The following is a 57,448-nucleotide window of genomic DNA, read 5'->3' as shown; positions in this document are numbered from 1 at the left end:
CATGGTTTCTTTGTTCCACGATCTTGACATTCGCTTGTGTGCATTTGTTTTAGATTTTTTTTTAAGAAATTATCATTTTAATAGTGTTTGTTATGAATTTTAAAAAAAAATAATAATCATTTTTAACACAAAAATGAAAAGCTAATCATAATAGCTTTTCTAGAATCCAATTTTTTTTAAATTAAAGAATCTAGGTATAGGAGCTTCACACAGGACCAACCCAACGTATTAGGAGGCCTAAGGCGGATTTAAGAATGAGGCTTTTTAAAGTTCATAAAACTATTTTAATAAAATGATTAAATTTTTGTTTAAATGTTATTTTTCATACCTTTTAAAATACAAAAATATTTATTAAATTAAAATAATTTTGTTTCATATTTTTTTTTAATTGATTATCTTTTTTGGGAAAATATTGATTTTAGATATGATTATATTAATTTAGTTTTAAAAATAGTACAAGATGAGGGTCTTTTTACCAACAAAAAAATAATAATAATACGAGGATTTTTATTATGTAATTTTTTAAATATTTTGAAGGTTTAAGGCGATTGTCTTGTAGGCCTTACCCTTGGATAAGAAAGTCAATGAATTGATTTAATCTTTTTTGGGAAAATATTCATTTTAGATATGATTATATTAATTTAGTTTTAAAAATAGTAGAAGATGAGGGTCTTTTTACCAAAAAAAAAAAAAAAGAATACGAGGATTTTTATTATGTAATTTTTTAAATATTTTGAAGGTTTAAGGCGATTGTCTTGTAGGCCTTACCCTTAGACCGGCCCTAGCTTCACAATTTAAAAAAAAAAAAGTTTTTTATGATGGTAAAAAACCAAAAAGTAGCTTTCATTTTTTTTAAAAATCTCTAAAACTGACAAAGAAAAAAATTATTTCTAAAATTGTTGAGACAAAATTGAGTTATTATAAAAAATGTGAATTATAGGCTTATAGCAATTCGTGGGGTATGAGTTAAAATTATCTTCTCGGTTTACAGCGGAGTGAAAGAACGGGCTAATATAAGCCCAAACCAAAATGTTGACATAGAATAAATTTTTCTTTCTGAAACTTGCTTTTCGTCCCTGCCTCCCTTATTACTCAGAGCCCTCCCAAAAATTCAAAAAAAAAAAAAAAAAAAAAAGCTAGGAGATACATTACCAGGAGTTAAAACCTGGCGATACATTACTAGGAGATAAAATCCGATAGGCTAAAGTGTACCGCCCCCTAATATGTGCTTTCCTACCAGGTTATATCTCCCTGTAAGTTAAAATCATGAATTTCGTTGTTTTTGTTACCAGGTTCTATCTTTCGGAAATGTTCCACCGGGTTTTAACTCCCAATAAGTACTTTTAGGGGCAATTTCGAAAATTTGGAAGGACTTTGAGCAATAGGGGGCGAAGAGAAATCTTCTTTCTTTTTTACTGCTTGTTCGCTGCACCCAAATGTGGAACTAGAATATTGTTATCACCAGCACCAAAAGAAACGTCGATGGAGAGTTAGAATCTCTCAACTTTCCATCTTCACTTCTAGTTTCATTATTATAATTTTGGAGTGCATAAAAAATAATTTAACTCACTAAATATCACTTTTTTTTAACCCTCTGGTTCTTAGGAGAAGGGGGTGCTAGTAATCTGGAGTTCGACCGTGAGATAAGTAACGTCTGATTAAGAAATTGTTTCATCCAAGAATCGAACCCGAATTCTCCTAAACGATCCATCATTTAGCGAAACTCATTAACTACTTGATCCAATGTCTTGGTTATATCAAATTGTTAGTATATTATGAACTATGGTAATAGAGAAAATTAGAGATAAATATAATGAGAAATGTAATGAATGCTAACTCGTTAGTGGAGTATTACACTACTTTTAATTTGCCCATTTTAAGTTAAATATATAGGAGTATATATACTTGTGTGAATAGAAATTATAAATTCATATCTAAGATTCTTAGTAGTATTATACTACTTGTACTTATGCCACATTCGAGCTTCAATGGATATTGTACTTGCTTCCATGACTTTCAAACTATACTACTTGCTCCAGTACATTGAAGCTATGCGTCTTCTCCCTGTTATACCAAGTTGGGCATGCAAAGCCAATGTTATCAAAGTCATTGTCAACTGATCACATATAGACAAGAAAGTTGAGTTAGCTAGTTAGAGATAGAATTATGTACATGTGCACACAAGCATTATGATGGTCTCTCATAAACAGTATAAATAGATATCATTGTAATATTTAGTATATTTAGTTTAATAAATAACACGAGCTTCTTTCTGCTTCCTTATGGAGATTTAGCTTCTTCTCTTCTAGCAACATTGTATTAATATTTTTAATAATATGATAACTTATTTTGATTAGTGGAATAAAACTTTTTATCTTTATAATGTCCTGCTTTTGGTCCTAAATAGTTTGGACTAGATTTTTGAGCTGAATCAAGTTTAATGTCACATTTATCGGCTTGATGTCAAATACATTGATTTATATATACAATCATTCGTAATTTTACAAGTTAGATTTTGCTCTAACCTCTATCTACCTCTACATCAAACTTAGACTGACACGGGCGTCAAGGAATTTCCCGTATATATTCCCCTTTTTTCATCATCGAGTTGTCTCCAATGCTACACCGATGTAAGTTCTCTATCTCTTTTATATCTCTTCAGATAAAATATATATAAATTCTCTTACAAACACTAAATATAAAAAATAAAAATAATTATATAAACAAAAGTTGATACATCAAATTGTGTTCATTCAAATTTTAATTCAAATACATCAAGATTTGTAGATCAAACTGTTGGGATTGATTGTAATGTAAGTCCCACATTGCTAATGAAGAAAAAGAAGGAGGTTAAAAAATAGCTATTGAAAGTCCCACATCGCTTAGAATTGTGAAGTAAGGAGGAAATCAAAGCTATATAATGGACCTAAGTTCTTTGTTTATAATTACACCAAGCAGTAACACTTGTAAACACTTTAAGTTTATATTTGTGTCTTTTTGCTTTTCTCTTATGCTCTTGTTTAAGAGTATTTGAGATGTAGTTCAAATATTTACTTTGGAGAGTGTGGGTGTATTGGGGCATGGGGTGGTTGAGAGTGAAGTCTATGTGTTGTAACAATTTTCACATAGTGTTTATTCTCTGGTTGTCGGTTTTGACAACGGCCGTGGTTTTTTCTCCGGTTTTGGAGTTTCCACGTTATATTCTTGTGTTGTTGATTGCGTTCATTTATTTTCTCTATGCCGGTTTTTCCCAACACAAACTTGTTCTTATATTTAAAACGGGTGCTGAAAATATTAAAATTGTGCTCATGTGATTTTTATTCAAAATTAACAAATATTACTCCAAAAAAACATAATTAATTCGTGCATTGCACGATTTGAAAAATTAATTAACTTACTTAGTGATGATGAAGAACTAATAGAATATAATATTATGGAAGAGTTATCTTATCTCCTATCTCCAACACAAATTGCTTGTATTAATATTAACGCACAAGGGTTTATCTTAAACCAGATTAGACATATGACATAGACAGCCAAGCTGACAAGGCCGATCTTATCCTTAATATTTTGCTCCCACAAGAATCTTACTAAATTTAATCATCCATTTGGTGCCACTTGTAGTTAGTACTGGCCCGTTTCTTTAATATTATTCGATGAACAAAATAAGATAATGTCGATAATATCCATTCATGTAAAAAATTCAAGAGTTGTAAAACCACATGATGTGGTCAAGGATGCACGATTGCAACGGGGGACCCTTTGTAAAATGTGGTTGTTTGAAATTGAAGTAAGGAGTAATAGAGATGGCTAAGAGGGGACATGAATGTGAAATGTGAATGGTAGAAGACGACTAACTAGCATTAATTGTTAGCAAAAGGTACTTCTTCTAGCTCATATGAATTATATTTAAGTTAAAATTACACTGCATGTCTTTTAACTTAATTTTTTTTTTTGACATTTTAGTTCTTTATCTTTTTTATTTGTAATACTTTAGTCTTTTTTTTTTTAACACTTTGCTTCTTATCTTATTTATTTATAAAAAATAAAGGATCTAAATGTTACAAATAAAAAATAATAAAAGATCATAGTGTTACAAAAAAAATAAGATAAAGGATTCGCAGTGTAATTTTGCCTGTATTTAATAATATTATAGTACTTTTTTTCTCTAAGTATATGTTAAATTAGTAAGTGTGACACTTAATATAAAATAGATAGACCAATATTAATGAAATAATGGATCGGAGCTTACTCCTACTGACGCTGCTGGAGTGCGAAAGCATGAGGAGCGAACATGATAAGATATCCTGGTAGTCTATGCTCTAAATGATGAGTGTTTGCCCTTGGTCTATGTGGATCAAGTGGGTCCAGCTATTGCGTGAAACACTTTGTCTGGAGAGTAATATTGCAAGACCGAAACTCAAAGGAATTGACAGCAAAAAGATATGAATAATTTTGATAGGTTTGCAAATAATTTTCATTAATTTCTCTATTAAATATTATTTGTTGACCTGTCAGAATTATTCACTTCAACAGTATACTTAATATACTGCTATACATTCAAATAAGATATGTGTTAGATGTTTTGTTAAAATTATTTTAAAGTGTCCGAGTATAAAAATTAAATAAACTAAAATAATAAATAATGGGACAAATAAATACTTTAAATGTGACACAGCTTATGTCCCTTATCCTAACTTCATTTTTTTTAAATTGTCTCTAAAATATAAATTTGCTTTGAGAGATAGAAAATAATTATTTAAAGCACTTATAGATACACAGCAAATTTTATACTAATATCAATACAATTAAGTGTTTGAACACATTTGCTTAATAAATTTTCTTTAAAGAATTTCTTTTTGAAAAAACTCGAGTTCAATTTTAAAAAAATTATTATTATTAGTCGTAACAAAAAAATTCAATGTGAAATAATAACGTAATACTATACAAAATACACACTAGTAAGGATTAAAAAGGATCTATAACTTCTTAATATTTAGGTTCGGCTAGTTGAACTATCTATTCTACCCATACTTGTCCTACTAATTTTTAAAAAAGAAAACACGTAAATGGATAAAAAGGAATAGAGTTATTATTTCATTCTCAAATATAAATAAAAAAAGTTAAAAAATAATGTATTTATTTTAAATTTTAAATTAAATACTTAATTTCTTTACTTTTTTGTTTATATATTTTAAATTGGAGGGAGTATATTATATATTGAATGAAAATCAAGACAAAATGGTGGTTGATTTCTCAATTATATTTCTATCATTACAACAAGTGGACGACAAATTGGATTTTTAGGAGAAGTTTACTAGATTTGCATTTCTAAGTTGTCACCACATTTTCCATTTTTAGCAAAAACTATCCAAAATCACACTAGATATGATATGGCTCAAACACGTGTCTTAAGGTAGAAGCCAAAGAACAATTATAAGCAAGCCAAAGTGAACTCAACCATAGTTAAACAAACCACATAGACACATTACACATAATCTTTCTATATATTGCACGAATCACACGAGAGAATCAATTACCACACCTCTCACTCATTTTGTTCCTTAATCCTTCCGAAAAACCAACCATGATCAAAATCCCAAACCTTAAAATCCCCGAATGGGACACAACACAATGTTCCAACCGTTTCATTTCAAACGACACAAACACAAACATTTTTACTACCGAAGATTTTGATTTACCAATCCATGTTTTCTCCACAGACCAATTTCGAATGTTTGAATTCAAAGTGAGAAAATGCCAACGTGGCAGATCACATGACTGGACAGAATGTCCATACTCTCATCCCGGTGAGAAAGCTCGCCGGAGAGACCCACAAAAATACAATTACTCCGGCAATCCATGCCCGGAGTTTCGCAAATTAGGAAACTGCACCAAAGGTGATTCATGCTACTTTGCTCATGGTGTTTTTGAGTGTTGGCTTCACCCTTCTCGTTACAGAACTCAGCTTTGTAATGACGGTACCGCTTGTCGCCGGCGAGTTTGTTTCTTTGCTCATACTATTAATCAACTTCGTATCTCCACAAAAGCTTCACCAGAATCATTTGTTTCATCTCCTACTTCAGTTCTTGATTCTCCTCCGGGGAAATCTCGACATAGTGTTGTTCCGGTGAACGTGCAGGAATTAGTTGGGTTCATGCAGGAAACCCGGGTTGATGATCCGGGTCGGGTTTTACAGATGGGTTGTGTATTCGGGTCTCCGCGAGGTGGGTTTTTGAGTCTTCCATCAACCTCTGAAGGGGTTATTATGGAGAGGGTTGAATCAGGAAGAGATCTTAGAGCTAAAATCTATGCAAAATTCAGTAGAATGAATTCCAATTCCAACGATGGTGTTGTTTCGGTCCCTGTTCCTGATATTGGATGGGTTTCAGAACTTGTTAACTGAATCTGGAATGGAAGAGTTGAATAGTTAATTTTGTTACTGTGTTGAAGATTGGCTATCATTTGATTGTGTTCATCACTTTCATTGTTTTGTTCCTTACTGTAACCTGTATTCTTGTCTTCATTTTTTGTTTTGTTGGATGTCTATAGGTCATCAGAAGAAACTTGAAGAATGATGTAGGAGTTTTTTTTTCCTTAAAAAATGATGTGAGATTTTTATTTTTTTATATGAATTTAATGCATTTTAATTTAATTTTATATATAAAAAATATATAATTACACTCATGATAAGAATCCTACTACATGGCTAGCTACATAACACATTTTAATCTCGATTACATACTGATTCCTAACTCAAAGAAAAATATAAAAGGTTTAATTAGGAAAATTATCCTTAAAGACATTTTTGGTTTCAGATTGGTCCCTTAAAGAAAAAAAAGGTCTGAATAAGTCCCTTAAACAAAAAAAGGTCCGAATAGGTCCCTTAAAGGCATCTCCGTTAATCAGTTTGGTCCCTAAAAAATGGTCCGAATAGGACCAAACTGATTAATGGATATGTCTTTAAGGGACCTATTCGAACCTTTTTTTTCTTTAAGGGACCTATTCAGACCTTTTTTTCTTTAAGGGACCAATGTGAAACCAAAAATATCTTTAAGGAACCATTTTACTAATTAAACCAATACAAAATAATCTCCGACTCTATAATTCGTTAGTCAATTTGGTTCATAACGTTAAAAATGGTCGTTATAACTTTACAAAAAACACTAATGTGTCATTTTTATGGAACACGAAGTACATCAATTAGGCACATTAATGGGACAAGTGGACTGATGATATGGTCTGGGACCTAGGCATGGCAATGAGGCGGGGCGGGGACGGGTTTTTCCCTCCCCAAACCCAAACCCATAAAGTTCGGGTTTCCCCAAACTCATCCCAAATTCGAGCGGGGATAAAAATGATAACCCTAAACCCATACCCAACGGGGATCGGGTATCCCCACCGGGTTTCGGGTATCCCCATTACGCCTCTTTCCACATGAATTTAAATTATATTTTAGTATTTTTTTATTAAAAAAAAAAAGTTAAATGTCCAAAATTATTTTCTCCCAACAATATTTTTTTAAATAAAGAAAAAAAAAATAGAGAAAATGGTTTGTTTAATACTCAAATTAAAATAAAAAATAAATATATGAACGTAATTTAAGAGATTGTTTAAGCGTTTCCAATTTAAAAGAGGTGAAATCTAATTTTTAGTATAAGCGGGGCGGGTTGGGGGACGGGTTTGGGGTGGGTATCAATGTACCAATTACCCACCCCAAACCCATCTTTTGAAATCGGCAAAAACCCAAACCCGAACCCAAACCCAGTCAACTCGGGTTTTCCCCGTCAAAGCGGGTATGGTTTGGGTGGGTACCCGCGGGTATGAGTTTTATTGTCATGGCTACTGGGACCAACAGTACATAACAAATTTTTTTCATTTTAAATCCTAAATTTATTTTCTCCACTGTTCTTCTATGTGGTTGTTGTCCTTCTTCTTCTTCTCTGTATCCATCTTCTTCTCTATTATTATTGTTCTTCAATTGAATAATAGTTAATTAATATATACTTGGCCTATAATATAAACCAAATACATTAATTATTGGCAAAATTACACTACAGTCCTTTATCTTATTTATTTGTAACACTTTCGTCCTTTATCTTTTTTTTGTAACACTTTGGTCCTTTATCTTTTATTTGTAACACTTTAGTCCTTTATTTTTTTTATTTGTAACACTTTAGTCCCTTTTTTTGTAAGGGTTTGCTCCTTTATCTTTTTTTATTTGTAACAGTTTGATCTTTTATTTTTTATAAATAAATAAGATAAGGACCAAAGTGTTACAAAAAAAAAAAGATAAATGACCAAATTGTTACAAAAAAAGATAAATGATCAAACTGTTACAAAAAAATAAGATAAAGGATCTGTAATGTAATTTTGCCTTAATTATTAATTGAATCTATAAAGGTGATATATCTTATAAAAAGACTAGAGGAAGTATTATCACAAAAGATAAAATAAATTAAGTTATTAGGTTTGGTCTAGTGGTGAGAGGTTTGAATAGTACGCTATAAGTTATGAATTCGATTCTCACTCATCGTAAAAAAAAAAAAAAAAAGGTAAAATAAATTGGCATAAATACGGGTAAGCAATGCAAGGATTCTATCATTTAAGTAAAAATAGTCCAACAATGTGTTTTTTTTTTATTTTGAAAATTTTTCGAAAATGCTACTACTGTAAAAAAATATTATCGGTTAAGTCGCGGATAAATACGCTCTCTTTAAGACGTTTCACGGTACTACTCAAAATTGTGCAGAGTAGACTATCAACCGTGAAGTCTCCAGGATAAAACAACCTTCACAATTTTAATACCGAATTGCTACTGCACTGTAGAATTCGGGCAGAGATACACCCTTCTCTATTGATTCGATGAATCAATTCGATAATTGATACAAGAGTATCAATTCTCTATGGCTGCAAAGCCACTCGATGAAACAACAAAGAAAGAATTTTTTCGTGAAGAAAACAAGCAGAGAGAAGGAACAAATTGTTATCAGAGACTTGTATGAACTGATGAATAACAAAACAAAAGGCTGCTATTTATCGTATAATTGCAAAACTGAATTTGAGGAAGTGGGGAACTGATTTACTAAATTTTAGGAATTAGTTGAATTTCAAAAAACTGATCAAAACGTGACCAGATATTTATGAACAAATATTTGACTGAGCAACGGATATTCGCTGACACAACATCGATGACTTGGTCTCACGCACAATTAACATGTGCGAAAAATAAAAGCTCACGCACGTAAAGAAAAAATAATTTTTTTCTTAAAAAATTAATATATCACCAAGACCCAAGCCCGAGCCTGGCCCAATCCGAGCCGGCCAGACGGACGGCAGCCTTGGGACACACCCCAAGAGGGCATTTTTCAATATATAAACACTACTAAGGGTTGTGTTCCCTCCAATGTGGGACTTAAAATTACTTTTTTCAAATTCACACTCCACTTAGTTCATAACTTGTGTTTATACTCTACCAAGTTTCTTCCTTCAATTTCACATCATGTTCCAACACAATGTAATGTAAATGGTTATTGATTTGGGGATTGCTTTCATGCTTTGTGACTTGGTTGAGTTGTGTCATAAAAGAAGGACATTGCATTATATAGCCTTGGAATCCTTTCTTTATAGTATAGTCGATAGTTGATTTATATTTATAACTGAATGATCGAGTACTAAGGAACGTGCTTCTGCATATTAACGGCTGAATATAATCAACGTCCATTAAATGTGAAATATTGGTTTGGTCTGACACAACAAAGTTGAAAAAGTGTAGAACTATGGAATTGCGGGCGATAATTATATTCTAAGAGCATGTTAAGAAACTTAATACATATAAAAATATTTGTCTTAAAAGTTGTGTATTTAATTTCTTAAAAGTCAAAATACTCCTTATTTCAATGTAAATTTTTTAATTTATGGTTTCTTTAACATGTGTCATGTTAGCGAGACCCAAAACAAAAAGGGGAGCAAATAAAATGATTTGTCTTGAAAAAACAAAATTTAAACTTTAAAAAGAAATTTTTTACATTTAGTTTCTTACATGTAGCGCCACTCCAACAAATTATTCGTAGTGCCACCGAGTTACTTGTTAGATTTGCATAAAAAAATGGGTCATGCTAACCGGTGCCCCCGTGGCACTGGTTAAGGAAACCAAAAAAGGAAATTTTAAAATTAAAAATAACATTTTTTAGATTTTCGAGGCGTTGACTGCACAAACTTCAATATGATATTACTACTGTTTAGCATTTTCCTAAAAAAATACACCTAATAAATTGCATAATAATTTATATGTACGGGCACAAATTTTTCCTCACAATTAATCATCCCTTAATTTGTTTCATCCTGTTTCGTTTCATTCCATCCTTAAACAAACTCTTAATTTTTCCACCTTCAAACAAAGCACAAAATAAAACCAAAAACCGAAATCAAAGAAGTTGTTACTACTCCTTGGTTCATTGCAAAACAATAAAAACAACTTTTCAACAATAAAAATAACCATTTAAGTTCTTTACATTTCTATATAAACTCTAATCACAAGTTGCATTTCACAAACACCCTCACCACCTTAATTTCTACCACTTTTCTTTATTGCAAGGTTTAATTTTATTGGGTAAATTCATGGATACTAAAAGAGTTTATTGGTCCATCATTATAACATGGCTTACATTGTTCCAAGGAATGTTACTTGTTAATGGTCAATTTAATTATAAGGAAGCTCTCACAAAATCTCTTATCTTCTTAGAGGCACAAAGATCGGGAAAACTCCCTCCCAATAACAGGGTCCCTTGGAGAGGAGATTCAGCACTCGACGATGGAAAACTCGTTAACGTATCTTTCTTTTTCTCAAAATTAAATCATTACTAGAAAGAAATTGAATTAACAACGTCAAATATAAAAAATGTCTCTAAATATTAGTGACACAAAAATTGAAGATGTATTTCATTTTTTCTGTCTCTAATATTTGCCGATAATTCAATTTTTTTATGAATATAATGATAAGTTACATAAAATAGAATAATTTTGTTTTATAATATAGAAAATGAATAATTTTAATATCTTTGATTTTATTGAACAGGTGGACCTATCTGGGGGATATTATGATGCAGGGGACAATGTAAAGTATGGTCTACCAATGGCATTTACGGTTACTACATTATCATGGGCTGCAATATTTTACAAAGCAGAATTTGAAGCAACAAAAGAGATTGGAAATATTCAAGATGCAATTAGATGGGGTACAGATTATTTTCTGAAAGCTAGTTCAAAAAGAAATAGATTATATGTTGAGGTAGGTGACCCAGTTGATGATCACAATTGTTGGGCTCCACCAGAAAAAATGAAGACAAAAAGATCAGTTAAAGTAATTGATAGTGGCACACCTGGTAGTGAGATTACTGCTGAAACTGCTGCTGCAATGGCTTCTTCTTCAATCGTTTTTAGACATGTCGATCATAAATATTCTCGCAATCTGCTCAACAAAGCCAAACTGGTATGAAATATTTGTACATTTTTTTGCTTATATATAATTTCATAGGAAGCATATTTTGTATACAGGAAAAATGATCATTTATAATCTTTAGTATTCACATTGTTGACAGCTTTTCGATATGGCAAAATCACATAAAGCAACCTATGATGGAGAATGTCCCTTTTACTGCTCCTATTCGGGCTATAATGTAAGTAATTACTCGATAATTAACTTTTTATAATTCACTAAGCTTTATTAATTAGTACTATTTGAGAATGAATTAATGTTGATATTGTAATAATTAATTGTAATTTTTACATGTTTGTAGGATGAGTTGATGTGGGCAGCAACATGGTTATACATGGCAACAAAGAAATCAATATACTTGAAATACATACAAGAAGAAGCAATTAGTGCCACCGTATCTGAATTCAGTTGGGATCTTAAATATGCTGGAGTTCAAGTTCTTCTCACCCAGTTACATTTTGAAGGAATAAAAGGTCTTGGAACATTCAAAGCACACGGCGAAAGTTACATATGTTCGGTCCTTCCTGATAGTCCTTACCATCAAATCAATTTATCTCCCGGTAAATACATGTACTTTTTTGCTTATATTTAATAGTAATTTTTACATGTATAATTAATATTTCTAAATATGATTATGCAGGTGGGTTTATTCATATGAGAGATGGAGCCAATACTCAATATGCCACTAGTACATCTTTCTTGTTCACTGTATATAGTGATTTGCTTGCCAAATATAAACAAAAAGTCAGATGTGGAATCAAAGAATTTGACTCAACCCATCTCCTTGATTTTGCCCGAAAACAAGTTAGTATAAACCTTATTGATGTAAAAAATAAAAATAGTCTTTAATAATGACAAAATTTGAAACAAATTTTAAATTTAATATGTCTAATTTTTTAAATTTGATCTTCTATTACAAAAGTATGATGTTGCAGTTGTACACAAATTGTTAAATTTAAATAATTTAAAAACAGAAAATTATATCTAAATCTATCTGTTTACAACTGTGACATTATATTGCACTCGCAAAGGATCCATGTTGCAAATATTTCAACAATTATTAGACTATAGTTTTTTTTTTTAACAACATTAGACTATAGTGAGTGAATGTCTATTCTAATATTGCATTGTAAAATTGGAACAAATTTATAGATGGATTACATATTGGGGAAAAATCCAGAAGGAAGATCATACATGGTAGGATTTGGCAAAAACCCACCAACACAAGCTCATCATAGAGGTGCTTCGGTGCCAAAGTTGACACCAAATGAAGTGATAGATTGTCCCACTAGCTTTGCAAAATGGCTTCAAAGAGATGCACCAAATCCAAATGAGCTAACTGGAGCCATTATGGGTGGACCTGACATCAATGACCATTTTAATGATAAACGTACGGATTCACCTAAGACTGAACCTTGCACTTATGTTAATTCTCTTGCAACCGGTGCTCTAGCTAAACTTGCTTCATTGAATTAAATTAACTTAGTTTCATATTAATGTTAATTACCCCAATGTTTTTTTTTACGGTGCTAATTACCCCCAATGTTGTTAATTTCAAATTTGTACTATAGTATATAGTAGTAGATTACATATGTTGATCAAGACCTGCTTTGAGTGTAGCTCGTGGTGTTTTTAGTAATTACTCCCCATATTTACCATTTAGTCGATACAAACTCACTAGCTATAAACTCGTTGATAGTAAGAGTTGACTTTATAATTTAAATTTCAGACATCAAATTTTTTTTTCTTTGAAACAAGACATCAATGATTATTAATGTCATTGTTATTAACAAATTTGGTGCATACATTTTATATATAATATTTTTATCAATTGGGCTATACTCATAAAAAATTATTTATAATAGAAATACATTTTAAATTCTCGTATACATAAAAAAATGTATATAATAAAAATATTAAAATATAGCATCATATCAAGAAACCGAGTATTTGCTTATCAAAAAAAAAAAAAAAAAAAAAAAAAAAAAACCGAGTATTTAAAAAAAAAAAAAAATCAAGAAACCGATTACTCTTTATTAAATTTTTTTAACAGAACTTTAGTTTTTTTTCCTTTCTTTCTACATTACACAATCCATATAATATTAAACTCAAAATTTGATTTAATTTATTTTGTACAATTTTTTTCACCACTAGTGTCCGGCGAATTGGAGTAAGTTCTGACATTAAGTGATTTTAGCCCCCTTCCGATCGTAGTTATGAGAAATCAAACTGTGGTCCTTCCTACCAAGTCCAATGTCACTGAACCAACTAACGATTGATTTTATACAAATCTCTTTTAATGACGTTTAACAAGCATGCCACCATAATGATAGGCAAATTCAACAACATATATCATGTTAACCATAATGACTCACTTTTTTTTTTTTTTTTGAAGAAAATGAACTTATAGCATTTCATTGATCAATAGGTGTTCAATACAATGTGGTATATCAACCAAAATACGGGGACTAGCTGCATATGTGGCCGCCTTAGCTAAACTATGAGCAACCTCATTGGCTTGTCGCCTAATAAACTCAACACTAGAGTTATTGTAATAATTAGAGAATAGCTGTTTACAATGTGAAATAATATCACCGAGCTCAGTAACATCACACTTATTTGAATGAAAACTATCCACCACTATCTTTGAGTCGAGCTCAAAATCAACTGGTCCTAAGTTTAACTCGTGAACCCAATTGAGAGCTGAAAGTAAACCGAGAGCTTCACCAAAACGAACATCACATAAAGGTGTAAATTGTTCATATTTAGCCAACACATAAGCGCCAAACTCATCTCGGATACAAACACCAATACCAACTCTATTGTTTAGAGATGAAAAGGAAGCATCAATGTTGCATTTCATCCGCCCGCTAGAAGGTTTTTTCCACCTACTCTCGTGTCGCACCTGCTGGTTCTTCACACCAGTCCTAGCTGTGTGCACAACCCGCCAATCATGTAGAGTAATATTTGCACGTGAAAAAACAAAATTTTGCGCGTCGGTAACATCATTCCAAATAATATTATTTCTTTGCTTCCAAATACTCCATATAACACACGCCAAAAGAGAAGCATCCTCCTCATTAATTTGCTGCAGCAGGTGAAATATCAATTCAGCAGCATCATACCCATTTTGCATTGCTGCTACTATTATTGGATAGAAGGTACACATACTCCACACATTCCTGCTACTTGGACAGTCAAAAAATATATGGTAACTATCTTCTTCGTGTTCGTTGCATAAAGGGTAAGTATCAATACAATTTACTCCTCTGCTACGAAGATTAACACGAGTTGGAATACATCGACGACATATGCGCCACAACAGATTTTTAACACGCGGAGGGACTTTAATTTTCCAGAGCAAAACCCAAGCACCGTTCACCTTTAAATGCGAAGTATCTAGTAATTCTTGAACACAAAGGCGATAAGCACTTCTAACAGAATACATACCATTTTTCTCCACACGCCAAATACGCATATCATCTACCACTGATTTATATAAAGGAGTGTCAAGAATTTTCGTTACACAGTTTGGCTCAAAAATTGATGTTATAAGGGGCATATTCCAACACTTCTCATCCTGAATAATGATATCAGCCACTGTAAGTCTAGCATCAAGAAGCACATTGGTTTGTTGAAGGCTCACAGCTGAAGCATCATATAACCAATTTTCGTTCAATAAAGGAATATCTTTACCACTTCCAATCCGCCAACGACTACCTGCTTTAAGAATGAATTTAGAATTGCAAATACTTCTCCAAACAAAACTAGGATTATGACCCACCTTAGAATCAAAGAAGTCACAATGAGGAAAATATCTAGCTTTGTAGATTTTGGAGATAAGTATATTCGGATTGGACATCACTCGCCATCCTTGCTTGCCCAACATAGCGAGATTGAATGCAGGGAGACTTTTAAAACCCATCCCACCATCACTTTTATGCATAGATAGTTTTTCCCACGACATCCAATGAATACCTTTATTACGAACACCTGAATGACCCCACCAGAAAGAATTCATCATTTTTTCAATTTCATCACAAAGCGAGGAAGGGATTGTAAAAATGCTCATGAAGTATGTCGGTATAGACTGAAGAACAGATTTGATGAGAACTTCACGCCCTGCCTTAGAAAGAGTTTTGCTACTCCAAGAGTTTATCTTCTTCCACACTCTATCTTTAATGAAGCTGAAAATAGATTTCTTACTACGTCCAATCATCGAAGGTAATCCTAGATATTTTCCAGTACCCAGGACAGCATGTACTCCAAGACACTTAAGAGTATAAAATTTAGTCACTAAACTATTTGGCCACAAAAAAAAAAAAAAGACTCTTTCATATAACTGAATTTTCCGAACCTATGGATCCGCTTAAAGTTGCCAGTATCCCACACATATTGACAAGGTTTAGACGATCAAACTTTTATCATTATCGCTATTAATATTTTTCTCATAATAAATAATAACATAAGTGAAATTAACCTTAGATATAAGTACAATTAATTACAGTGAAATCACTATCTACCGACTTCACAGAATACATTCCGAGCGTGATTGACTAGAGTGTGGAGACACCAAATTGATAGGATTGAACTCTCAACCAATGGGATGAGAGATGAGAGGCTTAGTTAATTTATCCATAATCCAATGGCATTTTTAACGTGTTATTTCTTTGTTAGATGCTCATTGGCTGCTCCCACTTCCTTTTGCCTCTTTATTGCCACAAAACAGAGTGACGATTTTATAGAATCTGCTTTATCTACCACTTTTCACATTTTGCCATTTTAATATCTAGTGCCATTTTGTTTGGAACTAAAGAGTAACCGTATCAAATCATTAAGTTTGATTTATTGGTGAAAAATTTGGATAATACGCATGAGATTCTAAGTTCAATACTTACCGTCAATATTGTAAAAAAAAAAAGAGTAACCGCATCGTGCCCATAAATTTTATTAAATTAGGAGGGACATGACATGACACTATATAACACGAGTTGAAGTTTGAATTTGAGATATTCTATTTATTTATTTTAAGTTAAGAGTATTTAGACATCAAGAGAAAGATCGACATTCAAATTATGTTGGTATTATAAAATTTCTCATTCTCTATATATAGCTCATAGATATATTAATAAAAAGAAGAAGAAAAAAATATATATACAAAGGGGACTAGGCCTTATCCCAAAGAAATTGTTCACACAAAAGTGTAACATAGTCCAAGACAGACGTGAATTTCATATATAGAAAATCTAAGCTCGTGTTTCCAAATTCCGATGAAACAACCTTTAATTAAACAATCGAACGTGGAACTCAAATTTAAAAATCTAAGGCCACGTTTTAGAAGCAACAATTAACCACTGTCTACCGAAACCGATACAACGCCATATAAAATAGGGGAACCCATACCTTCAACAACAACCATAAGCTACCGAAGCGACAAAACTGGTTAGGGCTACATCTTTGATGAAGAGGGTGACGCTCCAAAACTCCGAGGTTGTGCAACGAGAGACAAAAATGATGAAGGCTGTAAGACAGACGAGCGGTGCAATGTTGTGCAAAAAGTGCGGTGGGACGAAAAACAGAAGCAAAGAAACCCTACAACACTACAATTTGGAGATCTAGGGAAAGAGGGATGACGACACCGGAGAGAAGAGAACCTCACAAGATAAAATTAAAAATTAATTAATCTATTTAGTATAAAAAGATTTAGACTAAATGCATTAATATTCTTAGACAACATACATCGATGTATTGACTTATATTTTTTTTAAGCACAAAGAAAAAGTAGATTAAATAAAAATAAAAAAGATGTAAAAATTAAGGGCAAATAATTTGACACATCAAATCCACGTAAAAGTGTAGATTATGCAGATAGATAAATCAAGGTTTAATTAATAAAATGGTCCCTTAAAGATATTTTTGGTTTCAGATTGGTCCCTTAAAGAAAAAAAGGTCCAAATAGGTCCTTAAAGAAAAAAAAGTTCGAATAGGTCCCTTAAAGACATCTCCGTTAATCAGTTTGGTCCCTAAAAAGAGGTCTAAATAGGACCAAACTGATTAACGGATATGTCTTTAAGGGATCTATTCGGACCTTTTTTTCTTTAAGGGACCTATTTAGACATTTTTTTCTTTAAGGGACCAATATGAAACCAAAAATATCTTTAAGGGACCATTTTATTAATTAAGCCATAAATCAACATATATCTAATGCCAACAAATTAGCACCAATCATGAACCAAAACTTAAAAGTTTATCTTGGATTCCCCCTCAATTGTTATTTTGAAATAACAAATAATAAATCAAGGAAAATGCTAACTAGTGCCTCTGAGGCACTAGTTAAGGAGCTAAATAAGGTATGAATATATTGGAAATTGTGTAATCTACTTTTTATAAATATAAAAAAAATGCTATTTTCAATGCAAAAATTACTCCTTTTGGTATCCTTAACTAGTGCCCGGGGGCACTGGTTAGCATAACCCATAAATCAATTGGTATTATAATTGGAAAAAGAAGTAGTAATATTTTTTCTGGTAGGAAAAGTAGTAATATTTTTATTTGCCTCCTACAAGTAAATGTCAAAAACTAATTTGATTTTTTTTAGAGAATAAACTGGACTGTCAAAAAAAATATATTGCAAGAGATCAAAATGAACATCACTCATAATATTTCAGTCTAGAAAATACCTTAGGGTTTATTTTAATCGATCTAAAAGTATGAGCGGATTTAAATTCATGATCTATCATATGCAAAATCAATTTTCTCTCATATTCATACCCAATTTTTTATCACTAGCTAAAACGCTTGAAATTTATTTAAAAATTCTAACTCAACTAATAAAAATGTCAAAATTATATTAAATCAAATATTATAATCGAAGTTTGAAACTATCATTTCATTTTATGTTTTTATGAATTTTCAATAACTTACTATTTATTCTACTTATAAAAAAAAGGCAAATGCTAACATGTGCCCCAATGGCACATTTTAAGGTGCATTTAATTAACTAATATTTCATTTAATTTATTTCAAAAATAGTAATAATCAACTTTATTAATTAAAAAATATGATCCACTATATTTATTACCTATTTAAAAGAATTGGAAAGACAAAAATATTATATGCTGTCAAATTTGATTTATGATGATGTGCCTGATTATATGACCATAATTATATGATTCCAATTTTTGTTTTTGTTTGTTAACAATCAGGCTTATATGTACTCCTGGTAATACTTGATTTATACTAACTTGTGTTTTTTGTTTTTTCTCGGTGAACAAGACCGAATATTATAGTATTATGTTGTAATGGTAACGATTGTTAGTACAATTTTAGCTTTTAAATTGCTAATATGTTTTAGAATTTTATAATACTTACTAGTATAATTTAATTTTGTTTTCAACTTAAAAAAAAAGTTTGACTAAAAAAAAAAGCTTTGTAGCAAAAAACATATAGTTAATTATCATATTTGGCAAGTATCATATTTTGCCTATGCAATTTTTTTAAATGGGTAATAAATATAATGAACTATATCTTTTAATTAATAAAGTTGGTTATTGCTATTTTTAAAGTATGTTAAATGAGATATTAGTTAATTTAATACACCTTAAAATGTGCCCTAGGGCACATGTTAGCAGAACCCATAAAAAAACTTTCAAAATTATTTTAGAAGATCTTTCTAAGATCACAGTAGTAGTATTATAATGAAAAAGAAATTAGAAAGTGCTACTTTATTTATATTATAAAATAAAATCCTTCAAAAACAATCATTATAAAATAAAACAACCACCGTGATTGCAAGTACCATTAATGATAAACACAGTTAAATTATCTGAAAAGAAAACACAAAAGAGTAGATTAGGACAAGAAAATCCAGTTAAAAAACAATTTATTAGTGAAAAAAAAAGAAAAAAAGAACTTTTATTCTACTTCTATCCAAATGGGCCCCACAACCTTGCACTTTTCATTCATTCATCTGTTAGAAACAAAGATGACGATATTTTCAGCTTCTTTCTTCTCAACAAAAAGAATCTCTAATTTCTCTCCTTTCTTTTCTATCTTTCTCAATTTCATTTCGTTCCTCTTTTACCCTTCCAACATCACCCCTTTTTTTCGCCGAATTTATTGTTCTTTTGTTTAAACTAAGGTTGCGTATTAATTTTGATTTTTTTTTGATTGAATTACTGTAAGCAACCAAGATCGAGTGTAAATTTTATGTTTTTCTGATACCCAGTTGAGGAAAGTTTAGATTTGGTTAATTGGGTTGGTTAATTAATCATTAGTATAGATAAGTTTATGTGTTGTGTTGTGCCATAATCACTTGATTATTTGGAGCTTATTTCTAGATTATAAGCTGATTGTGCTGTGTTGTGTGATTGTGTGAGTGGAAAAAATTGATTTTTTTGTTGATTAGAGGATTGTTCCTTAGTTGTGTGATTAAGGATGAAAAGAGGGAATGATGATGATAAGGTGATGGGGCCATTATTCCCTAGATTACATGTCGGTGATACAGAGAAAGGAGGGCCTAGAGCACCACCTAGGAATAAAATGGCTCTCTATGAGCAATTTAGTATACCCTCTCAAAGGTTCAACTTGCCACCCCATCCAAATACTTCTACCAATACAGTTCCCCCTTCCTCTTCAAGTCAGGTAATTTTTGGAATATGTAGGGTTGCTTATCCTAATTATGTTATTTAGTTCCTTGTAGCAATAGAATAGTTTAATTTGGAAATTAGGCCTTGTTTGGATAAACAATTTAATTAATCACTTATCATGTAAGTGTTTGTTTGTTTGTGTATAAGCTATTTTTATATCAAAAGATAAAATAGAGTCCAACTGTTTTCATATAAGCTATAAGCTGTTTTTGTTTCATATAAGCCGTAAGCTATTTTCATAAACTATCTAGGAGGGCTTGTAGAAATAAGCTGCAAACAGCTTATAAACATGTCATAAACCGGTTTTATAAGCCGTCTCATACAGTCTGACAAGTGGTTATGCTAGTAGATAAACTCAAATAACTCAAACAGGGCCTTAGTGTGTGTTCTAGTTTTAAGGTTGTTCGAGAAATAGCTTTTTTTTTTGTTCCTGAATGTCTGGATTTATATATTGCAGGGGGCTGTCACTGATAGAAATTATGTCTTCCCTGGTCATTTAACTCCTGAAACACTTATTCGTCAGGCTGGAAAACATATTTCTCACCAATCAGAAGGGGGGAATTTGAACGCGTCGTTGGCACAGCTTGAGCAGAGAAAGAAGGCCGATGAAGATGACTTTAGGGTTCCTGTATATGTTCGTTCAAACATTGGTCAATCTAATGATAAGCTCACTTCTGCTGGCTCTAGGAATTTTGGTTTTTTTAAACCAGGGAGGATTGGTCGGGAAAGGGATCCAAAACAGTATGCCTCTCCACTTGTTAATACGGGGACAGACGTGAGAAATGAGATTGATGGTCCTCCGCAAGTAAGTCCAAATAAGGAGCAGTCGTTTACGTCTGCCAGAGACATATCAACTGGAGAACGTATTGACACCTTAGTAAGACAAGCCAAGGCGACTCCAAATCAAGAGTTTCAAGATCGTACTGTGTTTAAACTTAGCAGCTTACGTCAAGGTGATGGGGGCTCACGGCAAAACTGTCGAGCTGAGTCTCAATCCAATGGAACTGGACAAAGTGATGCTCTCCTTGAATCTAGAAGGGAGACAAACAAGAGTAACGGCCCGACAACAAACCACACTAGTCCAAATGAGGCTATGGATGGCACTAAATATCATGATACTGGGACTGTCAGTCCGATACAGAGAGGAAATTTAAACATAAATGACAACATTTCGAAGACCTCCAGGGTAGAAAATTTGTCAACCCTGAAAGTTTCTCCCGATGATGTTGTTGCCATAATAGGTCAAAAACATTTCTGGAAAGCCAGAAAAGAAATTGCCAAGTAAGTCTTACAGCTAGTCAGGTTCTTTTATGATTTTAAATAGGAATGTTTGAAAGGTAATCTGGTATATAAATTATTAATTAGTGAACTCTATTAATTGCATGGACATGAAGGTATCTTAAATGTTGAATTTTATGAATATTAGAATTTTGGCCAAAAACAAAAGCCTCAATTTGTTTTACAGGGAAATGCATGAAGATTTAGAATATAAAACGAAATTTTACTACTTTTGATGGAAGTTTGATATTCCACTGATTTGATTATCCTTATTTTGGTGGTTTGTTGGTATTTTCTCCTGCATCGTTTCTTATATTTTCAAGCATCTTTCATTAGCATGGGGTTGGGTCGGAAAATATGTAAGGACAATTCCCTTGGAGAGAAGAAATGTGAATTATATGGACAACTTCTATCTGACGGTGCCCTTTTTCTTTTCACCCTTTAAAGCATCTTTTATGCATCCTTAATTAAATACTAGGGATGTAGGTTGGATAGTTACATTTCAATCAAGGATTTGTATATGGCTTCGTAGAAAGGAAATTTTATAGTCCTGAGGTCCCTTCTAAATTGGTTTTTTATTTTTATTTATGTGTTCAAAGTCCTTACTAATTTTTTTTAATGGTGGGTACTGGTTACAACAGGGCGGTGAGCTTAATATATTATACTATGTCGGAGGGGTGCCATGTGACAGCAGATCATCTCATAGTTTACTGTCTTCTAGCAACTGAATTTTGGATGTATTGTATTCCTGTCTTGGTTTCCTCTTGCTTGGTTCTCCATGTCACCACTTGGGCATGCTTCCTTGCACTGCACCGAAGGACTTTAGTTAAGAAGGGGACCAAGTAATGCAGGATGACCCGGATGTACGGTAGGGACATTTGGACAGTGTATGAGAGCCCTCAATAGATGTTATGGTAGTTAGTGGACTTCTCTAACTTATATAGTGTCTCGGTTTTCTGTGTTTTGAATCATTTTGGGTAAGGGATTTTATTTTTTTTTATACTAAATAGTTACACTCATTAGCTAGTTGAGGTGTCCTGCTATGTATAGCTCCAACATAGTTCATACTTCATATCATTAATATTTGTGTGACTTTGACTTTTATGTGCTTTGGATAATCTTCTCATTTAGTGAAGCATTAAATTTAACTGTTTTTTTTAATCAAAGATTAAATGCTAGTTGAGGATATTTCATTCTACCTATTCGCTTTCCCCAGCCCCTGAAAAGAGCTTAACTACAAAGTTTCACAAAAATTCAGCGGGATTGATTCTGTTGTGCAGCTGATTGTTAATGTTTCCACCATTGGTTGTATTCCAAACGAAATTGTGCAAATATTCTTTGAATTATATGTGTTTTCTACTATGAGCCTGTTACCTACTGTGATTGAAGATCCTTTGAAATTTGTAGTTTGTGGTGTATTCATTGATGCTTCCAACATTATCATATCTAGCTTAAAATGCTTTATTTTCTAGTATTTTATTTTGATCGTATGCGTCTTAAGTCCTCTTTTGATACCTATGATATTTATGTAGATTGGAGAGTATTAACCTGTTGAACCAGTTACCTTCTGTGATTGAAGATCCTTCGATTTTTGTAGTTTGTTGTTTATAAATTGGTGCTTCCAACATTATATTTTTCAGTTTTCGATTGTCTATGTCTTAAGAATTTTCTTGATCTAACTTTTGTTCCTTTCTACAGTCAACAGAGAGTGTTTGCAGTACAAGTGTTTGAGTTGCATAGACTGATAAAGGTAAATTATCTTTGATACTGTTCACTGTTCAGTGGCTTGTGATGGTCCAAAATGGGGAATGTTCTTGCACACCCTTGAGAGTTGAGCCTTTCTGTAATGATTAATTCTTTTTGCTTAAGCAGGTCCAACAACTGATTGCTGGATCACCGGATCTATTGTTTGGAGATGCTGCTTTTCTGGGAAAGTCTATTCCAGATGGATCCACTCCTAAAAAACTTCCAATTGAATATGTTGTAAAAGCTCGGCTACAAAATCTTAAGCGCAAAGTTGATTCTGAAAAGATAGATCAAAACATGGAATGTTCTGCAGAGAATGCTGTTGGTAAAACATCTATTTCGTCAGTGAAAAATGGGAGCCACCTTTCTAGTTCCATGCCTTTTGCCGGAAATCCACACCAAGGAAATATGACTGCTGAAAATGGGATGGGTCCGTGGTGTTTCAATCAGTCAACTGGGCATCAGTGGCTAATTCCTGTGATGTCTCCTTCTGAAGGACTCGTCTACAAGCCATATCCCGGACCTGGATTTACAGGAACAAATTTGGGAGGATGTGGGCCCTTTGGATCTGCTCCTTCGGGTGGTGCTTTCATGAATCCTTCCTACGGAATCCCACCTCCACCAGAGACTCCTCCAGGCAGCCATCCTTATTTCCCTCCCTATGGCGGCATGCCATTTATGAAAGCAGCAGCTTCAGAGTCAGTTGTCGAACAGGTGAACCAGTTATCTGCAGGTGGGCAAAATCGTCATTTATCTGAAGTGGAAGCCGATTGTAGCAAACATAATCAAAGCTCAGGCAACTTACCAGTTCAGAGAAATGGAGCAACATCAAATGTCATGTATCGTCAGAGATCCAAGGAGTTTGATTTGCAGATGAGTACAGCAAGTAGTCCTAGCGAAATGGCACAAGAAATGAGCACGGGACAAGTTGCTGAAGGAAGAGATGCACTTCCTCTTTTCCCTATGGTTCCAGCAGAACCAGAGGCAGTATCTCATTCTCTTGAAACAGGACAACAAACTCGAGTTATCAAAGTGGTGCCCCATAACCGAAGATCTGCAACTGAATCAGCTGCTAGAATCTTCCAATCAATTCAAGAAGAGAGAAAACAGTATGACATACTCTAGTGGTGTTTATTGGTGTGGAGGATCCATTCAAGTGTATGTCGCTAGTTCCTGTACTTTCTGCAGGTGTAGCATCATGTAACGGTATACGATATATATAGATATGTAGATATGTCTGGCATATCAACATTGGTCAAAACATAATATTGTTGTATCACTGTCCTCTTAAGTACTAGTACGTTTTGCCACAGGAATTGAATCACCCGAAAGAGTGTTACCTGGCTTGAAAACTAGTGATTGTTATCTGTGTTAGGTTAAACTCTAGTTCTAGTTTATTATTTAAATTTTATTGCAAGGCAAATTCTATACCTTACACAATTTCATAGCTTATGAGGGGTCTTAATATGAAGAGACAATTAGTTGCATTGTGTTAGTTTTTCTAGCATGTTAGTTAATGGCCGAGTCAGCGATTAATGTGCAGTTACTGTCTGATCATGAATTAGTTGCTGATGTTAGAACTGTGTTTTTTTTAACTGAATGTTATAATTGTGTTAGAACTATCACATTATATTGAACAACAACATGCAGTTTCTAGTTCAATGAAAATCTACATTCTTCTGCGCCAAATTTTTCAGTTTTCTCTATTATTTACACAAATATTTTCAACGCGTCTGATCCTCACTCAACTCAAGTCATATACTTCCTAGAAAGATTTTTCCGAAACTCACATGCTTGTTATGGCGTTATCGTTGTTCATAAGTTCTCAAAAGAAGATGCATATTATGTGGTGCTAATCAATTTCTATATGTTACCATCAACTATACAGTCACATATTTCTGCAATCTCCATATCTATTTCAACTTGGTGTGCATTTTGTTTATCTGAATTTCTTCACAGCATGTCAAGAATCACTCAATAAACACGTCTTTTGCATCAACATGTTATCCTCTCGTCAATCTTGAGTGTCGCATTTATTCTCCATCTAACACGACTCTTTTAAATACGGTTTAATAAATTGTACTTTTCCCTTCTCGTTTCATTTTCTTCCGTCAGATCCATAATTATATTGCTTAAATGAGCAAATTTTACCAGCAACTCAGATCCACGGTGAATGATTTAATAAGGAAAAAGAAGTGAAATTGCAAGATGGAGAAACATAAATACATGTATCTTTATTTTTTCATCAAACACATTAACATCCAATATACAAATATATGGTTCAAGGACAATAAGGAGGATTTCGTCCAGGACCTCCAAAATAGAATATAGGATCTTTTCCATATGGAGCATCATTGAGGGCACCGTAACAATAGGGCTCTCTAGTATAGGTACTTACAAATTGTGGATACTTAAGCATTTGTGAATTATCTTTAATTCTCACATTACTCACGTAGCATGCATGGCCAAATCGGTTATTTGCTTCGTCTCCGCTACCCATTTGTGTTCCGGTGTGAGGTGGCTTTGTTTTCACGGCATGACTAAACACTTGTCCACCCCATTGAACAAATTTTGCAGTACCTAAGTTAGGGATTAACTCGGCCGGCCAATAACCTACCGCAATGCTATTCTTCACTTTAAGCCACCACTTTCCATCGTCATCCTAAATGATACCGACAAATTAACAAATATTTTGAACATTAGCGAAATGATAAAGTCCTATTCGAAGACAATGTTAACCTAACTCTTTCATTTTACTTGAAACAATGAAACTACCAAATGTTGAACGATTAAGATAGTGAATAAAAATATGTGAATAAGAACAGACGTGTGTGTTATAATTACCCGAAATATTCCATAGTTGAGTTCATATTGTTGACCAGAAGGAATTGAAATAGGTCCTATGGTACCACCAAGCACTATATTCTTGTTTGTTTGTACAAAACCATGGCAAGTAAGATCAAAGCAGCCTGTTGACATGTATGCATCTCTCTACACCACAATATATAGAAACCTAAAATCAATGTTTATGTCTCTTTAGATTTGCGGTTATAAAAAGGAAAATTACTCCAATAAATAAAAACTTACAGTCCAATAGATAAATAAACGGGTATTGTGGTCACCATACAACTTTGGATTAACCTATAACCATAACATACATAAAGCATTAGCAATATGGATTCAGATTTATATCATCATGCATGCATTAATCGTGTATATAACTAAGAAAAAAATTAGGGGTCCCTTGCGATACTCTGTTACAATAAGTTAGTCTATTTAGTCAAACTTCAGTTTAAATCGTCCACGTGGTTAACATAGTCACATACGTGGATAACTTATAATAGGGCGCCATATGAAATTTTTAGAGAGAATTACCTCAAAATTTGACAGAAAAATGAAATTATGGTAAAATCAATAACGTCAGGGATCAACATTAAAATTTTAAATATAAAGGACCAACTTAAAATTTAAAATAAACGTAAAAGACAAAACATGTTATTAAATTTAATTTGAAGTGAGGTTATAACTAACCGTCCATCCTGTTTCGATGCTTTCAAAATTACCGCCATTGGCAGCCTTAAGCCACATTTGAGCAGTAGTAAAATCTTCTGGTTTATCAACCTTTGGATTCCACACGTTAATATTTGCTTCTGCCCCTATAAAATTGAAGCCATATGCTATAAGATGTGCATCCTGCATGATCACACCATCATATCCGTTAATAAGTAATACAATATTAATCATATAATCATGCATTTATAACTAATATTTCTTATGATGTACCGAGCGATCTTTCAGATCAACTATATCATCGGTATTGTTGAGGTTGTGCAAATTATGGTTTGTGATGTTTGTTGAATTCAAAAAAATTTCGGGGGGTTTTTGTCCAAAGCGATCAAGTGAAGCCACTCTCATTAGGTCTTCTTTTCGAATTCTCCGGATAGGAATAGTTTCTTCCGGACAACTTCCACTTTTCTGCCATATCTGGAATACATCACTACTTGCGTTGAAAACATCTTTTGTGCTTGAGCTTTGTGATTCAAGATGAAAATTGGGCATCATCTGCATAATTTGTTAGTTAAAGAAAAATGAAAATATAAGTACTTATCATATTGAATAATCATTTTAGAGTGTCTTAATTCGATATCTAGCCAAAATTAATCACGCACCTGAATAGTGTGATTTTTTAAGGCAGGATGGTCAAAAGCTGGTTGTTTGTAGATTTTGACGCAATCAATAATATCTCCATCTTCACTCTGCAAGAAAAATAATTTCAAATTTTGTATTCAAACACAACAATTTTAAGTATTTAATTCATATGCACAAACACCGTAATTTTTTTTAATATACACTTTAAATCGTTCATATACGTTATTGATCGTAAAAAAAAAGTTTGACAAAGGAAAAAACTTTTCTAATACTTATAAAAAATAATAATACTTATAATTGGGATGGAGGAGTTATCTAATTGCAAACCTGAATGGATTTAACTGCAGGCTTGTTTAAGAGTTTCAATTTAGTTTCAATTTCTCTTTCTAAAGAAGATGATGATGATCTTGCTTCAACTTTCAATACTAGTAAAGTGCACAAGTCAAACAACACCCAAAGCAACAACATTGCAACCTTGTATTTTACCATTCCACCTTGATATCTTGATCCTTTCATTTCTCCTTCAATAGACTACTTGTAGACATTCAAGATAAATAACACACATATTTATACAAGATATCGATGTCGCGGTAAAAGAACTATAAAAAAAAATGCATTATTAATAAGTCACTAGATTTAATTTAGCGATAAAGGGTTTGCATAGTTTGAATGGGGTCTATATACTCCATTGTAAAAAAAAAAAGAGATCATTATTAATTTTTTTTTGGCATTATTAATGTGAAATGTATGTTTTATACTGACTTTGTCATTAAGTCAACCAATAAACTTTGTTTTTTTTTTTTTTTGAATCAAAACTTTGTTGTTTTTTTAGACAAATAAACTTTGTTATTTTGACATGATTTTTTATGGTATCTTTTTCTTAAACTCCTTTTGATATATATATTTTTTTTTATGATCAAATCATTTCTTTTAATTTGAAACTTGTGCTTTTTACTTTTCAAATATTAAATTTTTTATACTCATACGTAGAAAAGGGACAATATCAATGGTCATCGAAGTAATATTTGACTTTTTGTGTGACAAATTATGTTACTAATTAACGTCTTTAATGTTTTGGTCAAATATCAATGTCTTTATTTATCTGTGGAAAATCCTTCAGTACTGTTGACTTAATCATGAAAGTAAGCAATTATTTTTTGGTCAATATGAAAAGCAATTTAATACGCAATCTTTTCAAATATGCACATTCTTAAATTTTTTTTATTGCAATTGTCATATTTACAACAAAAAATTATCCAAAAGAAAATCACAATTGTACCCTCAAACTCAATTTATTATTCTCCGTTTTACATTTATAATAATAAAAATACATCAATAATTATTAAAATAAATAATTTAGTAAAATTATTCCTTCATTTAATTTTTTCTTAATACTAAGAAATATAGTACTCTGTCCGTCCCAAATTATAAGGGAAAAAAGTCATTTTTTGTCTCAAATTATAAGGAAAAAACACAAACATTTATCTTTTCAAGATTTCTTTTTGCTTATTCTCATGAAATTAAATGCAAACTGCATTTAATTTACTCTCTCTCTTATCTTTTCCATAACCAATAAAAACTGTTTTTACATCTTCTCATGCAACTATTTTTAAGAAAAATACAAAGAAACATATTTCAAATTTTTATGTTTTGGTTTTTTTAGGCTTAACTACACATTTGGTCCCTTACGTTTATTTTAGGTTTCAATTTGGTCTCTTACGTTTAAAAAGTATCAATTTGGTCTCTTACGTTTATTTTAGGTTTTAAGTTAGTCCTTTCCGTCAATTTTGTCACATGTGGCAGCCAATTTGCATATGTGAACAGACACGTGGCACTTGGAGACACTGACAAGTGTACTGTTCAAACGGTGTTAGTGACAAAACTAACGGAAATGACTAACTTGAAACCTAAAATAAATGTAAGAGACCAAATTAATACTTTTTAAACGTAAGGAACCAAATTGAAATCTAAAATAAACGTAAGGGACCAAATGTGTAGTTAAGGTTTTTTTTTAAGAGCAGTGCTAAATGGAACGACAAGTTCCTTGCACGACATCTGCACGACGCCATTAAAACACACTAAATTTCCTTTTATAATTGTTAATTAATTTTTTATTTTTTAATTGCAATCGAAAATCTCGCACTTCTCCTTTTACTTTCACAACACTAAATACACTGTAGCTGCTGGAGATTGAGATCTACTACCACTTCTACAAGCTACAACAGTTCCAAACAACACTGCTCATCACTCTCATCTAAACAATTTTTCTATCCCTATCGTTGTCCTCTCCGTTGTTGCCACCGGCGTTGTTGTTTCAGATGTCATGTTCTGTTCTGTTCTGAGTGTTCTTGGTTTGTAGTACTAGGTAGCTATGTTTGTTACTGGAACAAAACAAGAACAAAAGATTGTTGTTTGTGGAATTGGTTTTGTGATTGATTTATGGGCGATGGAACAAAAGGTTTGGGAAATAAGTTAAGGATTTGTTTGGTGTTGAGTGGCGTGGAACCATATTATTTTTTTTATTTTGTTTGTAAATTGATTAAATTAAGGAACAGGAAGCACAAGAAGAGGAGGGAGGTTTTAGAAGATAAATGAGAGGATAGAGAGAAGACGGTTGGTGGAGAATTAAGTAATAAATGAGACGTTTTAGTAAAATAGAATTTTAGATTGAATCCACGTGTTTGTCGTCGGATTTGCACGAGCGCACTGTCGTGCATCTTAGCATTTCCCTTTTTTTAATAAGTGTGCTTATTATTTTTTTCTCTCATAATTTGGGACGGAGGGAGTAGTATTTCGTACGATGCCACCGACATTCCGGTTCCACGCCTTTGGTGGCGGTGGGCACCATGTTGTGCTTCTTATGTCCCTTATTTTTTGGCTTCCACATGCGCACAATATATCGTTTTTATAAACCACATAGATTGTGTTCCACCCTTTTGTTACTGTTGAAAAAATTGATTTACTTTACTTTGGGGTCGAGAAATCTCCTAAGTAGAAGATAAGAAGAAAATATTAATTTCTCATTTTTATTAATAATTGCATAAGTCAATACAATATTATGGTCCCATTTAGATTGAGTTAATTTTGAGCTTATGCGAAACAATATATCGATTTTATAAACCACATAGATTGTGTTCCACCCTTTTGTTACTGTTGAAAAAATTGATTTACTTTACTTTGGGGTCGAGAAATCTCCTAAGTAGAAGAAAAGAAGAAAATATTAATTTCTCATTTTTATTAATAATTGCATATGTCAATACAATATTATGGTCTCATTTGGATTGAGTTAATTTTGAACTTATCCGAAACAACTTATACAAATAAATAAGTTTTATGTATATATATACTATTATTATTTCAAGATAGTTTATGAGAAAACTGCTTATAAAGTTACCAGTTTTGTTAGTGAAAATTTAGAAATTAACATAAAACTTTATTTATTTTGCATAAATTATTTTTATAAACTAAAAAATAAGTCAAATCCAAACGACCCCTATATAGGGATCTCCTCACTAATTGCTAACTAAATAATATTCACTACTTCATTCTATTATGAGTTTGACACCTAGTTGAGTCTCTATGATCATAACACCTTTCAACCAATATCCTAATCTGTCTACTTTGTCATTTAACCAATATCCTAATCTCAATTTAACCAAATAAAACAATTCCTCCCAATCTATCTACTTTGTCATTTTCAAATACTGCCAGATTTTTTTGATGCCACAGGGTCCAAAAGTTAGCATATATAGCAATCAGCAAAGACTCATGCATAAGCATAAGTGCTTTTGGAATCAAGTGCCGTTAATGCCCAGTCAAACAACTGTTTGGGTTGTAAACATAATCAACCCTATCCAAAAAAAAAAATTAGTTTTTTAGACACTCTTTAAAAATTCTATTTAAATACATCCAATTAAACAATATAATACTTTTTATAAAGAAATTTTGACTTTTTAAATTTATTCAATAATTAATGTATTTTATTTATATTATAGACCAATTCCATTACTTATTCAATGAACTTAAAAAATTGACTGTTTCTTATAAAAATGATTGAATATATATGATATAAGTATAAAATTACCAGTCATTTAACAGTTGTATATATAAACCCCTTACCAGTTAGATGCGACTAATATATTTTTTTTTGTAAATGATAAATAGTTTAACAAGAAGTAAAATTTCAAGATTGGATTAGAGACATATAAATACATACATATCAAACAAATTTTAGCATCAAATGTACAAAATATATAACCATATAATATGTATGTATTATGTATTATTACTTAATAATAATAATTTACATATATGTGAGTTCAAGGACAATAAGGAGGCTTTCTTCCTTCACCTCCAAAATAGAATATAGGGTCTTGTCCATATGGAGCATGATTGTAGGCATTATAACAAAAGGGCTCTGCAGCATGTGTGTTTATAAATTGTGGATACTTAAGCATTTGTGAATTATCTTTAATTCTCACAGTACTCATGTAACATGCTCCTCCAAATAGAGCATGTGCTTCTTCTCCACTACCCATTTGTGTTCCTGTGTGAGGAGGCTTTGTTTTCACTGAATAACTAAACACTTGTCCACCCCATTGAACCATTGTTGCACTTTGTCCTAAAAACTCTTTTGGCCAATAACCTACGGCTATGTTATGCTTTATTTTAAGCCACCAATTTCCATCATTATCCTAAATCAAGCCAAAAGAGAAATTGAAGTTAAAAAATTATTTCGTGTGTTTGTGCGCACGCGCTTCTGTTTATTATTATACTAGTGTTAGTGTCTGTTGTCTCCAACGGAGAAAAGTGCATGCAAATAATAAAATAAATATTTTCATATAAAATAAACATATATAATTTTTATTACCGAATATATTCCATAATTGAGTTCATATTGTTGACGATATGATGAAATAGGTCCTAAGGCACCACCAAGTCCTACAGCCTTGTTTGTTTGAACAAAACCAGAACAAGTAATATCAAAACAACCAGTTGATTTATATGTATCTTTCTGCATCACAATTAAGAAACCAAAAATCAATATTGATAAAAATAAGTATAAGATTTGAAAAGACAAAAAAAAAAAGGCAAATCTTTCAAACTTACAGTCCAATAGATGAATAAACGAGTGTTGCCGTCACCATACAATTTGGGATTAACCTAAACCATACCATATATATATAGAACTTTAGCCATGTGTACTCATATGTATAATACTCCAAATATATAGTTCTTAGGGAGTATATAACATATAAACAAGTAGGAAAAAATAAGTGTGTATGATTAAATGGAATTTGAAGTAGAGTGATGACTTACCATCCAACCAGCTTCAACGGTTTCAAAATTGTCAGCACTGTCAGACTTAAGCCATATTTGAGCAGTTGTGAAATCTTCTGGTTTTTCAACCTTTGGATTCCATATATTAATATTTGCTTCTGCGCCTAAGAAATTGAATCCATATGTCAAAAGATATGCATCCTACACAAATCACACCACCATATCAATTCATATATGAATAATATAAGTGAAAAAATATGCCGACTAACTATATGTATTCTATCATATCATCTCACTTTACTCTACTTTAATGACACATGACATGGAAGAATAAACCATTTTAATTAAATGTTAGTGAAAAATTCATCTACACCGACAAAACATATCTATTAAACTCGTAATATAAATCATGTATACATATTTATATAATGCAATAAAATTAGTTTTTAAAAAAGATATAAATTGTGTGTGAACATGCATGTATATAACTAACTATAAAATGTACCGAACGATCTTTCAGATCCACGAAACCATTAGTGGTGTATGTTGAATTCACAAATGATGCCTGGGGTTTTTGTCCGAAGCGGTCAAGTGAAGCAGCTCTTAGCAAGTCCTCTTTTCGAATTCTTCGGATAGGAACAGTTCCTTCCGGACAACTTCCACTTTTTTGCCATGTTTGAAATACATCAGAACTTGCATTGAAAACTTCTTCTGTCCTTGAGTTTTCGAACTCAAGAAGAAAATCAGGTATTTCCTGTACAATTATTTAGTCAAAGAATGATGAGAATATAATAATAATAATAATAATAATAATAATTATTAAGTTAATTGATTCTAATTTTTTAAATTGGATTTATAGCATCATCTTTCAAGTTATTGCAATTCCTCAACACAAGTCTAACATTTTGTAGAATATAGATCTTTGAATTATTGAACTTCCATTAAATATATGATTGGTTGTTGATATAGGTCTTTTTCAAGCCTCTATTTCTCCCAGGAAAATAAATTAGGGTCACGCCCTGAGAAGTGAGAACATAAGTTAAGGAGCTAAAAAAAATTAAGGACAATTTTTTATTGAAAATATAAAGTTGTAAACTTTTAAGATATCGCTTCTTTTAAATTTTTAAAATACTTCTATATACCTTGTGTCTTAAGCTTAGTAAAAAAAAAAACTTTTGACTTAAAGGCATGATCAGTTTAGCATTTTTCAATAAATAATTCATTATTTGTTCAACTTAATTATACTATTTGTCCTATATCATTTACTCAAAATTTATTTTTGTCCTTTTTATTTATTTATATATTTTTAAGTGGTGAATAATAGTATTTCCATTAATATTCAACTCTTATATAGATCATAAATTTGATTATTGTTAAAAAAGACTAACGTTCATTACTTAAAAAAGATAAAGGACTAAAATGATTCAATGAAAATAAAGAACCAAAACATGTTTTTGAGTAAAAGGTAAATGATAAATAATATGATTAAGCGTATTTGTTTTGTGTTCGATTATAGAGTTTAGACAGACTTTTATTTGTTACAAAAAAATGTGTTGGTTCTTGAATCGATTTGTTTAGCATTACACCCTATTAGTAACATAGAATCTACCTAGTAATATTAGTAGTTAAAAACATACCTGAATAGTGTGATTTTTTAAAGCAGGATGGTCGAAAGCTGGTTGCTTGTAGATGTCAACGCAGTCAAAAATATCTCCATCTTCACTCTACAGAAAAACTACAATCTCAAAATTTGTATATTCAAACACAATATAACTCAAAATCCATACAAAACTTACTTTTTAGTTCAATATTTTATATAAAGATATTTTCACCAAAGATAAAAAGCTAATGAAATAGTATTGTATAAATATGTCATGAGTAAGATTTAATTTTCACACATGAAATTTCAAATGAGTTACTTTTAATTCATGTTTTATAAGATTCAATATTAATTACTATAATTGGGTTGGGGGAGTTATGGAATTGCATACCTTAATGGATTTCACTGCAGGCTTGTTTAAGAGCTTTAATTTAGCTTCAATTTCTTTTTCTAATAAAACTGAAGATGTTCTTGCTTCAATTTTTAATACTAGTATGGTACACAAGGCTAAGAACACCCAAAGGAACAACGTTGCCCCCTTGAATTTCCCCATTCCACCTTCACAATTTGCTCCTTTCAATAGTTCAATAGAACAAACATTTATACTAAATGTTTGCCCGGAAAAAGGGACTGTATTAATGGATGTTATTAATGTCTTTTAACTTTCCTTTGACTGTATATTAATCTCATCTAACTTTCCTTTGACAAATGAGTTTATTCTATCCGATCCCTATTATATAAATAACTTTGACTTTGATATAAAAAAAAACTTTGACTTATGTATTTGGTACATACTCCTCCGGTCACAATTATAAGCAAAAAATCACTTTTTAGGTTATTCAAAAACTGATATATATCTGACATATAATATGAACATGATATATTAGTTTTTCAATAAATTTAAAAAATAGTTTTTTTATTTATAATAGTGACCGTAATATGAACCAGATACAACGTTTTTTCAATCCAACAAAAAAGTTAATTTTGCTTATAAGAGTGATTAATGCGAGTAATTATTTATTGCAAAAAATGAGTGTTACCTAAGAAGATAATGTTATTTGCACATAACTTTTTGACACAATACACCACTTTTCCTACGTACATACACCATCTTCCAACACCGATCACCACCATCATCTTCCTCGTGCATCTATCTCGCTCGTCGCGTCTCTCTCCATCACCGGCCGCCGCCGCCATCTTTCGGTGACGATGACAAAAAACAAAGAGAGAATGAAGGACGCGGGCGGACGGGGAGTGAGGTCCCATTGGAAGAGAGATGCAGATCATTAGTGAGATGGTAAGAAAGAGAGATGTTGATTCATCTAAAAATTTGTTGGGAGTCTTACATTTGGGGACAATAATTGCTCTAAAAAAGAAAAAAATCCTACGATTAGATACAAAAGGATAGTTTTTTTCATGATGAATAATTTTCTATTTTTTATGATGATATAAATACGAAATTACCTTCGGGGCCCGTTTGGTGCGCAAGATAGGATAGTGACAGGATATGATATACAACAGGATAGTGATAGGATATGATATCAGCAGGATAACAGTTATCCTCAGTTATCCTATCATGTGTTTGGTGCACACAGGATAACAAACATGATAACTATTATATCATATTTTTAATGCATACTTGTTCATACCAAAATGATAAGATACATAACATATTTAAATGGCAAAATTACCCTTGTAAAACAATTGTTATTTTTTTAAAATTATATTGTAATACTTTGAATTTTATAAATAAAAATATAAATAAGTAATCAAATATCTTTAAATTTTAAATACAAATCATGAGAAAATAAACAAATTAAGTTTTTTATATGAATCATGATCAAATAAATAACTCAATTATATATGTTAAATAAGCTAAATAAATATATGATATATCTCATATGTAAATAATAAAACTATCATTGCAAAAGAATTATATTTAAGTTGTTATTAAATTTAAATTAATATTCCTATTTTACAATTTTTTAATAATTATTTTACTTTAAAATATTGTAATTTTAGGAGAATTTTGATTTTTTTAGATTATATAAATTATAAAATTACCCTTGTGAGAAAATCACACACACACATATATATATTTAAAAATTAATTATTTTATTATTAATTTACTGTCAAATTATTTTATTATTTATATTTTATTAATTTTCAGTTTTTTATTTTAAAATATATTTTATAGAATAAATCAAAAAAAAAAATTCTTATCTTATCCTGTTGGTAACCCAGCTCAAATTCAGGATAAGGATTTTAACTAGAGAAACAGGATAGGATAAGCTTCAGGATTAACTTATCATATCCTGCTGTGTCACCAAACACTGGATTGAGACAAGATATGATACAGTTATCCTATCTTTTCTCTTATCTTGTGCACCAAACGGACCCTCATTTGATAGTGGTACAAATCCCTTACCACTTAGACTATTTATTATCGGTAAATGATAAATGATTTAACAAGAGTAAAATTTCAAGATTGGATGATCTAGACGTATAAAATTATAAATACCTATGAAGCACGGACACCGGACACGACACAGACACTGACACGTCGACACCGATAAAAATTTGAAAAAGTGACATAATTTAGTGTAATCATAAGTGTCGGTGTCGGTGTCAGACACTGACACCGACACGTGTCCGAACACGCCTAATCTGAGAAGTGTCTGTGCTTCCTAGATAAATACATACATCTTTATTAATAATCAAACACTTTTTTTTTGTACAATAATCAAACACATTTTAACATCAAATAAACAAAATAACCATATAGTATATATATGTATTATTACTTAATAATTAACACGTGATTTCAAGGACAATGAGGAAGATTTCGTCCAGGGCCTCCAAAATAGAATAAAGGGTCTGTTCCATCATCCTTCAAGGCCCTGTAACAATCAGGCTCAGCAGAATATGCATATACCAATTGTGGATACTTAAGCATTTGTGAATAATCTTTAATTCTCACAGTACTCATGTAGCATGCTCCTCCAAATCTACCACTTGCTTCTCCACTCCCCATTTGTGTTCCTGTGTGAGGTTTTGTTTTCACTTCATGACTATACACTTGTCCACCCCATTGTACTATTGTTGCACTTTGTGTTGGAACAAAGAGCACATTATGTGTGAATTGAATATAAAATTTGTATGGCCCACATCGGGTACTAGAGCATACTAGTATGTATTATATACTAGTTTGTATTTTGAGCATAAAAATAATGAAAGTAGACTCATGTTGTAGAAACTTACTTGAGTTACTAAATAATAGGAAGTATAATAGAAAAAGTCAGAGCATGTGTTCCTATTAAGAAGCATTAGTTATTTTCTTTTGCTATATATAAGTATGTGTTATTTGAGAAAAAAAGCCGAATTAACAATTAGAAAGTTTGTGACGGCTGCACATGAATGGAACTCCACGTTTCCAAAAATAAGCATAGCCGCAGCCCTCTTCCTCATAATTATTAATCACATACTATATGATATGCATTGAGGAATGAAGATGGGATTATTATTATTAGCATGCCATGATTGGTGACAACGTGAAGTGCAATATTAATGTTGTGATTGTCCTAAACCTCTCCTACAGCTGCCAATAGTAGAAGCATAGTATAACAGGAACCAACTTGTGGTAGTGTGGGAGTTCATTCTGCAAATATAAAGATGCTTGCTAAGAGGTAATTGATTTTCAAACAATCTTTTGATATTATTATAAGAGGAAATTGATTTTGAAAACAATCTTTTGATATTATTATACATGTTGTATATAATATATTAATTCTTTACGGTTCATATATAATCCGTGCACTGTGACTGCGGATTGATGCTAAGAAATTGTTTTATTTTCCTGTCAACTATTTTATACTTTAATCATATACATTTAATTGTAACAAAGAGAGTATATGCATTAGATATATATTTACATATATAAATTTAAGTTATGATTGTATCAAAACACAAGGCTGTTGTTAATTTATAACAGTAAGGATAATACTAGTAATTACACTAGTATTAACCGGTTTCAAGGATGATCAAAGTATCATTAGTTCCTTCCAATTAAGAATGGTCTAGAACCATAACCCATTTGGTTTAAGAATGGTCAAAGCACCATATTAGAGTGGTCAAAGCACCATATTAGAATGGACTTAAAACCATAGCGCACTGGTTTTAGTACCATATTTGAGGGTGTAATTCTTGCCCGATATCTACAGTGCAGTATTTATCGGTATCAGTAGAACTGGGCTGTTTTATCCTGGGGACTTCGTGGTTGATCGTCTGCCTTGCACAATTTTGGGCAGTGCCACGAAACGTCTTAAAGAAAGCGTATCGACCCGCGACTCAATCCAGTAATATCTTCGGTGGCTGAAAATTATTTTTAACGATTTTGAACCACGGAGACAACAATTTAAGACGTTTCTTTTCTACCATGTCTACCGAAGAAATTACTGGCTCAGATTATGATATTGCGGACTAGAACAAACCGTTTCGGTTTGATGTAAATCACTTCAAATATAGGCAACAAAAATTATGGTTTTATAATAACAAAAGAGTTGCTACTTTTGAAGAAAGTGATTTCAATTTTACTTTAAAATTGAATAAGCTATAAGGATAAAATGACTAAACGATATTCCCTCGAATTTCTGATAACATGTCTTCGTTTTGAAGAAGAAGCTAGAAAGCAAAATCAGAAAAATGAAGTGCTTGTTGTCTTGAACAACAACACTAGAAAGAAATTCACAGGTCTGAAGCCAACTGGCAAATTATTCAAGAATCAGATACACAATGTGAATTAAAACTCTATTAGAAACAGAAAATATCATCACTTTTATTGATGACTGTTCAAGTTATATTTTCATACATCTTATGAAAAATAAAAATGAGTGATGTTTTTGACATGTTCCAATTATATGGAACTGAAATTGAAAAGTAATTCAATGAGAAAATCAAATGATTTTGATACAGGCACAAAAGTATGATTCCCACAATTTTCAATGAGTATGAAATTATCTTGAAACAACTGCACTTTACTCTTTTGAGATGAACGGTAAAGCAAAAGAAAAATTTTATTAATTGATTGTTTTGTGCTAAGTAAAGTGCCTAAGCACAGGAACAAAATTTCTACTTTTGAAATTTTGAAGAAAAGACAATTTAATTTGTCTTATTTTTGAACTTGGAGTAGTTTGACGTATGTTCAAATTCCTAACTCTAAGAGAGTCAAACTCACTAGTAGAGCCTGTGAATGTGTACTCGTTGAGTATATATAATTAAAAGTAAAGCTTATAGGTTTTATGACCTATATGCTAAAGTGATCATAAAATCAAATGAAGTTGATTTCTATGAAAATGAATTTCTCTTTAAATTGAGAAATAGTGGGGGCACTAGTGGGGGTATTGCAACTTATCACACTCTTGTGATCAGAAGCAATGATGAGAACATCGAACAAGATGTTATGAACCTCGAAGAGGTAAGATAGCAATAGTTGCTAAAGAGTGTGAACCTTGTTACATGGTTTATACATTAGAAGAGAATCTATAACTAGTTTTCAAGAAGTGTTGTCTTCCTTGAAGGCTTATATATGGCAAGAGGCCATAAAAGAGAAGATAGATTCTTTAGGGTCTAACAAGACCTGACATTTGATAGACTTGCCTCCTGATTACAAACTAATGGGTTGTAAATGAATTTTGAAAAAAATCTAAAACATTATGAAACTTTTGATAAATACAAGGCTCACCTTGTAGCCAAGGGTTTTAGATAAAAGAAAAATATATAAATTTCTTCAATAGTTTTTCCCTTGTCACAAGAATAACATCCATAATGGTACTAAAATTTCTTGATGCTATTTATAATTTAATAGTACACCAGATGGATGTCAAAACTATTTTTCCTTTGTTTTTACCGTGACTGGAAGAAGAAATTTATTTAGAACAACCTGAATATTTTGTAACTCATGGGTGGCAAGAAAATTAAAGTCTATAAGTCATATAATACTTTGTATGGTCTTTAATAAGCCATAAGAAATGTCATGAAAAGTTGACAATTTCATGATATCAAATGAATTAAAACTGAATGAAAGTGACAAATGTATTTACTATAAACTAGTAAATAGCATTTGCATTATCATAAGTCTCTATGTAAATTATTTACATGTTTAGAGAAAACATTCATGTTGTGAATGAAATGAAATCATTGTTGTCTAACAACTTTGATAAGAAAGAGTTTGAAAAAGTAGATGTAATCTTAGTTATTGAGATTACTAATTCATAAATGAGAATTTCCTTAAATCAATCTCACAAAGATGAGAAGGTTTTAAAGAAATATATTTACTGACTGCAAACTTGTTTGCATACTATATGATCCAAGTGTAAAAACTATGGAAGAACACTGTTGAAAGTGTAAGACAATCAGAATATGAAAGCATTGCCGACTGCATTCGGTATGTCACTGATTGTACTAGACCCGACATTGCATACGTTGTGGTACAGTTGTGTAGGTTATGTAAACCTTATAATGAGCATTGGTGTGCTATTGAGAGGTTCATGAAATACCTTAAAAGGGTCATGAATCTCAGATTACACTTGCAGAGATTCTCTGTCGTGCTTGAAGAATACAGTGATGTAGATTGGAATATATTATCATATGATTCCAAAACAACTAGTAACTATATTTATTATAGTAGAGAAACTGTATCTTGGAAATAAAAGAAATAGACCATATTGGCTCAGTCCACTATGGAAGTCTGAAATGATAACATTAACGATTGTTAGTGAAGGAGCAAGGTAGTTAACATACTTGCTAGCTGAAATTCCTTTAAGGAATAATTTATGCCAGATGTGTTGATCCATTGCGATAGTACCGCGGCTATTGCATAAATTGAGAATCGTTATTATAACGATAAGAGACGTCAAATAAGAAGTAAACACAGCGTAGTGAGAGAGTTACTCTCAAAAGGAGCTGTAAGAATGGGTCATGTACACACTGATGAAAGTTTAGCAGATCCTTTGACGAAAGGAATAGCTAAAATGAAGTCCATAATACATCCAAGAAGATGGGACTAATGCCTACTGCGAATTACTTATGATGGTAACCCAACCTAAAAGACTGGAGATCCCAAGAATTAGGTTTCAATGGGTAAACAACAAGTCGTGAGTAATAGGGAATGATCATGCAATTATAAGAGGCATGAATCCTGAAGCGAAAAGGATGAGGTAATAGAAACTCTTAATGAGATCTATACTCTGGATCAGAGGAGTACCTAGCTTCAGGGGTACTTTAGATAGACTCACCTATATGAATGTGGAACTGAGGCCGGTTCCTATGGAGTTTTGGGGCGAACTCCTAGAGCGTTCATGAAACTGGGATACACGTGCAGGGCCATTAAAGCACGGGCTTTTAAGATACACCTTAGGAAAGGTTGTGTGCGGGTTTGAGAAAAATCTGAGATAGAGTTCAAGACAAGCGTCACTCTTGTTGAATCGGGCTCTTACTCGCTATGTGAAGGTTCAAGACAAGCGTCACCTTTGCTTATGCACAATCTTATAGAAGCGTCCTACGCTATTTTGGAATTTTATTTTAAATTCAAGTGGGGGATTGTTGGAACAAAGAGCACATTATGTGTGAATTGAATATAAAATTTGTATGGCCCACATCGGGTACTAGAGCATACTAGTATGTATTATATACTAGTTTGTATTTTGAGCATAAAAATAATGAAAGTAGACTCATGTTGTAGAAACTTACTTGAGTTACTAAATAATAGGAAGTATAATAGAAAAAGTCAGAGCATGTGTTCCTATTAAGAAGCATTAGTTATTTTCTTTTGCTATATATAAGTATGTGTTATTTGAGAAAAAAAGCCGAATTAACAATTAGAAAGTTTGTGACGGCTGCACATGAATGGAACTCCACGTTTCCAAAAATAAGCATAGCCGCAGCCCTCTTCCTCATAATTATTAATCACATACTATATGATATGCATTGAGGAATGAAGATGGGATTATTATTATTAGCATGCCATGATTGGTGACAACGTGAAGTGCAATATTAATGTTGTGATTGTCCTAAACCTCTCCTACAGCTGCCAATAGTAGAAGCATAGTATAACAGGAACCAACTTGTGGTAGTGTGGGAGTTCATTCTGCAAATATAAAGATGCTTGCTAAGAGGTAATTGATTTTCAAACAATCTTTTGATATTATTATAAGAGGAAATTGATTTTGAAAACAATCTTTTGATATTATTATACATGTTGTATATAATATATTAATTCTTTACGGTTCATATATAATCCGTGCACTGTGACTGCGGATTGATGCTAAGAAATTGTTTTATTTTCCTGTCAACTATTTTATACTTTAATCATATACATTTAATTGTAACAAAGAGAGTATATGCATTAGATATATATTTACATATATAAATTTAAGTTATGATTGTATCAAAACACAAGGCTGTTGTTAATTTATAACAGTAAGGATAATACTAGTAATTACACTAGTATTAACCGGTTTCAAGGATGATCAAAGTATCATTAGTTCCTTCCAATTAAGAATGGTCTAGAACCATAACCCATTTGGTTTAAGAATGGTCAAAGCACCATATTAGAGTGGTCAAAGCACCATATTAGAATGGACTTAAAACCATAGCGCACTGGTTTTAGTACCATATTTGAGGGTGTAATTCTTGCCCGATATCTACAGTGCAGTATTTATCGGTATCAGTAGAACTGGGCTGTTTTATCCTGGGGACTTCGTGGTTGATCGTCTGCCTTGCACAATTTTGGGCAGTGCCACGAAACGTCTTAAAGAAAGCGTATCGACCCGCGACTCAATCCAGTAATATCTTCGGTGGCTGAAAATTATTTTTAACGATTTTGAACCACGGAGACAACACTTTGTCCCAAAAACTCTTTTGGCCAATAACCTACGGGAATGGCACGCTTTAGTTTAAGCCACCAATTTCCAGCATTATCCTAAATCAAGCCAACAAATTAAAATTAAAATTATTTTTTACATTAGTAACATCATTGTATACAATTTGTGTGTTTGTGTGCACGCGTGATTTTGGAATGTAGATTTGTTGCAGTTGTTTTTCACACGATTTTAAATTTTAGCCATTGATTATAAATCAGACAGTCAATCCAGATTAACGCAGTTGTAAATTTATTTAAAACAATCTTAACCATACATTTTGTATGTTTGTGCGCACACACGCTTTTGTTTGTTATTACTAGTGTAATGGTCCATGCTCAGCAGAGGAGAAAAGTGCAAATAATAATATAATAAAAATAAATGAATCTTTTTTTATTACCAAAAATATTCCAAAATTGATTTCATATTGTTGACCAAGAGGGGTTGAAATAGGTCCTAAGGCACCACCAAGTCCTACAGCCTTGTTTGTTTGAACAAAACCAGAACAAGTAAGATCAAAGCAACCAGTTGATTTATATGTATCTTTCTGCATCACGATCAAGAAACCAAAAATCAATGGCGATGTCTAGTAGGATTTGTGGTTATAAAAATGAAGAATAGTCCAATAAAAAAGGAAGAAAAAAATGGCAAACTTTCAATAAATAAGAACTTACAGTCCAATAGATGAACAAACGGGTGTTGTGGTCACCATACAATTTTGGATTAACCTAAACCATACCATATATATAGTGCTTTAGACTTGTGTACTCATATGTATAACATCATGCATGCATTAATCATGTACTTCATCTAAACTCAAATATAATACAAATATATTTATTAAAGAAAATTATAGTTAAGTGTCTCTCGATCGTATTTCGCCAGAGATTAAAGAAAACATAACAAGAATTATTGCAGTTGTAGTAGGATAATGATTAGGAGGATTTGAAAAACATTATGACATTAACATTTCCAAGGTTGAGTTAACCCAATTAATAATATTATATATTTGTTTTCATCACAAATATCCAGTCTATTGGACCGCCTAATTTGATTCAGGGCTCAGTAGTTCTGACACCAGGGATGGAGGGATTAACTTATATAAACTAGTAGGAAAAAATATGTGTGTATGATTAAATGGAATTTGAAGTAGAGTATTGACTAACCATCCAACCAGCTTCAACGCTTTCTAAATTGTCACCATGGGTAGCCTTAAGCCACAATTGAGCAGTAGTGAAATCTTCTGGTTTGTCAACCCTTGGATTCCATACATTAATATTTGCTTCCGCGCCTATAAAATTGTATCCGTATGCCTGAAGATATGCATCCTACACAATCACACCACCCTAGCTATCAACTCATATATATAATGCAATAAAATTAGTTTAAAAAAAAAAGAGATAACTTGTATGTGAACATGCATGCATGAATATAACTTGTTATAATATGTACCGAGCGATCTTTTAGATGAACGAAATCACTATTGGTGTGTGTTGAATTCACAGACGATTCCTGGGGTTTTTGTCCAAAGCGGTCAAGTGAAGCAGCTCTTAGCAAGTCCTCTTTTTGAATTCTTCGGATAGGAACTGTTCCGTCCGGACAACTTCCACTTTTCTGCCATGTTTGAAATACCTCAGAACTTGCGTTGAAAGTTCCTACTGTGTTTGAGTTTTTGGATTCAAGAAGAAAATCGGGTATCCTCTGTACATAGTTTGTTAGTTAAAGAATGATGAGAATAATAAATAATAATAATAATAATTTAATTGATTATAATTTCTGAAATTGAGATATTTAAATATTTTAGAGTCTTTAAATTGGATTTATAGCATTTTGTAGAATATAGATCTTGGAATTATATATTAAATTTCCATTAAATATTTGATTGGTAGTTGATTGACTCCAAATACACAAACACAATCGCTTCTTTTACATTAGTGGAGACTCTAGCCTCTTTTTCTCCCAAGAAAATAAATAAGGGTCACGCCCTAAAAACATTCTCCTAAGTTAAGAAGCTAAAAAAATTAAAGGACAATTTTATTTATTGAAAATATAAATTTTTAAATTTTTAAGATATCACTTCTTTTAAATTTATAAAATACTGTACTTCTATATAGCCTTGTGTCTTAAGCTTAGTCAAAAGAAGAAAAAAAAAAGTGTCTTTAAGCTTTAAGGCATGAGTTTAGTATTTTCCAATAAATAATTCCTCATTTGTTCAGGTTAATTAATTATATTATTCGTACTTTATCATTTACTCAAAATTTGTTTGATCTTTTTTATATATTTGTTTTTAAGTGATGAAGAATAGTCTTTTTATTAATATTTCAACTCATATAAAGAGTATAGATTTGGGTATTCCAGAAAAAGACTAATATTCATGACATAAAAAAGACAAAGGACTAAAACGAGCCAAACAATAATAATGAATCAAAACAAATTTTTGAGTAAAAGATAAATGATAAATAGTTTGATAAAGAGTAGTATTTGTTTTATGGCTCGATTTATAAAGTCTAAGCAGACTTTTATTTTTTACAAAAAATGGTTTTGGTGCTGGAATCCACCTGGTAACAAAAAAAATGATTTGTTTAGCAATGCACCCTATTAAAAATGTACCTGAATACGGTGATTTTGTAAAGCAGGATGGTCGAAAGCAGGTTGTTTATAAATATCAACGCAGTCAAAAATATCTCCATCTTCACTCTGCAAAAAAAAGTACAATAGTAAAATTTGTATATTCAAAACACAATAATTCTAAATTCTTTCAAAATACAGTACAAAACTATTACTTTTTTTTAAGAGGAGAATGTTATGGAATTGCATACCTTAATGGATTTCACTGCAGGCTTGTTTAAGAGTTTTAATTTAGCTTCAATTTCTCTTTCTAAAGTTGAAGATGTTCTTGCTTCAATATTCAATGTACACAAGGCAAAGAACACCCAAAGGAACAACGTTGCACTCTTGAATTTCTCCATTCCACCTTGATAATTTGCTCCCTTCATTTCTCCTTAATTCAATAGACTTTTAGACATTCAAGATAAATAGCACAAACATTTATAACAAATGTTTGCCCAAAAAATGGGACTGTATTAATGGATGTTATTAATGTATTTTACTTTGCTTTGACTATATATTAATCTCTTTTAACTTTCCTTTGACAAATGAGTTTATTTACTTATTGCAAAATTTGAGTGTATCTAAAGATATACTTTCTCTCGTCTTGGTCTCATATATAAGTAAAAATCAACTTTTTAAATGCATTGAAAAACTGTTGTATCTAGTCTATAATATTGACTAGATAAATTAATTTTTTAATTAATTTAAAAAGTTAATTTTATCCTTCTAGGAAGAGATATATACTCAATTTGGTCAAATGTATAAAGAAAAATTTCACACCCATAAGAAAAGTAATTATCATAATTTAATGTTGTAAAAATAATAAGAGTTGAATATTTTTTTTTAGTCAAATGAAAAAAGTAAACATTCAGGTACACGTCGTATTTAAATGTATAATGAAACACAGTTGTGTGGATAATTTTAATAGACACACAAATAGTGTTTAGGGCCAGATAACAAGTTTTCAAAAAAAAAATATTAAAAAAAACTAATAAACATTATTTGAAAACCTATCGAAATTGTCCACTTCAACAGATGTACCCGTACAAATTTAAATAAGATGTGTATCGAATGAATAATTCATCAGCAAAAAAACCTTAAAAACATAGTTAAAGTTCACTAAATAACTAAACTCAATTGGTTAATAACTAGATTAATTGTTTAAGAGAACTTAAGTTTAATTTTCAACTAGATTTTACTTAGTTATAAAAAACAAGAAACGGTAAAAAAGAAAAAATATAGTTATAGTTATAGATTTTGGGTTTGGATTAGGCAATGATGAACTAATTTTTAAAGTCCTACCTTCGTAGAAACAAGTACTAATATAGTTCAATGGTTGAATTGTTCATTGTAATTAGTTTCCTACTTTGGCTTGCTTTATAATAATACCATCAATTAACTTTGAACCAATTTTTTGGACTTAGCATAGACGACAGATTATAACATTTCAACGCACGCACGCACGCAGCCTTGACTTATGACATTGACACAGTCAACATCCTAAGCTACCCATTCCTGTTCCTCGTATGCTGCTACCTTAAAAACAAAACTCCTATAAATACAACTTTTAAGCTATGCAATCTAACAAACCATAACTAAACATTCTTCAATATATTCTACCTTGCTTTAATTTCTTTCATTAAATTTTCTATTTCTTCAACAAATTAATATTCATAAGCTTAATTTGAGATTTAATTTCTAGACATATTTCAGTCAATATATATAATGGAGAGAACACAATCATCACTTCTACAAATTCAGCCTCCCACTTATGGAAATTTGGTGACTATTTTAAGCATTGATGGTGGCGGTATTAGGGGCATTATTCCCGCAACTATTCTCGAGTTCCTTGAATCACAACTTCAAGAATTGGATGGTGAATCTGCAAGGCTTGCTGATTACTTTGATGTGATCACAGGTACAAGCACAGGTGGTCTTGTAACTGCAATGCTAAGCGCTCCAAATGATAAACAACGACCTCTTTTTGCCGCGAAAGATATCAAGCCTTTTTACTTGGAACATTGTCCAAACATTTTCCCACAACACAAGTACGTATTGTTGTCAGAATTTAATAATCAATTTAGAACTTGAATTAGATCAATTTAGAATTTAACACGTATACAAAAAGTAAAGTACTAATCAATTAAGTTCGATTGATTAATTAGTACTTTTATTTGTATAATGTGTACATACTATCTTGTCATAATTTTTAACAATTGAACTTATGCAGGCATTTGGGATCGATCGGGAAATTATTCAGATCATTAGCAGGACCAAAATATGATGGAAAATACCTTCACAATGTGGTGAGGGAGAAGTTAGGGGAAATTCGTGTCCACGAGACGTTAACTAATATTGTGATTCCTACATTTGACATAAAGACAATGCAACCAACTATTTTCTCATCTTATAAGATCAAGAAAAATCCTTGCATGGATGCTCGACTCTCTGATATATGCATCAGCACCTCTGCTGCACCTACTTATCTTCCTGGTTACAACTTCAAGAACCAAGACACAGAAGGCAACACACATGAATTCAACCTTGTTGATGGCGGAGTTTGTGCAAATAATCCGGTATGTAATATCAAACATTATAAATATATTTATATCCAATTAAGTTTGCAAGCATATCACTGATTAGTTTTGTTTTTGGTGATTATATTTCAGACTTTAGTGGCCGTGAATGAAGTAACAAAACAGATAATTAATCAGAATAATGACTTTTACGCCATCAAGCCTATGGAATATAGTCGTTTCTTGATAATCTCACTAGGAACTGGAACACCTAAAAATGAACAAAAATTTACTGCAAAAATGGCAGCAAAATGGGGTCTATTGGATTGGTTAACTCATGGTGGTTCCACTCCCTTAATTGATGTGTTTAGTCAATCATCAGGAGATATGGTTGATTTTCATCTTGCAACCATCACTCAAGCACTTAATTCACAACATAATTACCTTAGAATACAGGTATTAATTACTTTCAATATATATAAACTCATATGTACTTTCTAAGTTTAATTATTAAATTCCATACAATGATAAGTTTATTAAAAGTAATTTTCTTATAATGCAGGATGATACATTGACTGGTATAAGTTCTTCTGTTGATATTGCCACAAAAGATAATTTAGAAAAACTTTGCCAAATTGGTGACAAGTTGTTGAAGAAACCAGTTTCTAAGGTTAATTTAGAGACCGGTGTGTTTGAGCCCATCAAAAAAGGGGAAACTAATGAAGATGCTCTCAAAAGGTAAATCTATAAAGCATATTGATGGATTATTTAGTGATTCCATGCCTAATGCAATTATTGTTTTTTCAAACCAAGTTATATATAATCTTTTTAGTGAGTTAATCGATTCTTTTAATCTCTGCAGGTTCGCTAAAATACTTTCACAAGAGAGGAGACTCCGAGAGTTGAAATCGCCTCACACTAATAAAATCTTAATCTAGAGAGACATTTATAACATTTTTTTAGACTTTTAATGTAATTTTATAAAATTTGTTGATTTCATTTATTTTTAGAGTATATTGACATAAAGAAAAAATGTAATTGTTTATTCATTAACTGTATGAATTTATTTATATATAAAGTTTATTTACAATAACGATTTCGTCCAGATCCACCAAAATAGAATACAGGATATTGTCCATAATGAACATCATTGAGAGCACTATAACAATATGGTTCAGCAGCAAATGTAGTAACATATGCAGGGTATTTTAGACTTTTTGAATAATCCTTAATTCTCACATCAGTCATGTAACATGCAAATCCAAATTTATCACTTGCTTCTTCTCCACTACCCATTTGTGTTCCAGTGTGTGGAGGGGTACTTTTGACTTTATAACTAAACACTTGTCCACCCCATTGAACCAATGTTGCACTGTGTCCTAAGTTACCCAACATCTCCTTTGGCCAATAACCTACAATATGGTTACCCTTCACTCTAAGCCACCAGTTCCCATCATCATCCTAAATCAACACAACAAAATTAAGAGAAAATATATAGTTTAATATTTGTTTTTTACATTAGTAACATGATGGCATAAATACAATTTGTTAATTTGGTTAAGATTTCATCCATCATAAATTGAGAAATTTTAAGTTAGGATGTATATATGGGTGACTGATGCCTACAATAATTCGGGGTATTTGTCCAACAATTAATGAGAACATAAGTCGCATAAGTAGACTTACATGTGATATTCACAACTAACTTTTAACCAACTTTTACTTCATATACAAGTGACATGTTTTCATTGGTTGTTGGGTAAATACGTGAAATATTTGAATGTTCTTGAACACATATGTTATCATTACCTGAAATAGTCCAATGTTGATTTCATATTGTTGGTCAAATGGGTGTGAATAAGGTCCTAAATGAGAACCAATTGCAACTTCTTTAGATACTTGCACAAAACCAGGACATGTAAGATCAAAGCAGCCTGTTGACTTGTATGAATCTTTCTGGATCACAAATCACAATCAATAAACCAAAAATATTCAATGTTGTTTTCTCTCTAGATTTATGGTTACACAAAACAACTATAGTACTAACATAAGATTAGAAACTACACACATGAAAAGAACTTACCGTCCAATAAATGAACAAACGGGTGCTGTCATCACCATACAACTTTGGATTAACCTAAACCATAACATATATAGAGAGCATTAGGAATGTGTACTAACTAATATGAACCTGAATTCAATGAATTTAAAAAGTGATACAATCGGTACATTTAGGTCGTCTGATCTTGATCAGATGTTATCTCAAAATTTTATAATAGTATTAAACAAAAATAAAAAAACTCTTAAAATTTAAACCGTTTGATTTTGATCAGACGGTTCTAAGTCGCTAACTGCATATAGTCACGACTGCACTTAATCTCATTCCGTACTAATATCTATAAAACCGTGCCTACATATATAACTAAGAAACAACTAAGAAAATATAAATCACAAACACTTCTCAAATTAGCCATGTAGTGTCGGACATGCGTCGACGTCCGACACGATTACATTGAATTATAGCATTTTATCAAATTAATATCGGTGTCCATGTGTTAGTGTTCATGTCGTGTTCGGTGTTTGTGTTTAGCTAGAAAAGTATGTATGAATGATTATTCTTGACTAACCTCGAAGTAGGGTGATTGATACTAAGTTACTAACCTGCCATCCAGCTTCAATGGTTTCAACTTCAAGACGATTGGCAGCCTTGAGCCATATTTGAGCAGTAGTGAAATCTTCTGGTCGATCAACTTTTGGATTCCATATGTTAATATTTGCTGTTGCACCAATAAAATTTTCTCCAATTGTTGCAAGATGTGCATCCTGCATGCATTTTATCATACCACAATCTCATTCATATATATGTAATCATAATATTAGTTATGATATTAATTACCGAGCGATTTATCATACTAGATGCTACATCATCGGTGGTATTTGTGGTGTTTGGTTCCAATGGTTTTTTTCCAAAGCGATCAAGTGAAATAGCTCTTAACAAATCATCCTTCTTAATCCTACGAATAGGTACAGTTCCTTGTGGACAACTTCCACTTTTCTTCCATGTTTGGTACACTTCGATGCTTGCGTTGGTAGTACTTCTTATGCTTGAACTTTGGGATTCAAGAAGAAAACTAGGTATCCTCTGCAAATTTGTTAGGTTAAGAGCACAATTTTATTAGTTTGATAAATAAGGATGAAGGAATATATACTAAGTTGAAATGCAAAATATTAGTAGTACTCCATCCATCTGTTATTATAAAAACTTCTACAAAAAATTATAGGTGTTAAAAAAAGTTATTGAAATAGTAACTACATAAAACACCTGAATAGTGTGATTCTTCAAGGCAGGATGGTCAAAAGCGGGTTGTTTGTAAATATCGATACAATCAATAATGTCTCCATCTTCACTCTGCATAAAATTAAAATAATAATATTCTTAGATGTAATCCAATAACAATAATTCAAAATACTTCTAAGGTGTAATAATTTTTAAATTTTTATTAGTCACTAAAAATAGAATGTTAATTATATTTCCAAAATAGTTAATTTATTGTTTTGATCACTTATATGAAGATGTTATCTAAATATATTTTTAAATAAATATAGAAAAATTCAATGTAATATTACTGTATAAATATACAATGAACAAGATATTAACAAAAATAGTAAAAAAAATATTAATTAACAAATGATCCGTAGAAAAAAAATTACATACAAATGGAATTTTAAATGAAATATTTGATATTCTAATTTCTGTTTATAAGATTTAATATTAATTTATTAAATTGTCACCAAATAAACATTATTCAATAAAATAATTTTTTATTACATTAGAGAAAAAATTGGGTACATAAATTAATTTTCTAACTAATTACATATATAGATTTAAGAAAAACAATTACATACAAATATTCTACTATAAATTATTTTTCTGACTAATTACCGTACAAATATTCTAATTATACAGTGATTTTTTTTTAAAAAAAATTAATATCCGGCCTAAGGAGCGATTAAAATAACAAATAATATTTAACTTGGAACAAAAAATATATCTTTATAGAATAAATAAAACGTACTCCCTTCGTCCCATAATATAAGCAAAAAAAATATTTTCACACTTATAAGAAAAGTAAAATATGATAATTTCAATGATGACTTTTTGTGTTTTCGTTGAAATAATTTTCATGGGAAAATGTAAAAAGAGTTTTTATTGGTTATTGATTTTGGGGAAAAGAAGAGAGAGAGTAAATTAAGTAAAAGTCTATCTTGAAAATGATAAAAGTTGATTTTTTTGCTTATAATTTAGTACATGAAAAAATAATTTTTTTTGGCTTATAATATGGGACGGCGGGAGTACTCTTCAAAGTTTGTACCAACAAAAAAAATACTTGTCAAAAAGAAAGAAAAAAAAACGAACTCTTCAAAGTAAATAGCTCTTATAATGTGCTTGTTAAAAAGAAAATGGTCATATAATATAATGTGAGGTATAAAAGTCAAACTTTTTTTATACTAATAATATTTAGTAAAAAAAATAAAAGTCAAACATTTAATGTTGTCATTTAAATGAGAATAATTGGATGATGATTTCCTATTTTTTTTTTTTTTGGATGATGATTTCCTATTATTTAAATCATTATTAATGGCGATTTCGTATAACGGTAAAATATACTCCATCCGGACACAATTATAAGCAAAAAATACACTTTTTATATTCATTGAAAAAATAATGTATTTAGTCTATATTATTGACCAGATACATTACTTTTTCAATGAATCTAGAAAGAGGTTTTTGCTTATAATTGTGTCCGGAGGAAGCAGGTAATAGGTAATGTACCTATCGAATGAACTATGCTTGTGGAATGATTTTGAATAAATTTCTCGGTATTTATTTTAAAGAAAATGTTAAATAATGTTCCGGGACACTAGTTAAGTATACTAATATAAAAGTTTTGTATCGAAATTTGTGCAGTTAACATATCAAAAACATAAAAAAGTTGAGTATTAACTTTTTCTTTTATTTGTATGTTTAACAAGTGTCACAAGAGTAGTGTTTAGCATGACCAATTATTTTAAATAAATAGCAAATTCTAAAATGATAATCAAATTGGAATGGGGGCAGATATAAAATTGCATACCTTGATGGATTTCACTGCAGGCTTGTTTGAAAGCTTCAGTTTAGCTTCGATTTCTCTTTCTAAAGAAGATGAATATGCTCTTGCTTCAACCTTCAATACTAATAAGGTACACAAGGCAAAGAACACCAAAAACAACAACACTGAAACTTTGTACTTTCCCATTTCACCTTGATATTTTGATCCCTTCATTTTTCCTTCAATAAACTTGTAGACATTCAAGATAAAAAGCACAAATATTTATACTATAGATGTTGGCGCATGAAAGGAAAAAAAAAAAGGACAATAGAAAAAAAAGACAGTTATTAATATCTTTATCGTAGAATTATCAACAAAAAAATATCTTTATTGTAGTGGTCAAAAGAAATATAATTATTGTGATGGTAAAAAAGGAAATATATTTATATGACATTTATATTTATAGATTCATTCATAAAAAATATGTTCAATGAATTGAAGATGTTTTTAGGATGCCAATCGTCAGTTGGTTCAAGGGTGATTGACGCAACTGCGATCGGCATAGGCTGAAACCACTTGATGACAACTCTGACTCCCGAACCAGATTAAGCAGTCTAGTCGATCGGATATCGATGGTAAAACAAAAAAAGATGTTTTTAGGATAAAATTGTCATATTATTATGAATGAACTAAATTCACATTTTAAATAAGAGAAATGGTGTGAGACATGTTATATAGATTCGTCCCTAAATATAAGACTTCGTTAACCGGGAATTAAAAAAGTTGATAATAGCTTGACAAAAAAAAAAAGTTGAATTATCATTATATTCTAGGAGGAGTTCTAGTACTCAGGCCGCCATTAACATACATAACAAAAGGAAACTTAAAATTAATTTATATTTTATATATAAAAAAAAAGTATTTGTTGGCGGCTATGGTCACCACAAATATTTATGGGAGGTTTTAGGCCGCCAAGAAGTGGTCGCCACGTCTCTTTTTCACTTGTTGGGTTTTTTACCGCCAATAAGTGTTACCGACGGACTTTATATTGGCGAATCAAGGCCGCCAAGAAGACTTGATTTATTGGCAGTTCCTGACCACCAATAAGTACTTATTGGTGGCCTAAAACCTTCGGTAAATCACAGTGACATTCTTCTTCTCGTGAAAGTAACAAATATAAACTACTTTTTTTTTTAATTATAACTGTGAAATCTGAATGTGGTATTCACACATTTTGGCAACAATTTTAATTATGAAATATAACTTCGGTACACATTTATGTGGATGTGTACCGGTACACCGCTGGGGTGGTTAACAAGTAGCAATTATTTAAAGCATGTTTTGTTTCCTTATTAAGTTTTTTATATTAAAATACTACTTTCTTTTTTTAACAAAATAAACTTTACTTTTTAATATTTGTAAATGTATCTTTCACACAAATATAATCTTCAATTATATTCCACAATAAATCAAACCTGCATCAAATTTTTTAACATAATTTTTAATTAGGTAGTGGCTAAAAAATTCAACTTATGATCTTAACAAGATTCAAATATTTTAATAGTACTTTTATAATATCCTATAAAATAATATGATTTTAGTATTTTAACAACATTCTTCATATGCAAATAAATATATTATATATATACCCCCTACCACAACCAATTTCAAGGACAAATAATTTAATGGCAAATAAATAACTAAAGTACAAATAATTTCGAGCACAAATAACTTAAGGACAAATAACTTATTGTCATATATGTTTCATATCAATATAATTTGGCTTTGTCTAACATGCACCACTTGATTAAGTAGTACATGGTGCACAAGTTTTTGATATTTTTATAACGAATACGAATTTTACAAAATTCACCGTTATATAGAAAGTTTATATCGTTTAGATCATCCATAAATTTTTTTAAAAAATTTGAAAATCATTTGATATGTTATTGAGACCCATCAAGATTAATGGTATTAAATAAAAATCCATAAACCGTTAATTTTGACGGGTCTCAATAACATATCAAATGATTTTCAATTTTTTAAAAAAAATTTATGGATGATCTATACGATATAAATTTTCTATCCAACAGTAAATTTTGTAAAATTCGTATTCGTTATAGTGTTTTTTGTGACTTGTGCATGGTGCACAACTTAAGACATTTGTGCACCATAGACTTTGCCATATAATTTAATATAATATAGTATCAATATAAGGTCATCTTGGCCCCATCCCCATAGAGTATGTCTTTTCATTCAGACTCGCATAACTAAGCGCGCTTTGTTTTTTGTTTTTGTTTTTCTATTTTGTTAACTCATATTTTTCGTGTTTCATTTATTTTTTGGATCATGCTAAACAGTGTCCTTGGGGCACTAGTTAAGCATACTAAAAAAGGAAACAAGTGATAAAGTTAATGATGAGAGAAAATAACTTTTCACATCATTAAAACATTGAATGCACAATTTACGAGATAAAACTTCTATATTTGTATCCTTAACTAGTGCCTTTAGCATTTTCCTTATTTTTTTTGTCATCGAATATATTTTCATAATACAAATTGTTGAGTGTGTTCCTCAAAATGCCTGTTTCGCTCTTCTTGCTAGATGTTGCTCCTCATCTGGGCTAATCGAAAGAGCAACAGAGCAAATCGGTTCAAACAATGTTGAAATCAAACTGAGTTCGTGACCCTCCCCCTTCCTTGTGTGTTCAACGACATAGTGGACATGAAAAGATTCTCATTTTAGAGTTTGGTGTTTAGTACATAACTTGATAGACAAATTTGCTTCAAAAAAATGTTCAAAGAATGACTTTTGTTTTAAGTATCTAGAAAATATTTTATTATTATTGATTAGAAAATGAATTTTTTACGTTAATTACAATGATGATTAATTTTTTATGCTATTTGCAATTTAATTGAAGATACTTTTTTTGTTTGACAAACAAATTGAGGATAATTTTAAACGCCACTTTTAATATTTGTATATGCCTCTAAAAATTCAAGGTCGGTTCTGATCTTAGGGCAACTTACTAACCATTTAAAAATATATGAATAACTATTTAATAAGAAAGAAAGTGAATTGTAATTTCCAAAATTGGAAAATAAATTAATACATATATTTTATTGTTCATCAAACACAATGTGAATATTGAGCATCCACTACAAAAACCAACAAAACATAGCCAAATGTGTGCATAATATGTGAGTTCAAGGACAATATGGAAGCTTTCGTCCAGCCATTCCAATATTGAGGGCATTCTATCCTTAACTCTAAGCCACCAGTTTCCATCCACATCCTAAATCAAGCCAACAATTTAAGAGAGAATAAATAAATTAATATTTTTTTATACATTAGTCACATCATTGCATACTCAACATCATTGTAAATTAATGTACATTTGTTATTTTATATATTCTCTCACATTTAGCTAGCCTATATCTCCACATTTATGCTATTGGTGACCACATTTACGTTAATGTACATTTGTTGTTTTATATATTCTCTCACATTTATATATTCTCTCACATTTTTTATGCTATTTCCCTTCCATTGATTGAGAGGGTTGAAGACTCCTTTTTATTTTTTTAATGCAATTAAGAATTTCACGGAACTTTCTCGATTTCGACGCAATTTATTCTTTTGGAGATTACTATTATAAGCAAAATTGAAATATTTTTATGTATATTGAACAATCAATGTATTTAATCTATATATCAAATAGTATTCATTTTACTTGTAGCTACCAAAAGTTGAGTGATTAAGATAGTTCAATAGAAATATGTGAATAATCTATAACACACATAAATTACCATGAACCAAAATATTCCAACGTTGATTTCATAGTTGGTTAAACGGTGATGAATGAGGTCCTACTCTAGAACCAAGTGCAAATTTTGATGCTATTTGCACAAATCCATGGCAAATCAAAGCAGCATGTTGAGTTGTATGAATCTTTCTGCACCACAATCAAGAAACTAAAAATCAATGTTGATTTCTCTTTGGTTTTTGGCTATGCAAAACAACCATGAGATTTGAAAAGAGCCTCACAATATTCGTTCACTAAATAGGCGGCAAAAAATCGGGTGTCGTGATCACCATACAACTGGTGATTAACCTAAA

The 57,448-nt window shown here is 31.3% G+C and overlaps 7 protein-coding genes across 7 annotated transcripts; 4 read left to right on the top strand and 3 right to left on the bottom strand.

The window, feature by feature from the left end:
* Positions 1 to 5,521: 5,521 nt before the first annotated feature.
* Positions 5,522 to 6,629, top strand: LOC123894260 (zinc finger CCCH domain-containing protein 23-like). Its single transcript, XM_045944210.1, has one exon. It carries the CDS (start codon positions 5,588 to 5,590, stop codon positions 6,404 to 6,406), a length of 819 nt encoding a protein of 272 aa, XP_045800166.1. The 5' UTR covers positions 5,522 to 5,587; the 3' UTR covers positions 6,407 to 6,629.
* A 3,991-nt stretch (positions 6,630 to 10,620) lies between these two features.
* Positions 10,621 to 12,973, top strand: LOC123895760 (endoglucanase 16-like). Its single transcript, XM_045946250.1, has 6 exons — positions 10,621 to 10,830; positions 11,078 to 11,491; positions 11,601 to 11,678; positions 11,799 to 12,057; positions 12,138 to 12,322; positions 12,650 to 12,973. The coding sequence occupies exons 1-6, from the start codon at positions 10,621 to 10,623 to the stop codon at positions 12,971 to 12,973; spliced, it is 1,470 nt and encodes a 489-aa protein (XP_045802206.1).
* A 6,320-nt stretch (positions 12,974 to 19,293) lies between these two features.
* LOC123894253 (protein EARLY FLOWERING 3-like) lies at positions 19,294 to 24,656 on the top strand. Its single transcript, XM_045944197.1, has 4 exons — positions 19,294 to 20,140; positions 20,603 to 21,426; positions 23,122 to 23,173; positions 23,296 to 24,656. The coding sequence occupies exons 1-4, from the start codon at positions 19,934 to 19,936 to the stop codon at positions 24,292 to 24,294; spliced, it is 2,082 nt and encodes a 693-aa protein (XP_045800153.1). The 5' UTR covers positions 19,294 to 19,933; the 3' UTR covers positions 24,295 to 24,656.
* Positions 24,657 to 25,450: 794 nt separating this feature from the next.
* On the bottom strand, positions 25,451 to 34,751 carry LOC123895759. Its single transcript, XM_045946249.1, has 15 exons — positions 34,590 to 34,751; positions 34,236 to 34,322; positions 33,104 to 33,352; positions 32,638 to 32,799; positions 32,428 to 32,481; positions 32,189 to 32,332; positions 31,646 to 32,012; positions 27,892 to 27,917; positions 27,646 to 27,849; positions 27,339 to 27,425; positions 26,953 to 27,231; positions 26,701 to 26,862; positions 26,257 to 26,310; positions 26,014 to 26,160; positions 25,451 to 25,831 (listed from the first exon to the last, which is right to left on the bottom strand). The coding sequence occupies exons 1-15, from the start codon at positions 34,749 to 34,751 to the stop codon at positions 25,451 to 25,453; spliced, it is 2,565 nt and encodes an 854-aa protein (XP_045802205.1).
* A 2,271-nt stretch (positions 34,752 to 37,022) lies between these two features.
* Positions 37,023 to 46,082, bottom strand: LOC123895758. Its single transcript, XM_045946248.1, has 9 exons — positions 45,933 to 46,082; positions 45,724 to 45,810; positions 44,566 to 44,814; positions 44,280 to 44,441; positions 43,788 to 43,841; positions 43,514 to 43,660; positions 43,095 to 43,175; positions 41,926 to 41,939; positions 37,023 to 37,305 (listed from the first exon to the last, which is right to left on the bottom strand). The coding sequence occupies exons 1-9, from the start codon at positions 46,080 to 46,082 to the stop codon at positions 37,023 to 37,025; spliced, it is 1,227 nt and encodes a 408-aa protein (XP_045802204.1).
* A 1,227-nt stretch (positions 46,083 to 47,309) lies between these two features.
* Positions 47,310 to 49,521, top strand: LOC123894251 (patatin-like protein 2). Its single transcript, XM_045944196.1, has 5 exons — positions 47,310 to 47,771; positions 47,954 to 48,299; positions 48,393 to 48,695; positions 48,802 to 48,977; positions 49,102 to 49,521. The coding sequence occupies exons 1-5, from the start codon at positions 47,449 to 47,451 to the stop codon at positions 49,175 to 49,177; spliced, it is 1,224 nt and encodes a 407-aa protein (XP_045800152.1). The 5' UTR covers positions 47,310 to 47,448; the 3' UTR covers positions 49,178 to 49,521.
* LOC123895757 lies at positions 49,320 to 53,597 on the bottom strand. The gene is made up of 7 exons (XM_045946247.1): positions 53,375 to 53,597; positions 51,562 to 51,648; positions 51,136 to 51,381; positions 50,901 to 51,062; positions 50,323 to 50,376; positions 50,049 to 50,195; positions 49,320 to 49,700 (listed from the first exon to the last, which is right to left on the bottom strand). Exons 1-7 carry the CDS (start codon positions 53,561 to 53,563, stop codon positions 49,320 to 49,322), a joined length of 1,266 nt encoding a protein of 421 aa, XP_045802203.1. The 5' UTR covers positions 53,564 to 53,597.
* Between the last annotated feature and the right edge of the window lie 3,851 nt (positions 53,598 to 57,448).

This window comes from Trifolium pratense, linkage group LG7 (assembly GCF_020283565.1).
Source record: "Trifolium pratense cultivar HEN17-A07 linkage group LG7, ARS_RC_1.1, whole genome shotgun sequence".
Taxonomy (NCBI): Eukaryota; Viridiplantae; Streptophyta; class Magnoliopsida; order Fabales; family Fabaceae; genus Trifolium; species Trifolium pratense.
Note: the sequence above shows the minus strand (reverse complement) of the source record. Positions and strands in the feature narration are given on the sequence as shown.

What these genes read in the sequence shown, in the direction of transcription:
- LOC123894260 (XM_045944210.1), top strand. Translation starts at nt 5,588, where the DNA reads ATGATCAAAATCCCAAACCTTAAAATCCCCGAATGGGACACAACACAA.
- LOC123895760 (XM_045946250.1), top strand. Translation starts at nt 10,621, where the DNA reads ATGGATACTAAAAGAGTTTATTGGTCCATCATTATAACATGGCTTACA. An exon ending in ACGATGGAAAACTCGTTAAC is followed by an intron (nt 10,831 to 11,077) that starts GTATCTTTCTTT and finishes TTTATTGAACAG; the next exon opens with GTGGACCTATCTGGGGGATA. An exon ending in GCTCCTATTCGGGCTATAAT is followed by an intron (nt 11,679 to 11,798) that starts GTAAGTAATTAC and finishes ACATGTTTGTAG; the next exon opens with GATGAGTTGATGTGGGCAGC.
- LOC123894253 (XM_045944197.1), top strand. Translation starts at nt 19,934, where the DNA reads ATGAAAAGAGGGAATGATGATGATAAGGTGATGGGGCCATTATTCCCT. An exon ending in CCCCTTCCTCTTCAAGTCAG is followed by an intron (nt 20,141 to 20,602) that starts GTAATTTTTGGA and finishes TATATATTGCAG; the next exon opens with GGGGCTGTCACTGATAGAAA. An exon ending in AGTTGCATAGACTGATAAAG is followed by an intron (nt 23,174 to 23,295) that starts GTAAATTATCTT and finishes TTGCTTAAGCAG; the next exon opens with GTCCAACAACTGATTGCTGG.
- LOC123895759 (XM_045946249.1), bottom strand. Translation starts at nt 34,751, where the DNA reads ATGGGGAAATTCAAGGGGGCAACGTTGTTCCTTTGGGTGTTCTTAGCC. An exon ending in TAAAAAATCACACTATTCAG is followed by an intron (nt 33,353 to 34,235) that starts GTATGTTTTTAA and finishes ATAATTGTACAG; the next exon opens with GAAATACCTGATTTTCTTCT. An exon ending in GTTTATTCATCTATTGGACT is followed by an intron (nt 32,333 to 32,427) that starts GTAAGTTTGAAA and finishes ATTGTGATGCAG; the next exon opens with AAAGATACATATAAATCAAC.
- LOC123895758 (XM_045946248.1), bottom strand. Translation starts at nt 46,082, where the DNA reads ATGGAGAAATTCAAGAGTGCAACGTTGTTCCTTTGGGTGTTCTTTGCC. An exon ending in TACAAAATCACCGTATTCAG is followed by an intron (nt 44,815 to 45,723) that starts GTACATTTTTAA and finishes AACTATGTACAG; the next exon opens with AGGATACCCGATTTTCTTCT. An exon ending in TTCATCTAAAAGATCGCTCG is followed by an intron (nt 44,442 to 44,565) that starts GTACATATTATA and finishes GTGATTGTGTAG; the next exon opens with GATGCATATCTTCAGGCATA.
- LOC123894251 (XM_045944196.1), top strand. Translation starts at nt 47,449, where the DNA reads ATGGAGAGAACACAATCATCACTTCTACAAATTCAGCCTCCCACTTAT. An exon ending in GAGTTTGTGCAAATAATCCG is followed by an intron (nt 48,300 to 48,392) that starts GTATGTAATATC and finishes ATTATATTTCAG; the next exon opens with ACTTTAGTGGCCGTGAATGA. An exon ending in AATGAAGATGCTCTCAAAAG is followed by an intron (nt 48,978 to 49,101) that starts GTAAATCTATAA and finishes TAATCTCTGCAG; the next exon opens with GTTCGCTAAAATACTTTCAC.
- LOC123895757 (XM_045946247.1), bottom strand. Translation starts at nt 53,563, where the DNA reads ATGAAGGGATCAAAATATCAAGGTGAAATGGGAAAGTACAAAGTTTCA. An exon ending in CTAGTATGATAAATCGCTCG is followed by an intron (nt 51,063 to 51,135) that starts GTAATTAATATC and finishes AAATGCATGCAG; the next exon opens with GATGCACATCTTGCAACAAT. An exon ending in GTTTGTTCATTTATTGGACG is followed by an intron (nt 50,196 to 50,322) that starts GTAAGTTCTTTT and finishes TTTGTGATCCAG; the next exon opens with AAAGATTCATACAAGTCAAC.